The sequence below is a fragment of the Lissotriton helveticus genome, chromosome 2_1 (genome assembly GCF_964261635.1).
Source record: "Lissotriton helveticus chromosome 2_1, aLisHel1.1, whole genome shotgun sequence".
NCBI lineage: Eukaryota > Metazoa > Chordata > Amphibia > Caudata > Salamandridae > Lissotriton > Lissotriton helveticus.
In genome coordinates this window covers 1,429,599,805-1,429,671,893 of record NC_136059.1, presented here as the reverse complement: position 1 = coordinate 1,429,671,893, position 72,089 = coordinate 1,429,599,805, and positions in this window count along the sequence as shown.

The following is a 72,089-nucleotide window of genomic DNA, read 5'->3' as shown; positions in this document are numbered from 1 at the left end:
GCTTTACTTCCCTTTCCCGTATTTTCCTCCTTTGCTCTTTTAGTAATTCCTGTTTACTCACTCAGCAGTATTATTGCACTCTATCACTATAAATCACCCACTCTCCCTCGCTTATCTTTGTGTGCTCCTTACTTTTGACCTAATCTCTCTATTTTTCGTTCACTACTTCTATGTCCTCAGTGCCTCACTCTCCTTGTGTTATGTTCACTTGTGTTTATCTACCTTCTATCATTTCTTTTACAACAACTTCACTGCTCCTCTCTCATTGTTCTTCATCCCATTTCTTTTACTCTGGTTCCATTACTATCCCTCATTTCCTTTCTTTCAATGTCCTTCTCTTTACTTTCATCACCAAATTATTTTCTCTCAGTACCACTGTTTTAGTCGTCTTCTCCTCTCTTTCCTTTTTTTGCTCCCTTACTCATTTCCTTTTCTCACTCATTGTACTCCACCTCACTCAGTTTTTCTCTTAGTGTGTCTGTCTACTAACTTCCTCACTCCATTTCCCTCAATCGTTGTATATTATCCTCTCTCCCTTCATCCTTTCACTCTATGACTGTTCTTCACTTACTCTCAGTTATCTTCTATTCCTCATTCTTCTAAATGCATCCTTAATTAGACTGTTTTCTGTCTCAGTCATTATCTTTTTACTTACTACTGTTTCCTGATTTAGTTTTGCTAACTCACATTGTTTTAGTATCTTTCTTACCTTCAGTTCATTTCTCTGTTCTTCTCTTCCTCTGTGTCAGTGAATCTATATGCCTTACTCTTAGTAATTTGCTCTCATTCTATTTCTTTTTTTCTCTTTTTATCCTTCTACCTTACTTTATTTCCCTTTCTGTGTCCTTCACTCTTACTTTATTTCTAAATACAATGTTATGATTTTTAACCTCTTCATTTGTATATTTTAATTTAAAATACACATTTTACTAATTATAACTTATTTTTTCTTCTCTCTTTCACAGATACAAAGTGTAGTAAAAATAATTAATTAAAGTTACATTTATTATATGGTAAGTATGACTAAAAAAATGTAGTTTGTCATCACCCTTTGCTTAAAGCTTACTAATATTTTCTCAACCAACCTCACTCCTGTGTCTTTATTCTGCTTCCCTCACTTATTCTTATTCTCCATGTTTACTCCAATTTCCCTATTTCCCCTCTTATATTCAACTTCTTTCAATCCCTATTCTTTACTTCACTTACTCTCTGTTCCCTTCCTTTGCTTCTTCACTCATTTTGGTTTTCTTAATTTTTTTACCTTACTCCTACACACACACCTCATCCCCCTCTCAACACATACACACACCTCTAACATACACCCCACACACACACCACACACACACATACATCACACATATATACACCCCACACCCATACACTCCTCACACATACTTCACACACCCTCACCTCCACCCACACCAAAATACCCCACACAGCCACACCCACAGACACACCTTACACACCCACACCCCGACCTACACCCACTGACTCCCTATAAGTCACACACACTGCATTACTTATCATTCTTTGCTGTTTCACTCAAACCCATTCAGGTACTGTTTTCTTTACTCTCTTTGTCCTTTCTCTTTGTCACTCCCCATGTCTTATCCTTATTCAATTTGTCACCCTCTTTCCCCCCTCTTTACTTACACTAACTGGTCTTTTCTTACCCTCACTCACCGTTCTTCATTTATCCCAGTTACGCCACTACCCTTCATTCTCAATTTTTTACTGTCCTTTCTTTTTCTTTCAACACCCACTCACATTCTCCCACTATTTCTACTTTAGTCTTCTTCCTCTCTCTTCCCTTCTTTCGCTCCTTTAGTCATTTTTGCTTTTCTCACTTTCACCCTATTACACCTGCTCTGTTTTTTACTATGTAATAAACAATCCCTCTGTGTTCATCCTGTAGCTCTCTTTCTCTTAACATTACTCTCTCTGTGTTCTTCCCTCATGCTAACTCCTTCATTAATTATTTTTTTCTATTTTTGGGGGGGGCGCGCCCCGGTACGCGTACCCTGAGAAAAAAAAATTGACAGAGATTCATTAAAAATATAGGTTTATTTTTATAAATGAAAGGTAGTTCTAAAAAGAACTGTTTTTTTCTTCTTTTTGTTGTTTTATATTTTTTTAATGTTTTTTTGAACATTTTGTACTTTTTTTGGCTTTTCAAAACAGTTTTATTTTTTTTTGTATTTTTTATGGGGAGAAGCAAAAAAAAAGGGAATTGAAAATGGCTCAACTGGAGCAAAAAACAAAAAACGGAAAAAATTACTTTTTGGGGGGGCAATTGTGATTGTCACCAGCAAGGACAATGAGCTTTACGCTCTTTTCACCATAGGCGATGAGCTCGCCACATTCAGAACATGTGATTTTAAAATCAGCAAATCGTGGTTGTATACAAGGCATCATCTCTGTTGTTTCTGGTCCCGATGGAGTGGGTTGTGTTCTTTTGGAGGTGGTCCTTGAAGACTGGGGGAGGTTACTGGCCAGTTCCCTGAGCTCTGCACGAGAGTAGTTGTTGGGATGCTTGCGGGTCATATGTCGAATCATGGTATTATTACCAAAGGAATATTTTTTGTTTGGGTTGCCCCTTGAGAGTTGTTCGCCACAGATTAGGCAAGTTACCTTAGCCGCATTCACTTTTTTCTTGCCCTCCGGGATTGAAAAAAACTCCCATACAATGTGTGACTTGGGCTTGTATCGGGTATTTTGTTCAGGCAGCCATCTTCTCCCCTCCTCCTCTTCCTCTTCCTCCTCCTCCGCTTCTTCACCACCAATGTACTGTTGTGGTGGTCCTCTTGGTGGTGGTGGTAGTGGTGGTGGTGGTGCAGATGCTCCAGCTGTTGCAGCTACAGTAGCCATTTGAAAGTACAAAATAGTTCTCTCTCTATTGCTAAAACAGGTCTTCCTCAGTCAAAGGACAAAGTCAGAATAAGGAAAAAAGGTGGAGTCTTTCATCATTTGGAAAAGCAAAACTGTCCTGATCCAATGAGAAGTGTTATTTTCAGGTCATATGACCCGGGCTTTACTCATTTGGAAACCAAAACTGTTCTGCACCAATAGAAAGTGTTATTTTGAGGTCACATGACCCGACGCGCTCACGCTACGTGCCCCGGGGCGTGCCCGTAGTCGCGCTCCAGGGCACGCCTGCGGGTGCGTAGCGTAAGCGCGTCAAGATGTTGCGCGATCGTATGCGCACGCGTGCTTCCGGGTGCGCTTACGCTGTGCGTCATATGACGCATCACGCGTCTACGCTATACGTCACGATGTTGTTTTCGTTCGCGAGAATAGCGCTAACGGGACGCTCCCCGGTACGCGCCCCAGGGCGCGCCGTAATATTGTGTTTACCCGTGCCTTCACCGGTACGCGCCCCGGGAGCGCCCCGGGGTTAAAAAAATAAAATAAAAATGTGACATAATTATACAATATAAAATTCGTTTTAAAATGTATTCTTTTTTATACCTATAAAGATTTGCTATTAAAAAACCATTGAAATTCACTGAAAAAACCATAGGTTTCACACTAGTTATAGTTAGGAATGAGCATTAAAAAACCTATTAAATTCACTGAAAAAACCATAGGTTTCACACCAGTTATAGTTAGCTGGAAGTTTTACTCGCATAAAACCATTGAAATTCCCACGTTATAGTTAGTTGGACTCACTATAACTTGCGCGTGCAATGCACTGCTGATAACGTCACATATTACATCACTCATGACACGGTCAGTGGCATCACTCATGACATCACTGATGACACCATCCTTGTGACAGAGTGAGAGACCTCCTTTCACTGTAATGTAACCTTGAAACACATATTCAAAAATAGAAACTAAAATTTAAAAAAAAATGGAGATACCCATACCACTTACAACAACCAATTCAATAATTCCACCATCTATATACACATCCACTCATTCACCAACAGTTCTATATAGTCACTCATACATATACTCACTCATCATATGTAGTGATATACCTATACATCCTGTTACACACCGACAGTCCTTCAAAAGGTATTCACACACATACTCACATATGCAAATAAACTATTGAACATCCATTTGTTTGCATATACAGCTATACACACACTACCACTTTACTTCTAAGGAAACTTACACATACTTACTCTCTTAAACAATCACTTATAGAAACACATACTAATTTAAACCGGAACTCTTACAATTCCTCACTCTCACATAGACTCACTTATATACATCAATATTCACATATACTAGATTAAAACATATGTAGTTACTGATAAAGACACTAGTGAGACAGTCATTCACTCACTAACACACACATTTATACACTCATCCACCCATACAGTCCTGCACATATGCTGTCTTCAAAACAGATACAAAGAGAGAGTCAGTCATTCATGCATCTATGTGCTAAGTAATACCCCCACCAAACCATACAAACACTCATACTGATACTTAGAAAAACATCTAATAACCTATATACATACACATGTACCTACTCACCAACCCATGCAGCCACTTATACACAAAGTGAAACACTAATACATATATTTAAATATTTAAACAGTACTCACTAATATTTATTTTTCAAAAAGAAACACATTCACTGGATGGTGTCATCAGTGATGTCATGAGTGATGTCACTGACCATGTCATGAGTGATGTAATATGTGACGTCATCAGCAGTGCATTGCACGCCAAGTTATAGTGAGTCCAACTAACTATAACGTGGGAATTTCAATGGTTTTATGCGAGTAAAACTTCCAGCTAACTATAACTGTTGTGAAACCTATGGTTTTTTCAGTGAATATATATATATATATATATATATATTCACTGAAAAAACCATAGGTTATAGACCATATATAGTTAGGAATTAGCATTTAAAAAACCTTATTTTGCTCACACAAAACCATTGAAATTCCATATATAGTTAGTTGCACTAACTATATATCGCGCACCCGCAATCCACTGCTGATCATGTCACATATTACATCATTCATGACATGGTCAGTGACATCACTGATGACATCACTGATGACATCTCAAATGACATCACTGATGACATCACTGATGACAACATCCAGTGACTGTATGTTTCTGTAAAGTTAAAATATGTCTTACATATTGAAGAATGAGTGGATGTATAAGTGTCTGGATGAAGGATTTAGTAGGTGCGTGACTGACTGTATGAGTGAGTGATTAAATGTGTCTCACTGAATGCATGGGTTAGTGACTAAACTGTCTTAATTTGTGCATCATTATGTCTGTTGTGATGTAAACTGCTGCATGTGTTGATCATTAGCTATACGAGAGGCTATATGTGTTATTAATTGGTTGCCCAAGTATTTCTATGGGAGATTGAGTTTGTGTGGGGGTGGCTGGAAGGTGTGTGACTCTATGCATAGATGTGTGAGCAGTTTATTCACTAGGTGTATGAGTTCAAGACTGCATGTGGAAACAGCTACATGGGCAGTTGACTGTGTGCATGAGTGTATTGATGAGTGAATGGATATCTCAATGCTACATGTCATAGTAAGTACATATGTTAAACACAGTACATGTGAGAGTTGGCATATATAAATAACTGTGCATGAGAGCCACTGAATGAGTGAGTGGTTGTATCGATCATTGTGAACTTGTATCAGGGATTGTATAAGAGAGTAAATATGTGTTAGTATATGTTTCAATAAGTAAGGTGTGTTTAACTGTATAGTTGAAGAAATGGAGGTGAGATTGTTTCTTTGCATGACTGACTGGGTGTGTGAGTAACTCCATGGATGAGTGGCAGTGTGTGAGTGTCTGTATACACTGAGTGTATCTAAGGTTATATTAGAGTCTGAAGAGGTTTATCGTATTAGCACAAGAATGATGTCAAATGAGATGTCATCAGTGATGTCATCAGTGATGTCATTTGAGATGTCATCAGTGATGTCATCAGTGATGTCACTGACCATGTCATGAATGATGTAATATGTGACATGATCAGCAGTGGATTGCGGGTGCGCGATATATAGTTAGTGCAACTAACTATATATGGAATTTCAATGGTTTTGTGTGAGTAAAATAAGGTTTTTTAAATGCTAATTCCTAACTATATATGGTCTATAACCTATGGTTTTTTCAGTGAATTTTCAAGGTTTTGTAAATGCTAATTCCTAACTATATATGGTCTATAACCTATGGTTTTTTCAGTGAATTTCAATGGTTTTTTAATAGCAAATATCATAAGCTGTCGAATGTCAAGTACGTGGTAAGTGAAAACATTTTCGTGTTTATGCACACTGATCTGCTTTGAATGGTGCCCCCCCCCCTCATTTCTATTAGGAGTACTCTCTCTTTGCAGATAGTGAAAGGTAGTTAACGCAGGCCTTTGCCCCCGTTGTAATCCGTCGTGCCTGCTTCTCTCTCCATTTGATTGATTGTTATCCAAGTATTTACTGTTTTAGAATTAGTTCTCTTTGGTTCATTCTCTATTTACAAACAAACACAGAGTCGCAATACTCTGTTTAGTCTTTGCAGATAACGAAAAATCGTGTAAAAAAAAAAGAAAAGGAATCGAGCAAAATCAGTAGGCCACTAATGGGATCTCTTTTTGACCTCGCTAAAATAGAAACATTAGGAACAACCCCTCATGACAAATACAAAACTAGTAAGATGAACTGAACTCCACACAATGATGGCTGCAAAACAGCTCGGCTCCGCCACCCACCCCGCCCAAAATACCGATAAAGAGCGGCTGCCATGATTGGTTGCGGAATGGCCACGACGGAGCTACGAAATGGTGCTGCTCTCATGCTAACCCCAGCTTCAGTCTGAAACATCCAGAAACACTGTAGACTACCAATTCGATCAGTTCCGGTAGCGCCCCAATGTAACCCGGTAGAGAAGAACTAGCCCTCCCCTCTTTGACTGATGGTTCTTGTTGCCTGTCCCTTCTGTTGTCATTTAACAGAACTATTTAGCCTGCTGAAAGGGGTTGTGTTCCGACCGCTGGTTGGTGGAGACATTTTGACTATATTCTGTACCTGCGTTGTCGCGTAATGCGTCATATGACGCGCCGCGTTAGCGCATCCGGAAGTCATCCGGGGCGCGCAGCGCGTAACGTAAGCATAACAAGTCATGTGACTTGTTAATAAAACTTTTCATTGGTTCATTTTACTTTTCTTATTGTAATGATGAAAGGCTTGGTCATATGACCTAAAAATTACGCTTTTCATTACTTCCGAACATTATTTTTTCTTAAATATATGTTATAATGTTCCAGGCTAATGTACTTTCCCGGAAATTTTACAACTGTCCTGCAAGTAAAATATATTCTTTTTTCGAGAAAAAGAGCGTTTCTTCGTCCCATGACGGAGCCGTTGAGCAAAAGAGGGTCGACCTGCTGTCTTAGTCGCCGATACGCCTGAATATGAGATTCTTATCGATCACTTTATGTTGCAGGAATAGAAAACACAACAGCCCTTGACCATTTATCTTTACTGCGTTCCTTCGTATTATACCTTTTACCCTTCATGTAATTGGTCTGCTTTATTTCACTTGCCTTTTAATGATTCTAAAACAGTCACTATTATTAAAAACTTTACCAATGTATATACTACTACCATGTTTTCTTTTAAAAACCTTTATTGTGAAAATTTCATTATACAAATACGAGCCTATAACCACGTGGGCCTGCCACGGAGCAAACTGTAATCGTATATGATGAATAGACATTTACACTGTAGAGGAACGTAACGGGCGGGCCATTAGGTTGCAAGAACTAAGGTGTCTAACAGTTACGGAATCGGTGGACGTACATTTTATAATTAAAATACGACAGGGCCAGTTACAATAAAATTATCTAGATATACATTCGCGGGCAAGTACCATGGGTGACGTTAATTCGAACTTTCAACAGTACAGTAATCAATAACACATCAGAACTTAATATCAATAGGGATGTCGAAATATTCAATCAATTCTCGTCCCCGCCCGCCATGTGCTTCAAAACTGCATACGTATCTCGTGATTTCAAGGTTCTGCAACCAGTACACAACAAGGAGTTACGAGTCCCATTTATTCCGGCGCCATTTTGGGCGAGGACGGGCAGGTCCAGGATATAGTCAAAATGTCTCTACCAACCATCGACTATGATGATGTTCATATGCTGTATTTATTAGAGTAACACTCATCTGTCCACATGAAATTAATTTGCCACAATCTAAACATGTCATTTTAATCTTTCCAAAGTTCTTCTAAATATTTGGGACCGTTTCCCTTGCCTCTGAAGCTCTCAGTGCCACTTCTTTGATGAATGTACTAGCAGGTCAGGGGTTCTCCTCCAAATCTCTCTTTTATGCAGCACTATAATTAATTGGTGCCACCTCTCCATATGACGATGCATGGTATAGTTACCACAACTATATTTTTTTTCGGTTCCTCTGGAGAGTTCATCGTGGCAGATGAAGCGTGTAACGTACCGGGCATTTACCTTTTTTTGCATGTACAGGAAAGGAAAAAAAAATTGAGCGTCCGAGTTCTAAGGTGTCCCAGGGCCATTTTAGTGGACCAGGCCCAAATCCAAAGAACAGGCCGCCATTTTGAGAGTCCTCTTGCAGCCGCCTGTCGCTGTAGCATCAAGAGCAGCCGAAACTCAGCTGAATGGCAACTGAAACGGTAAAGGGGCGCTCCACTACAGCAGACGAGCCTCCACCTAGGAAGGCCCATTCACGCCGGCTCCCCCCCCTTCGGGCACCCCACGCCGTTATTCGGAGCAGTATTGTAGGATGGCCACACCAGTGCGGCAACTTGCTAGACATCACCTCGGTGGTAACCGAATCTCAACGCCTTGTGGTGTCTTCTATTCAGAAAACATTGTTATGCTGCCTTCGACCTATTCGCCGCAAGTGCGCACACAACTCAACTGCATAGCTTGCTAGACACCACCTCGGTGCCATCCGGATCTTGGAATGTCAGCACCTTTTGGTGTCTTCTCTTCAGAAAATATTGTTGCGCTGCCTTTGGCCCCATTCGCACATCAGTCCGCTACTGACGCCATCTCACAGGCTAATGGGGAGCCCCACGCCGACTTTCAGCATTGTAGAATGACCACACCAGTACAGCAACTTGCTAGACATCACCTCGGTGCCATCCAGATCTCGGCGCCCCACTGCAGATGAAGTGCCTCTCAACTATGAAACCACCACGGTGACATCCGGATCTTGGCGCGTTGTGCTGCCTTCGGCCTATTCGCACATCAGTCCGCTACTGACGCCATCTCACAGGCTAATGGGGCAACCCACGCCGAGTTTCAGCATTGTAGGATGACCACACCAGTACAGCAACTTGCTAGACATCACCTCGGTGCCATCCGAATCTTGGCATCTCAACGCCTAGTGGTATCTTCCATACAAAAAATATTGTTACGCTGCCTTTGGCCCCATTCGCACATCAGTCCGCAACTTAGACATCACCTCGGTGCCATCCGGATCTTGGCATCTCAGCGCCTTGTGGTGTCAGTCAGAAAATATTGTTGCGCTGCCTTTGGCCCCATTCGCACATCAGTCCGCTACTGACACCATCTCACAGGCCAACAGGGCGCCCCACGCCGACTTTTACCATTGTACGATGGCCACACCAGTGCCACAACTTGCTAGACACCACCTCGGTGCCATCCGGATCTTGGCATCTCAGCGCCTTGTGGTGTCTTCAAATCAGAAAATATTGTTGCGCTGCCTTTGGCCCCATTCGCACATCGGTCCGCTACTGACGCCATCTCACAGGCCAACGGGGCGCCCCACGCCGACTTTCAACATTGTAGGATGGCCACAGAAGTGCGACAACTTACTAGACACCACCTCGGTGCCATCCGGATCTTGGCGCGTTGTGCTGCCTTCGGCCTATTCGCACATCGGTCCGCTACTGACGCAAACTCACAGGCCAACGGGGCGCCCCACGCCGACTTTCAGCATTGTAGGATGGCCACACCAGTGCACCTTACTAGACACCACCTCGGTGCCATCCGGATCTTGACGCGTAGTGAAGCTGCAGCAGCTGCAAATAAGCTTCAGACAGTGTTACAACCGCTGCTCAGAACTCTCAACTATGACACCACCTCGGTGCCATCCGGATCTTGGCATCTCAGCGCCTTGTGGTGTCAGTCAGAAACTATTGTTGCGCTGCCTTTGGCCCCATTCGCACATCGGTCCGCTACTGACGCAAACTCACAGGCCAACGGGGCGCCCCACGCCGACTTTCAGCATTGTAGGATGGCCACACCAGTGCGGCAACTTGCTACACACCACCTCGGTGCCATCCGGATCTTGGCATCTCAGCGCCTAGTGGTGTCTTCTATTCCGAAAATATTGTTGCACTGCCTTCGGCCCCATTCACACATCGGTCCGCTACTGACGCCATCTCACAGGCCAACGGGGCGCCCCACGCCGACTTTCAGCATTGTAGGATGGCCACACCAGTGCGGCAACTTACTAGACACCACCTCGGTGCCATCCGGATCTTGGCGCGTTGTGCTGCCTTCGGCCTATTCGCACATCGGTCCGCTACTGACGCAAACTCACAGGCCAACGGGGCGCCCCACGCCGACTTTCAGCATTGTTGGATGGCCACACCAGTGCGGCAACTTACTAGACACCACCTCGGTGCCATCCGGATCTTGGCGCGTTGTGCTGCCTTCGGCCTATTCGCACATCGGTCCGCTACTGACGCAAACTCACAGGCCAACGGGGCGCCCCACGCCGACTTTCAGCATTGTAGGATGGCCACACCAGTGCTGCAACTTGCTGGACACCACCTCGGTGCCATCCGGATCTTGGCGCGTTGTATTGCCTTCGGCCTATTCGCACATCGGTCCGCTACTGACGCCGCCTCACGTGCCAACGTATTTTCTCCGCATTTTATACCCTATGCCGCATAACAGGTCATGTGACTTGTTTATAAAACTTTTCATTGGTTCATTTTACTTTTGGTTTCCTAATGATGGAAGGCTTGATCATATGACCTAAAAACAACACTTTTCATTGGATGAAAACTTTTTTTTTTTCCCAAACGATGAAAGCCCCACCTTGTTTCTGGATGTTTCAGACTAAACTGGCGTCAGCATGAGAGCACCACCATCTCGTAGCTCCGTCGTGGTCATTCCGCGAGCAATCATGGCAGCCGCTCCCCACCAGAAGCCTGCAGGAGTCGGGGCCCCCAAAACTTTTGATGAATTCTCAAGGCGGAGGGGACGCTTTCGAGAATGGGGTCCAAGACCTAGCAGACAAGCGTCCGATTTCCAAGGTGTCCCAGGGCCATTTCAGTGGACCAGGCCCAAAAAGGAAAGAGCCTGCCGCCATTTTGAGAGTCCAGTGACAGCCGCCTATCGCTGCACCGCAAGAGTGGGCGCAACTCAGCTGAATTGCGGCTTTTGACACAGTGGACCAAAAACGGACGGAATGGCAACTGAAACGGTAAAGGGGCGCCCCACTACAACAGATGACACTCCACCTGGAGAGGCCCGTTCACGCCGCCTCCCCCGGGGCGCCCCACGCCGTTATTCGGAGCAGCATTGTAGGATACCAAAACCAGTGCGGCAACTTACTGGACATCACCTTGGTGCCATCATTCTGCTGCCTTGGAACTATTCGCACAACAGTTTGCTACTGATGACCCACCCCCCGCGACGCCCCACGCCGTTATTTGCTGGGTGGCAACTTACTAGACATCGCTTTCGTGTCATCTAGATTTCGGCGCGTTCTGCTGCCTTGGAACTATTCGCACAACAGTTTGCTACTGATGACCCACCCCCCGCGACGCCCCACGCCGGAAATCTGGACGTTGTGCTGCGTTGGGACTATTCGCACAGCCGACCGCTACTTCGTTGTTTTTCCCTAAAAATGTTTATATGTTATTACTATTTTTGTTTTCTTGTATATATTTATAAATTATTAAAGTTTTATAATCTTACTACTTTGTCGGAGTGCTATATATTTTTAATGTGACACATAATTGTAAAAACTTTGATGTACAAAGAGTCATCCCTGGAATCTTCCGCTTCACGCTCGGTCCCCTCCCCAATCACAATACAGGATGGTTTTCAGATAATAGCAACGCTTCTGCTGTGACGGATCTCATCGAGTGTGGGCCTTGATCTACTATAACTCCTTTGAAGAGGGGTGATTCTTTACAGCTGTGGCCATAAACTACATCTGCAGGGCTAGCTGATAGCCTAGGACCGGCCTGGACAATCGGACACAGAGGAAAAGGAGTGTCAGAGGGTGCGGTAGTGAATAGGGCGAAAGGGAGGTGTCGGGCGGGCACAGGGTGTGATTCTCAGGGAAGAGCATCGCAGATGGGGGGAGGTTTATTACCCATGCATAAGACAGAGAGCGGGGGTGACCACTGCCTGGGTGAGATGCTTGCGAGGGTGGGGAGCCATGCTAAGGATCGACAGCGTGCACAGAGTGGGTCTGGTCAAGGCATCTAAAATGGCTGCCGTGCACGACAAAAGTGTGGCATTTGAAAAAAGACAAGATGGCGCAGACAATGTTTTTCAACACTTCCTGATTTCCTTCGAATCGAACGTTAACAGACGTTGGGGCATATTACCAAAGTTAAGCGATATTTATCCCTAACGATGCATTGCAAAGATTTTTTTACCGTCAGAAATTATCGCAGATAAACCTTGCTATTATCAAGGTTTATCGCAAATACGATAAAAAACGACCGCAATGCATTAATATCGCTGAAAACTCAGCGATATTCATGCATTACCGAGCTAATGCTCTTAGCCATGTTATCCACCTCCCATTGGATAACATGGCTAAGAACTGCTCAGGGCAGCTGTTACTTTTTGGAGATATTCGCGCTTATCTCGAATATTTCCAAAAGTTGATAATAGGAGATAGCAATGTTAGCGACTGTTTCCAGTCGCTAACATCTTGGCATGCCCACTTTGCATGTCATTAGTGATAAATATCACTCACATGCAAAGTGGGGCCCAAGATGGTCGCTATCTCCTACTAGCCGTCGCTAACTGGTGTTAGCAACAGCTAGGTAATACAGATATAATTTTATCTCCGCGAAGCGGAGCGCTGTTACAGATATATATCTTGTTTTTGAACGTTAATTTCTCAAAATGCACTGAAGCACATATATTGAGACCTAGCAAAGGCACATCGGGCTACCAGTCCCTAATATTTTACCAAGTTTCGTGCAAATCCATTCAGCCGTTCGATTACTATTATTATTTTTTTTTTTTGCCCCGCGGGGCCCTTTTAAAACCTCCACATCAAACCTTGGGGGTCAGCGAGGATCTACTATGCCCCCTTATGGTCATTTGCCCCTTCGCTTTGGCCTCCTCTTGTCTCTCGATCCTACCGAGAGACAAGATGGCGGCCGCTACGGACTGTTTGGAATGTTTACAGACACCGGATAGCCAATCAGCTTCGCTTCGCAAAGCTCCGTAACGCGAAAAGTACGCGAAGCGGTGCGCTGTTACAGATATATATCTTTTTTTGAACGTTAATTTCTCAAAATCCACTGAAGCACATATATTGAGACCTAGCAAAGGCACATCGGGCTACCAGTCCCTACAATTTTGCCAAGTTTCGTGCAAATCCATTCAGCCGTTCGATTATTATTATTATTTTTTTTTTTTGCCCCGCGGGGCCCTTTTAAAACCTCCACATCAAACCTAGGGGGTCAGCGAGGATCTACTATTCCCCCTTATGGTCATTTGCCCCTTCGCTTTGGCCTCCTCTTGTCTCTCGATCCTACCGAGAGACAAGATGGCGGCCGCTACGGACTGTTTGGAATGTTGACAGACGCCGGAGAACCAATCAGCTTCGCTTCACAAAGCTCCGTTGCGCGAAAAGTACGCGTCCTGGAGCGCTGCCCGGTCCGCTGTTACAGATATATATCTTTTTTTAAACGTTAATTTCTCAAAATCCACTGTAGCACATATATTGAGACCTACAAAAGGCACATCGGGCTACCAGTCCCTACAATTTTGCCAAGTTTCGTGCAAATCCATTCAGCCGTTCGGGCTAAAAGTGAGGCCAACCGCCCTATGGAAAACTCAATGTTAAAAACACGTTTTGGGACCCCCCTTTTTTCTCGACCCCCCCTGGACGAACCCCCCCCCAATTTTCAGGGGCTGCTCAGAAACAAAATGTGCCATTTTCCTGAAAATTTCAGCCAATTCCGTCCACAAACGCCAAAGTTATTGGACATAGAATTTTCAAAAAACCCATAGAGAAAAAATCCTAACTATATATACCTACTGGCGACCGCCAGTAGGTAATATATATATATATATATATATATATATATATATATATATATATATATATTACCTACTGGCGGTCGCCAGTAGGTATATATAGTTAGGATTTTTTCCCTATGGGATTTTTGAAAATTCTATGTCTAATAACTTTGGCGTTTGTGGACGGAATTGGCTGAAATTTTCAGGAAAATGGAACATTTTGTTTCTGAGCAGCCCCTGAAAATTTTGGGGGGGTTCGTCCAGGGGGGGCCGAGAAAAAAGGGGGGTCCCAAAACGTGTTTTTAACATTGAGTTTTCCATAGGGCGGTTAGCCTCACTTTTAGCCCGAACGGCTGAATGGATTTGCACGAAACTTGGCAAAATTGTAGGGACTGGTAGCCCGATGTGCCTTTTGTAGGTCTCAATATATGTGCTCCAGTGGATTTTGAGAAATTAACGTTTAAAAAAAGATATATATCTGTAAGCGCGCTCTGGGCAGCGCTCCGGTCCGCGGACCTTAAGCGTACCGGAACTTCGCGTAGCTAAGCTGATTGGCTCTCCGGTGTCTGTCAACATTCTAAACAGTCCGGAGCGGCCGCCATCTTGTCTCTCGGTAGGATTGAGAGACAAGAGGAGGCCAAAACAAAGGGGGAAATAACCATAAGGGGGCATACTAGCTCCTCCCTGACCCCCTAGGTTTGATGTGGAGGCTTTAAAGGGGCCCCGCTAAGCAAAAAAAAAAAATTTTTTTTTTATTTTTTTTCGTGGTTAGCGCCCGGTACGCGAACCGGGAAGCGTTCTGGGGAGCGTATCACAATGAAAAATGAATGATAGACTTTTCAAATGCTGTATGTTAATTGATTGTTGGTTTTGTTGATTATTTATTTTTTTTTTTTTAAGTTTTTTTTATTGTGTTTCATAATTTATTAAACTTTCTAACATTTCATTGTCAGAAATTTCATAATCATGGAATATAGATTGTAGTCTCTGAGGTTGTAAAATGTCCTCATTTGCAAGGAGGTTATCTACTGCTTGTACACATTGCAGTAGTTCTTGGTCCCAAGATTCATCCATAAATTCAATCTCATTTGGATCAATGATTTCTGTGTTGGACTCTGGAAGGACAATTTCAAATGAAATGTTTTGTTCACTTTCCATTTTTCCTGAAATTTGCATAAAAAAATATATATTAGTAGAGGTAGGGCACAGTTGGGATTAATTTTAGATAGGCAGTTTTTAACAGAGAATTTATCTTTGGGCAGTGTATAGTATCAGAGTGGAAGTAGGAATATAAAAAAGTGTATCTAAATTTATAAGTACTACAGAGGGATAGTATATAACTAACAGAAAAAGTTTGCCATATTAACTTAAAGTGCTCAATATACTTCAGTTTTAAAAATAACAACTTACCTTTAAAAAGAAGTTGAAGTTATTAATGAAAATTCTAATAGAAATGTACACCAGGAAGTAGTAGTCAAAATGGCTGTGTTTCCTTCTCTTCCTTTATATATATTTGGGTACATAACCAATTAAATGTCAGGTAAAAAAAGTAGAAAATGAAAGTAACATTTTAATTGGTTGTCAATTCCAACACTTCAGATGTGTTTTGTGAAGTAATTTACCTCACGGTATTTAGTGAGTTCTATAGGCTAAATGGCTAAATGGAATTCCAATCAAATTTGTGAAAATGGTAGGGATTGGTATGTAGTATGAGCTAATCTATATTTGGTGAAATTGTCTCAAGTGGCTTTTGTGTGAACTACTTTCCCACCTTTTTTGATGGTGCGCTTCCCAGGAAGCGACCCGGTACGCGAACCTTAAGCGTAACGGGAGTCCACCATTTTGTGTTTCGGTCGAATTATGATACAAGATGGAGGGCAAATAATGTTCAGAATAGGTAGAAGGGGGCATGGTAGACTTATCTTGACCCCCTAGGTTTTGTGAGGGTGGCTGAGGAGGCCCATATGTGCGAAAAAAAAACATTTTTTTTTAAAATTTCGCGAGGTTAGCTCCCGGTACGCGTACCGGGTAGCGCCCCAGGGAGCGTACTTTGTTGAAAATTAGTAAAAAAAGTTAGAGTAAAATAATAATTGTGAGTGATTAGATGTAGGGTAGCTCTGAGAAGAGCTTTTGGGTTTATGGTACATTTTGGTACTTATAAGTAGGTACCAATGCACATTTTTAAATTCAGAGTGAAAACTCTGTTGCCCTCATCTGAGAAGTGAACTCCATCTCCTCTGTAGATATCTTGCATGTAGTAACGCAAGTTATTGTTGTACAGGGAGCCCATTCCATGGTCTCTCATGTAAGCTGAAACAGATTTGTTTACATGCTTCCTCGACTTCTCAATTTGTGGACAAAATTGGTTTGACCACCTCCATTTCTGTCTTTGGCATATATTTGAATATACCAAGGCAGTCTGAGGAAAAAGTGCCATTAATTGCTCAAAGGTGTCCTTTAAAAGCATTTCCAGACCTACACCAGTCAAAGTGCCCAAGTCATTACCTCCACAGTGCACAATTAACAGGTCAGGTTTGGGCAAATGCATAAAGGTTTTCACCAATGGTATCAATTGGTGACATTTTAATCCTCTGTGGCCAAACCACTTAATTTCCACATCTTGTAAATTGAGGTTAGGTAAATTCCTGCTTTCAACGTACCTTTGAGCCCAGTGAATATAACTATGACCAACAATCCAGACAGAAAACATGGTGAGAGAAGGTTCTCCTGCAGTCAGATGAAGTGTGGCAATGAAATGGCAGTTGAAAAAATGTGAGTTTGAAATGAAAAAAACTGTGGAGTTTCTGTGTTCATGAAGTAGTAACAGTGATTGGTGGATTTTGATTGATGAAAACAGAAAGTTAGGGTGTAGAGATGTGTTCTTTGAAAGATGTATTTTGAGTGGTCAATAAAAAATCATTAAATGAAAGAAAGCACTGGATATGCAGGTGCACTGAGAGTTCAGAGTTCAATTGCAACATTGTTGTGTGAATTTGCAAACACCAGAGTTTCTCCAAGAGGTGGTTGCTATGGAAAATAGGCAGAAAGGGCAGAGGGGGAAGGGTTTTCATTTGAAAAAAAGTGAGGGAAGAGTTTTGATTGGGTGACATGAGAAATATGTGTGAAGAATTACACCATTTCTGTGCTTTTCATAGCTGCAGACTCTGGAGTGCATACCTTTTGCTCTGCTGAAGACAAATTGGTGTGTTTCTGAGACTGTTTTCAAACTCAAAGTATTTGCTAAGGTGAGAAAATATTTCTTTACTTTAGATAGAGAATAGTGTGCTTTAAGGAGAAAATTATGATTTATGTGGCGCAAATTGCTTGTAAATATGCTCTCACATGTGCATGGAAAATTTAGATTTTGAATGTTTGTGTTAAATAGCTATGTTAAAAGTGACCAAACCATGCTGGGAAGGCAATCAAAAAACGCTTTCATGTGTTTTAATGACATTTTAAGTCATTTTCTGATGTGCAGTGTTTAGAAATTATGATTTTAAAATCGTTTTTGGGGAAAAGGAATTGTTTATAAAATCATGACAAGGACATAATGGTGTATGGTTCTTTATAAGGCAATTGACTGTTCCTGATGTTATTTTTCTCATTTTAGTGTAAGACCTTTCTCTGTGGCGCAAATTGCTTGTAAATATGCTCTTACATGTGCATGAAAATTTTAATTATCAATGTTTGTGTTACATAGCCATGATAAAAATGAATCAACAATGCAGGAAAACCAATCAAAAAATGCTTTAATGTGTTTCAATGACATTTTAAGTCATTTTCTCATGTGCAGTTTTTTGAAATTATGATTTGAAAATCGTTTTTGGGAAAAAGGAATTGTTTTTAAATGCATGAGAAGGACATAATGGTGTATGGTTTTTTATAAGGCAATTGACTGTCCCTGATGTTATTTTTGCCATTTTAATGTCAGACCTTTCTTTGTGGCGCAAATTGCTTGTAAATATGCTCCCACCTGTACATGGAAAATTTTGATTTTGAATGTTTATGTTACATAGCCATGTTAAAAGTGACCCTACCATGCAGGAAAGCCAATCAAAAAACGCTTTTATGTGTCTTAAGGACAATTTAAGTAAGGTTATGGATACATTTATGATGACTGGTGCAATGAAGTAGAAATCACTTACTTCATTGGTAGGCATTTACAATAAAATGTTCTCCTCTGTTTTGTTCATCAAGCGTAACTTTAATCTGCAATCCTGAGTAGGCCTCACCTTAAACAAACCTCTGGATAGGCCACATATTATTGTCATCCTGATTTAATCATTTATAATGCTAGGGATAGATTTATGATAGGTGTATACCTCTTTTGTGCCACTTAGAAAACATTCTCCATGGGGAAATGACTTAAAATGTCATTAAGACACATGAATGTTTTTTTTTTTTAAACGTTTGCAAATTTTTTGGGTCACTTTCAACATGGCTATGTGTCTGCAACAGTCAAAATCTAAATTTGCAATGTACAGGTGGGAGCATATTTACAAGGAATGTGCTTCATGGGGAAACGTTTGCAATTTTTTTGGGTCACTTTCAACATGGCTATGTGTCTGAAACAGTGAAAATCTAAATTTGCAATGCACAGGTGGGAGCATATTTACAAGGAATGTGCTTCATGGGGAAAGGTCTTATAATGTAATATGGGAAAAATGACATTAGAGATACTGAAATGCTTTATAGAGAAGCATACACCATTATGTAATTGTCATAATTTTGCAAACCATTACTTTTCCCCAAAAACGATTTTCAAATTATATTTTGAAAACACTGCACATGTGGAAATTACTTAAAATGTCATGTACATATGGTGGTTCATCTGTAACAAGATAAGAAGCTTAGGGATACATTTATGATGACTGGTGCAATAAAGTGGACATTACTTACTTCATTGGTAGGCCTTTACATGTATTATCTCCTCTGTATTCTTCATCAAGCGTAACTTTGATCTGCAACCCTGAGTAGGCCTCACCTTAAACAAAGCTCTGCATAGGCCACACCTTATCGTCATCCTGAATTAATCATTTAAAATGCTAGGGACAGATTTATGATAGGTGTATGCATCTTTTGCGCCACTGTGCGTCACTTTTGTGACGCAGTGGCGGTGCAAAAGATTTGCTATGAGGCGAGAAAATTACAAATTGATGCATTTAGGCAGATGTGTCATGGTGTAAAAAAAACGTGCCACATGAAACCGATGCAGCAGTGGATGTGCCAGTCATTTTGCGCCGCTGTTCCGCCACCCATGGTGTGCTGTATTTACAATGCGGCGCAGCATGGGGCAAAAATGGCACAGATGCGTGACGTATCTGTGCTGTAAAGGTGGCGCATTGCTGGAGTTGTATCGTAAGTGCGATGCAGCTCCAGCAAGGCTCAGGGGTGCCCCATCTATACAATGCTGCGTCAAGACCTATGCAAGCTTCAAGCAGGCGCAGGGTTTTGAAGCAGCTTTCTCCTATCTGATTGTAAATGCGGCACACCATGGGTGGTAAAACAGTGGTGCACATTAACTGGTGCATGCCTGGGGATCTGCCATTTAATATAAATCTGCACTTTAACATTTGAGTATGTGCAGGGAACACAGAGTCGTTGAGGCTTATCCAAGGTTAAGAACAGATGAGTCCTGTTCAGTGAAAAATTAGACATAGGCTTCACCTGCTCAGCATCGCTGGACATGGTTAAATAATAGCTGCAAAATGTTACTCTTGTTAAATAATTTTACTATTATAATCTGTGAGATTTGTCTCTTACTCTGCAACATCTCATTGTTGTTATCTTTCTTTAAAGATAAAGACAACCTCAACATGAGCGACAATCTGCAATCAGTTGATTTTGACCTCATCATTGAACTTGTAATTGAAACATCAGTGGATGTTGATCCATTGGATGATTTAAATCCTGAGGATGAAGAAGAGCGTGATGAGGATGCAGATTTGTCTGAATTATATGATATCGGATGGGAAGCTGACTTGCTTCAGCCTTTGGAATTATAAACATTTATTTTTAAAATTTATAATCAATAAAAAGTAAAAAGGTAAACCGTTTAATTTAAAAATAAAAACACCTTCAAAAACAGGTTATGTGTAGTGTTTTCAATAAAATATTAAAATATGCTCATAAAATTAGATCAGATTCACATATAAAATAGCATAGGTAACATAAATATAAATGTCATTTCTTTTCTGGTATTTCTGTATTGTAAAAATGGCAATGACTAAAAAATCTTCAAAATAAAATGTCAAGTAGTGTGTTATATTTTTGATCACTATTAATGATTTACTGTTTGATAATAATGTTTAATAACATTTTTTAGTATCTTTTTCCTCAGATTCAACTGCAGATCATTTCAAGATGCCTACAAAAATAAGAGAGATGAAGGCTGCAAAACGTCAAAGACAGCAGGAGAAAAAAAAAATGCAGCAGTCCTCTAACAAAAAGATTTCTCAAGCCATGAAGAAAGCACCGGGTAAGAGCTCTAAATATTTCATAAGAAATATTTGTAATAAAAAAAATATTAGTACAGAAAATGTTTCAATCCATAAAATGACAAGTAAATCAAATGGAAAGAAAAGGACAAATGAAAATGTTACTGCTAGAGCAAGAGATAAATCTGTGCATGATAGTAGAAGGAAACAACAGTTTACGGAGATTCGTAAACGAATGTTCCGTAACAGGATAATTGGCAATTTGTTAAAAAATATTAAGAAAGGTCAACAGAAATTAGTTTTTTATAGGAGAAAAAAAAAAGTTGAGAAAGTTATTGATCAGGCTTTTGAAATTAAACGTAAGTTATTTATTTTGATAATCAATAGAATTAGGAAGCTAAACAAGGCAATTTTTGATTTCAAAAGAAATAGTAGATGGAAGAGAATAGTTAATCGTAGTAATTTTTGTGAAGTTTTTTCTGGAGAATGGATACATAGTTCAAGCTGTGAGGCATTTTTTAATGAAGAGAGTTATTTCCAGGATAATGATTTGGTGCATGCAGTTGACATCAGTGGTCGTGCTTATGAAGTGAAAGATGGTTGTCCAGTTGAAAAAGAAAAACTTGTGACAACAGAGGCAGAAGAGTTGTTAGGTAATGAGGTTTTAGGAAGACGTGCTAAGGGTCCTGTGTACACCTGGAAGTGTAGTAGTATTTGCAGTGTGCGACAGGATTCCATCAATTTGCTTTGTGATTTTGTACGGACATTTAACAAGAAAAGTTTGAAGCAGAAAATAAGGTTGTTGCAAGAATTAGATCCTTGCAGAGTGAGAGAAGTGACAGGTTTGCATGGTCATTCACTGGCTTGTCTTTCCAGGAGAGTATGCCAGAGTGTTTTTCATCATTTCAGGATGCTAGCAGTGCATCATAACAAAGTGAGGAAGTTAGTTAGACTGTTGTATTATGCTAAGAGTCCAGCAATTATGCTGAAACAATTATGCGCTGCTCTTTTGCATGGTTCTGAAATAGATGTGAAGAATATATGTGAAGAAATTGAGTTTTGTTACTTTGGAAGTAAAGAGGAGAATGTTGAAATTGAGCAAGAAGTAGAGGGTCATTTGGAAGATAGTGTACAGGTTTCCAGTACAGATAATTTCCAGAGGGAAATTGCGACGTTTGACATGAAATCAAGTGAGAGGCCTAATTTCACTTGTGTGTGTTGTAGACGCACTTATTATAAGAATCAGACTAAGTTAGTGGATTTATATGCAAAAAGTGAAAGGGAAAATAATAGTGAATGGAAGGATTTTGCAACATACTTGATGGTAGAAAATTGTTTTGATTTGGGATTGGGTCAACGTGTGTGTACTTATTGTTGTAACAAATTAAAACAAAACCAGATGCCTGCTAGAGCAGTTCATAATAATCTGGAATTGGTTGAGATTCCTTCTGAATTGAAGGATTTAAATACTTATGAATCTATTTTGATTCAAAGTATCCATCCCTTTCAGGCTATTGTAAGAATGGAGCCAAAGACAGGGAAATTGCCTCCATCAGATTTACAGAGAGGATTAAAGGGAAGAGTTGTTTATTTGCCTCTAGATTTGAAGAAAAACATTAACACAATTGGAGTAGAAAAAGTGGAAGAGGAACCTCTGGTTATCTTAGTTAATGGGGTTCCGACAAAGAATAAGAAAATATGGCAAGATTTAGTAGATGTTAGGAAAGTTAAAAAGGCAACATTGTATTTGAAAAAAAATAATAAATACTATAAGAATGTATATGTTGCAGAAGAGGAAGTAAGTGAGGAAGAGGATAGCGATTTGTGTGCTGGTCAAATTGAGAAAGTAGAACCCTCTACTAGTGAGGAAATATATGAACATTATAGTGTTCATCCTTTGCATTCAAAGGAAGTCATGGGGAATGCTATTGAGTTGTTTCAAATGAAACAAGCCAAAGGGAGTCCCATTAGTGTTTGGGAGGAAAGTTTGGAAGCTCGGTGTTTCCCACAGCTTTTTCCAACAGGTCAGGGAGGAAGATATGATGAGCGACCTCATCAAATTCCTGCTTCTGAATACCGGACTTTGCGATTGTATGCAGGAGATGCTAGGTTTCGACAATGCATTCCTTATTTGTTTCATCTCCTGTTTGAAAGTGATCTGTCTGGACTGTCATATGCAGTGAACCACATCTTGAAAAGTGGTATACACATGCAAAACATCTCAGCAAGTGATTTTATGGATAAAGTGAATGTCCAAGATAGTATTTTGGAATCTCACCTGATTAATCTCATGGCGTGTCAGCGTGGTACTAATGAGTACTGGTACCGTCGTCATGGTGATTTAAAATGTATGCTGAGGAACTTAGGTACTCCCACATGGTTCCTCACTCTGAGTTGTGCCGAGTATGGCTGGGAAGACTTACTTCAATTTCTACGAGAGGCAAATGCTAACGTAGAAAACATCGAATTCAAGACACCCGGAGAACTGTGCTCTTTGGATCCAGTCAATGTATGTAGGTACTTCAATCATAGATTTGAAGCTATGATGTCTTTCATCATGAATAAGAAGAATCCACCTCTTGGAGAGGTGTTGGATTTCTTCTGGAGAAAGGAGTACCAAGCAAGAGGAGCTCCTCATATACATATGTTGCTGTGGATCAAGGATGCACCTAAATTTGGAACGGATCCAGAAGACTCAGTGATGAGTTTCATCCAACAGTATTCTACGTGTGCTGTTCCAAACGCAAAGGAGAAGAAAAGCCTAAGAGAAAAAGTTCTGCGTTTCCAAAGCCATCGATGTGGAAAGTACTGCCGTCGTAAATTCCGAAACAAAGACAAGTTCTACACCAAATGTCGTTTCGGCTTCCCACGACCGGTGATTTCTAAAGGAAGAGTAAACAGTTTGATGTCTTCGCTGCGACATAATGTGATGAAGAAATCACCTAAAAACACTTACAATTTGAAGAGGAACGAAGAGTCCAAGTATATCAACGACTACAACCCGGTGATTTTGTCCATGTGGAATGCTAACATGGATATACAGTTTGTGGCTGATAACTGTATGGCTGTGGCTCGGTATGTGACGTCGTATATCACCAAAAAAGAGAAGACAGAATTGAAGGATATGTGGGAGGACATTTCCCATGAAAAGAGCCTCAGCAAGAAGTTGTACAGTTTCAGTCTGAAGATGTTGTCGCATCGAGAAATCGGAGCGTACGAATGTTCTGACCGGTTGTCTTCAGCAAGTCTCTATGCCAAGTCCAGGAGTATCGTTTGGGCGAGTCTTGGTCTTGCTGCAACGCGTAATCGAGTTCTCAAACCTGTGCGGGAAATTGAGTATTTGGCGGAAAAGGAGCCAAACAGTACCGACATTTTGAAGACAAACATGTTGGATACATATTATCCAAATCGAAGCAGTCACCTAGAGAATGTTTGTCTGTATGAGGTTCTGCAAAATTACATGTTCAAGAGGAACATCAAAGAAGATACTGAGAAAGGAGTGTATGCTGTAATAGGAAGTGAGGGATGTCTGGTCAAGCAAAGAAAATGCCACTTGATAAACCATCGAAAATTGAGTGGCGAATCTCCTGAAAAAAAGGAGTTTTTCTATTTAGCACTTTTGCAACTTTTCAAGCCTTGGCGTGCAGAAGAGGAACTGCTTGGAGATTTCCTCTGTTACGAAGACTCTTTCAATGCCGCCAAGGAGACCATAGAATGTCCTGCTTTTCCCAAATATGTAGAAATGTTGAATGCGGAAATTGAGCAGGAAGCAACGATTGCAGCCGAGATTGCCAGAGACAGTTCTCAGGACAGTCAGAGTTCTGCTTCATTGAGTCAGGATCCACTAGGAGGACCTCTTATTGAAAATGAAGCTGCCACTGCTATGAATGAGGTGGAAAGAGCCATGGCACATGCTCAAGAGGATGCGGTTAACTTAGAAGAGTTGGAAAGGCAACTCAACGTTGAGCAGAGGAAAATATATGACGAAGTTACCATGCAAATTGATCATGGATTAAGTCATGATAAGAAAGAGTGCTCATGTACGTCGTTGAAGCCTGTCCGACTGTACGTTAGTGGAGAAGCGGGAACTGGAAAAAGTTTCCTCATTAAAGCAATTTCATGCTATTTGCAGGAAAGGACAGAGTCATCACTGTCTTGTGTTGTCACTGCTCCAACTGGACTGGCAGCACATAATATTAAAGGGATTACTTTACATCGTTTACTGATGCTGCCAGTGGAGCATGACAACAAATTAGAATATCACAAGCTATCTGGAGATGCTTGTTTTGAAGTTTCAAGAATCTTGAGGAAAATGAAACTTCTTATCATTGACGAAGTAAGCATGGTTTCCAATGTCATGCTTGCCTTTGTGCATTTGAGGATGCAAGAAGTTCTCAAAACAGAGTATGATGTGTTATTCGGTGGCAAACACATCATTGTTTTTGGAGATCTTCTGCAGCTGACACCAGTGAAAGGGCAACCTGTGTTCAAAATGCTCACGCATGAAGATACCAGGAAGTGCCTAGGCAGCATTGGCAACGTCAATATATGGTTAAACTTCAATTATGCTGAACTGCATGAAAATATGCGTCAGGCAAAGGATGAAGTTTACAAGACTATTCTACAAGATGTTAGAATTGGAAAAGTGACCGAGCATGGGAAAGAAGCTTTACATGCACGATTACTGACAAATTTATATCCAGAACAAGATGTTGTGCCTGAGAATATTTTTCAGAAAATTACTGATAAGAAATCTGGAATATGTTTGATGCCAACTCTTGCAGAATGTGCAAAATTTAACAACAAAATGTTGCATTTAGAAAAGCAAGAGATTGTGAAAGTGGAAGCTATTGATAGAGTAGAGCATATGGGATCAACAATTATTTTGTCTGAGAATCTGAAAACAAAATTGGATTCATTAGAGAAGAGTATATCTAAAACTGCAGGTTTTGAAAAGACTCTGAATGTGTGCTTGAACTGCCGTATAATTTTAAGAAGGAATTTACATGTTGAAAGAGGTCTGGTAAATGGATCAATGGGTAATGTTGTTGATTTTGTGAAATACAGAAATAGAGATGGAATTGAATTTTTAAAAATTAAATTTGATGGCATTGAGGAAGTACAGCTAATTGCTCGTTGTTCTGCTAGATTTTTGCTTGTAAAAGACTTATATGTTCGCCGTAAGCAGTTCCCTGTTTGCTTGGCATATGCGGTGACAATTCATAAATCGCAAGGTTTAAGTGTAGACACTGCATTGGTGAATATTGGCAGTTCTGTGTTCAAGGAGGGTATGGCATATGTGGCATTGTCACGAGTTAGAACTTTATCGGGATTGTACTTGATTGACTGTGATGTCAGAAACATTTGTGCAGATCTAGATTGTGTTAAGGAATACAATAGGTTAAGAAGAGAGTATGCGCCACATTTGCCTCAGTTTCCTTTGTTTGAGAAACGTCTGGTAGGCCGGAAACGAAGAAATGAGAACAATACTGGAGAGGTTGTAGCAAAAAGACAAAAAGTGAATGAACCTAAAATTACAAGCAGAAACAAAGAGGATTCTGTTGAAGATGTTGTTGGTTTTCAGTTTGAAAACAGTTCTGGTGTCAACTGCTATGCTAATGTAGTAATTAATGTTTTGTTTTCTCTAAAAAATGTAAAAGAAGAGATTGTGGTCAATTCTGATCAAAGATTTTGCAGTTTGTTAAATTCTGTGTTAGAGAAATGTACCACTGATAGAAGAAACATAGAAAGTGTGTCTGAAATTAGAAATCTGTTAGATAGATGTTCAGGCCAAACACAATTCTCTCAAAATATTCAGCAAGATTGTCAGGAGTTTTTAATGTATATGCTTCATGTATTACATGCTGAAGGTGTAGATGTAGATCAGCTGTTTGGGCTTTCTTATCAATGGCAGCATGACTGCGAGAACTGTATGGTATCAAGTACTACTAGTGTAGACTCAGAAAGATTTGTATATTTAACTTTGCCAGACAGTAAATCAGTCTCCTTTAATAAGCTAGTAAAAGGAGCTAATCACAACATGGAGTGTAGCCAATGTAAATCTGAAATGATGTCCACATTATTTATACGAACATATGGCCAGTACATCATTTTAATGTTCCAACGATGTAGGCCTGATGGAACAAAATTGACAACTTTAATAAAAAATTTTGTAGCTTCGCAGTTGTCAATATCAGGAAGGACTTTTGTAACTACAGCAATTATATATCATGACGGCCCTTCAATATCATCAGGACATTACACAGCTTATTTAAAGTCTAGAAATGGCTGGTCATTCTGTAATGATTCTGTTGTAATTTTCAAAAAAAAATTGCCGTATGACCTTAAAAACTCTTACCTGGTGTTTTTAAAACCAAAATTTTAGGAAAATATTCTCGGGATATGATCTGTGGAATTTCAAGAAGTTCTAATGGCTCCTACACAATTTGGCCTTGAGGATAAGTGTAGTTCAGAGACATAACTTCTAATCATAGGATTGGACATCATGGACATGTATGTGCAGTTTAAATGAGTTCAGAAAAACTGTTTCTTTTCATAAGCTAATTAAAGCAGCCAATCAAAACATGGAGTAGAGGGAATGTAAGTCTGCAATGCTGTATACTGTTTTACATTACTTTGTGATTAAAAGTGATGTAGAGAATTAAATAATTGTAGTACTCATAGAGGTAGTGTAAGTCTGCTTCATATTAAGCAGTATCAGTGTCATACGAAATGTAGAACATGACTGAGCAAGAAGGGGAAGATATTACTATTCCAGGATTGTGAAAATGATCTTCAACATTTTAATTCTGAAAGTTGCGGGAATACCAAATGATGGGATTGGCTAACAAGAAATCCAAGAGTTATACATGGCTCTGACAAAATTTGGCCTTGTGGAATCTTGTGGTAGAGAGCAAGAAGTCATTTATTGTATGTAACATGTTTTTAAAAACGATGGAGATTTTCTTTCAGAAACTGGTGGGCTGAAAGTAATAACAGCACAAAAGAGTATAAGCTATTCATAGGACATCCTTGGACGTCATGGAAAGTAAGTTAACTTTAAGGAGTTCTGATTTTTGATTTCTGATCTTGTATGGGTTTTTTAAACACAATCATTTTGATTGTGTTTTTTTTTCCCCGCTGTTACATGATGAATACCTTCAAGTCACTGTTTTTAGTGAATTTTGATACATTCTGAGAACAGCAAAAATAAACCATTTAACATGTATAATTAATTCTGTAATGTTTCCATTTATGATGTATATGTAGAACTGTGTAGAAGGCATGGAGAAGGTGAGGCTTCTGTAAGTGTCAAAGTTGTTGCATGCAGTGCTGCACTTCTGCGTATTCTTTGATATGCTAGACTACATCTGCACAATGAGATACCTAAGCAAAGGAAACAGAAGTGATGTGATTGTGAAATGAGCAAAATAAATTGCATGTATTTCAATTACATCACCTGTGTTTCCTATCATTACGAATCACATTGTGCAGATCAAGTTTAGGTCTGTCCAGGGAAACATAGGAGGTTTGGACTTTGTTGAACATTGCAGTGGACATGACTCACTTCATTGGTAGACCTTCACATGTATTATGTCTTCTATTCTCTTCAACAACTCGAAATTTCATCTGCAACCCTGAGTAGGCCTCACCTGAAACAAAACTCTGGATAGTAGACATCTTATTGGCATCCTGAAGCAATTATTTTAAATTTTAGTGTCTTGCGACACTTTTCTGAGACAACAGCAATGCAAAAGATGCACCATGTTTTAAGATAGGTCTCACTTCATCTCCATCAAGATAGTGTTACTTTAAAATGTATATCTTTAGGACTGTGTAGCTTCTGTAAGTGTCAAAGTTATTGAAAAACTGTTTGTCCTTCAATCTTTGCCCTTGTCTTTTGTAATTTTTCAATACATGTTTTTATATTTTTCAAATGTTTGTTCTCTCTTTCACAGATTGAAAGTATAAAAATAAAAAGTGAGGAATTTAACGACAATTATAAGGTAAGTATTTTGTACTCTTTTCGTTACATTTCTATCACATTGAACTACTATTAGTTCCACTGCTTCATTTCTTTAATCCTCAGTTTCCTGCCTTTGCTACTTCCCTCATTCCTTTCTCTATTACCTACTTACTCAACTCCTTCCACTTTTTTTCTCAGTCCCTCTCTTCTCATAGTTCCTCACTCTTGTTCACTCACTCCGTCTCTATTACTCTTAGTGTCTTAGACTGATCACTGTATCACTATTTGTTCATAATGCTTTCTCTGTGTAGTTGAAGCACACTAAGGGTCATATTATGAATGCAGCCAATAAAATTATTGCTCTTTTTATTGGCAGAAAACTGGTGCAAAAGCGGCTTTAGCGGCAGTTTTCTGCCGCAAAAGCAGCTTTAGCGACACATTTCTGCCTATAAAAGCTGCAAAACTTTTATTGCCTATGTTGATAATATGCCCCTATGTTATTTACATTAGGGCTATATTGTCCAGTATAACAATCAAAATTGCTCTCCAAAGACACCAGGCAAAGCAGACGCTCCCTCAAACAGATCACCAAGCGCAATTTACCCTACTTACAATCTAGCCTGTTCTCTGTCGAGACTTTAGCAATCTTTAGAGCACAAGATAAGATTTTTTTACATGGAAGAGCCATACGTATTGCAATTCTACTTAAGAAACAAGCATTGGCATAGACAATAGGTCTTGCCTTTGGGACCTTATACGTGTTTAGCCATGCAACAGTTGATGTTGCTGCACCAAGGATATTATGCTGCATAACTAAAGACTTAGAAGGTCCAAAAGTCGATACCTATTGGCTATGCCAATGCTTGTTTTTCTTTCAATTCGTTATCTATTTTGTTTTTCACAATTATACCATCTTCTGTCTGTTCTTTGGTAAATAGATCTATTAAATAGTATCTCTTCTTTACTCCCTATAGCTGTCTTTCTTGAAACATCACTCTCTGTTTACTTTCCTTATACTTACTCTTTTTTTTTAAAAAGTTTTTTTTTTGGTTAGCTCCCGGTACGCGTACCGGGAAGCTAAACCGGAAGCGAACCAAAAGAAATAGAGCTTGCCAGAGTGCTAAACATTCTAGCAATTTTTTTGGAAAGGGAAGGTAGTTCTGAAAAGAACTTTTTTTTTTATATTTTTGTTGTTTTATATTTTTTTTGTATTTTTTGAACATTTTTTGTTTTTTTTTGTATTTTTTGAACGATTTTATATTTTTTTTGGGTTTTTTTGGGGGGGGGGAACAACAAAAAACAGGCGTTGAAAAGGGCTCAACAGGAGCAAAAAAAAATTACTGGGGGCGGTTAGGGCAATTATGATTGTCATAAGCCAGGTTGATGGCATTAATACTCATGTTACCACATGATATCAACGCACCACAGTGCATACAAGTATGTTTCATGTGCCCAAAATTCTCTTGGATGTTTGGCACAGTTTCCCGTGCCTCTGCTGGTGTCAATGATATTGACGATGTTGACCTGGCCACAGGAGTTGCTGTTGGGTTTTGTTCCATATCCCGTATTTCCGCCCGGCTGTAATTAAGTGGATGCTTCCTGGTCATGTGCCGATGCATGGTATAGTTCCCATAGCTATACTTTTTATCAGTCCCTCTTGATAATTTCTCTTTGCAGATGAGGCAGGTCACATACCTCGCATTCACTTTCTTTTGCCCTGGAGGGATTGAATAAAACTGCCAGATGAAACTGGCTTTCCTATGGGAAACCCGGGGCACCTCTTCCAAGAACTGTGGTTCTTCTCTCTCCTCTTCCTCTAGGTCTTCCTCTTCCTCCTCTGTGTTGGTGATCACCTGGGGAGGTGGTCCTCTCTTCCCATGAGGAGGTGGAGGTGGTGGTGGGGGTGCACCAGCTGAAGCAAGTACTGAAGTCATTTCTCAAGTATTAATAAAGGTCTTCCTCTCACAATGATGAAAGTCAGAGTGAGGAAAGAAGGAGGGGTTTTCATCATTTGGAAAAAACAATACTTCTCAACCAATGAAAAGTGTTATTTTTAGGTCACCTGACCTAGCCTTCCATAATTATGAAACTAAAAGTGAAATGAACCAATGAAAAGCTTTATTAACAAGTCACATGACTCTAACTTTCATGTTACGCGCTGCGGAACGCTCCCCGGTTAGCTTCCGGTTCGCTGCGCTTCGCGCCTCGGTCCGCGCCCGGGGACACTTCCGGGTGCGCTAACGCAGTACGTCACAAGACGCATTTCGCGGCAACGCGATACGTCGCGCTTTCGCGCCGCGGATCGCTTCCGGGGAGTTGCGTTTCGCGCCTCGGTCCGCGCCCCGGGGCACTTCCGGGTGCGCTAACGCCGTACGTCATAAGACGCATTACGCGGCAACGCGATACCGTAACTATGTTGATTTGTTACCGGTTCGCGGACCGGATCGCGGAATCGAATTGAGCTAACGGGAAGCTTCCCGGTTCGCGGACCGGGAGCGAAACAAAAAAAATATTAAAAAAAAATTATTAATAAACATATAAAATATATTTTTGGATTTAAAGAAGAATACATTTTACAGCTATAGATATTAGCTTTTAAAAAACCAATGAAATTCACTGAAAAAACCATAGGTTATAGACCATATATAGTTAGGAATTAGCATTTACAAAACCTTGAAAATTCACTGAAAAAACCATAGGTTATAGACCATATATAGTTAGGAATTAGCATTTAGAAAACCTTATTTTACTCACACAAAACCATTGAAATTCCATATATAGTTAGTTGCACTAACTATATATCGCGCACCCGCAATCCACTGCTGATGATGTCACATATTACATCATTCATGACATGGTCAGTGACATCACTGATGACATCACTGATGACATCTCAAATGACATCACTGATGACATCACTGATGACATCTCATTTGACATCAATGACCACATCACTGATGATATCATTCATGTGACAATACAATGCATCTCCTCACATTTTAATATAACCTCTGTTTCACCCAGTGTTAAAAAGAGAGTATAATTTTTGAAACCATTGACACACCAATACTAGTTACTACATACGCACTCACTGATTGCTACGTCTACACACACCTTCACTCATTCACCCATACAATCATTCATACATACAATCACTCATCTTTACAACACTATCATATGCACTCATACACCTATACAGACACTCACAGTCTGCCACTCATCCATGGAGTTACTCACACACCTAGTCAGTCCTGTAAAGAATCAATGACACTTCCATTTTCTTGTCTATACAGTTAAACATAGAGCACCTTACATTTTCAAACATATACTAACACATACTTACCTTCTTATACAATCATTGATACAAGTACAGATTGATCTGCACAGAGTCACACACCTCCCAGCTAGCCACACACACACTCAGTCTCCCATATAAATACTTGGGCAATCAATCAATAACCCATATAGTTACTCATATAGCTACTGATCAACACATGCAGCAGTTTACAGAACAACAGACATAATGATGCACAAATTAAGACAGTTTAGTCACTAACCCATGCAGTCAGTGAGACACATTTAATCACTCACTCATACAGTCAGTCATGCACCTACTAAATCCTTCGTCCAGACACTTACACATCCACTCATTCTTCAATATGTAAGACATATTTAAACTTTATAGAAACAAAAAATCACTGGATGTTGTTATCAGTGATGTCATCAGTGATGTCATTTGAGATGTCATCAGTGATGTCATCAGTGATGTCACTGACCATGTCATGAATGATGTAATATGTGACATCATCAGCAGTGGATTGCGGGTGCGCGATATATAGTTAGTGCAACTAACTATATATGGAATTTCAATGGTTTTGTGTGAGTAAAATAAGGTTTTCTAAATGCTAATTCCTAACTATATATGGTCTATAACCTATGGTTTTTTCAGTGAATATATATATATATATATATATATATATATATATATAAATATGTAGCTTTGAAAATCTCGGAAAGGTGTGTCTCGCTTCCTCTGTGAGAGAGAGACTTAATGAATATTTAGAGGCTTGGTTCTGCCTCGAGACTGCACCTCCAGAAGTAGCGCCGCATTGCCCTGACTGGGACCGCCATCTGTGAAACCGCGAAAGCAAAACTAGGGAAGCGAGCGCTCTCCAAGGACTGGACTTTGGATGTGTCCTTACAGCCGAAAAGTGGCTGTGGGGATTTCGTGAAAATTTGCAGCGTGAAGAAACCGGCACTCCTAACCAATTAGGAAACATCGGGAGTCACGGCAACGAACTACAATTACCAGCAGGCTTTGAGAGACTGGCAGCCTGCTGAGACATCCACTAGAGGGCCAGACCTCCTTAAAATAATTACATCACCTTCAAAATGCCGTTACATCCCAGAAGCCGAAGCACCCTTGTCCTTTGAAAAAGGTCTAGTAGAGACCGAAATGCATCAGGAGGGGTTATTGCTGCCACATAGCTAATAAAAGCTTTGAAAATCACGGAAAGGTGCGTCTCGCTTCCTCTGTGAGAGAGAGACTTAATGGATATTTAGAGGCTTGGTTCTGCCTCGAGACTGCACCTCCAGAAGTAGCGCCGCATTGCCCTGACTGAGACCGCCATCTGTGAAACCGTGAAAGCAAAACTAGGGAAGCGAGCGCTCTCCAAGGACTGGACTTTGGATGTGTCCTTACAGCCGAAAAGTGGCTGTGGGGATTTTGTGAAAATTTGCAGCGTGAACAAACCGGCACTCCTAACTAAGGAGGAAACATCGGGAGTCACGGCAACGAACTACGATTACCAGCCGGCTTTGAGAGACTGGCAGCCTGCTGAGACATCCACTAGAGGGCCAGACCTCCTTAAAATAATTACATCACCAACAAAATGCCGTTACATCCCAGAAGCCGAAGCACCTTCGTCCTTTGAAAAAGGTCTAGTAGAGACCGAAATGCATCAGGAGGTGTTATTGCTGCCACATAGCTAATAAAAGCTTTGAAAATCACAGAAAGGTGCGTCTCGCTTCCTCTGTGAGAGAGAGACTTAATGGATATATATAGTATATATAGTTTCCAATCCTGGATCCAAGCATACGAAATCAGGCGCTGACACCGTGGGACCTGGTATGTCAAAGAAAAGTGTTCTTTATTCCATCAGGATGGTTTGACGCGTTTCGGCGGCAAAACCGCCTTGTTCACACCTTGTTTATATATCCAAAAATGCCCAGAAGCTTGAGGCCGCACAGCACTGCAGGTGCTTAACAACTCTATTTAAACCAAGCAGGCAGCTTAACATCCCTTTGAAGTCCATGGCGTAATGCCTTTCTATACTGCTGTTTGCATCTCCTCAGAGGCCATGTCAGCGAAGGTGATTTGTGGCTACCGCATCTCCCCAGCGTGTTTCCATAATAGGGGGCTTCATTGCTCCTCCTTTGGTGGCAGTTCATTTTTAAATGCACGCTGGAATTCGAGGTCTCATTTTGCCAATTAACGCCCTCCAGTGGGTTACCTCCGCTGCAGCTTATTATGGACATTTTTTCTCGGCCCTCCATTGAGCCTTGGATGAGACTCTGCCGGCTTCCTCAAAGGTGCCCTGAAGCTTCGGAAAGAGGAAACTTCCTCTCTCCTCATGCCCATTAGTATTTGTCAGTGCGATCCCTCTGCGGCCTGGAACCGCCGCATAATATGTAACCAAAAACACCCAGAAGCTTGAGGCCGCACAGCACTGCAGGTGAGTAACAACTCTATTTAAACCAAGCAGGCAGCTTAATATCCCTTTGAAGTCCATGGCCTGACGCATTTCGATGCCGCTGTTTGCATCTCCTCAGAGGCCGTGTCAGCGGAGGTGATTTGTGGCTACCGCATCTCCCCTGCGTGCTTCTCCTTTGGTGGCAGTTCATTTTTAAAGTCTCATCCAAGGCTCAATGGAGGGCCGAGAAAAATTGTCCATAATTAGCTGCAGCGGAGGTAACCCACTAGAGGACGTTAATTGGCAAAATGAGACCTCAAATCCCAGTGTGCATTTAAAAATGAAGCTTCTGAGCGTTTTTGGTTACATATATATATATATGTGTATCGGGGAAGCTCGGCTTGGCTTCTCGACAACGGACCCCTTCCCATTTTGAGGCTGAGCACCGTTGAACAAGTCGATTTGGATTTCGAGTTCCCACAAGCTTTTTTGGTCTCAGACCCCTGCTAGGTTGTTAACGAAACTGAAGAGAAGTTCCGCGTTATGATTGATGGCGAGGCTTAGCAAGTCGGAGGACTAAGCGGGCGGCGCTGAACATCACGATAGTAAGTCGGAAACTCTGCAATTTATTTTGCAACCAGGTTAAGCAGGAGGGGAGGTACTATCAGCTGCATAGAAGGTATTTCGCCTAACACGACGGCCAAGGAACAATTACAAGAAAGTAAATTCTTGTTGCTGTGCCTCTAAAAATGGAAGACTCTTTTAGAGACAGGGAAAAGGCAGCAGAGGAACTATTTCTCAAGGTACCGATAATAGACAATAGAGCGGGCACAAATGTAGAAAAAGTTGACCAACATCCCAATATCAGGAGCCTGCTTAAATTGCTGGAAAAACACCATAAAAGTGAACTAACAAAATGGTAGGAGGTCAAGTCCCTGGAAAAATATCACGAAGCAGGAAGAGTGCCACGGGGTTACGGATCATGTTGGCACCAAGTTTTGATAAACCAAACCCCTTGTTAATAAAGGAATGGGCTGAGAGCAACTTGGAGGTGTCTATGCGCCTAGTTTGCCTCCTTATCAAATACGCTACAATAGATCGTGAAACTGACCTCAAGGAAATCATCCGCATTCAAGGGGAAATTGACTCACTCAAAGATGACAGCAATAAAGATTTGAGTGCAAAAAACAGTAAATGGGATGCATGAAAGGAAGAATAAGCACGAAGAAACTATTAAAACTAGAAAGGTATGGAAGTTCGCCCGAGATAAAAATTACTATGAGCTGGGGCAGGTGTTTACCTTTTCTCGCAAATACGACTTGGTCAAAAAACAAAAAGCGGGCAAATTAATGCATGCTGTACCAAGCGGAGGAAACCCCAATAGCCAATCATCTACCATGCACAATGAAGTGTCGGGTTCTGAATCAAGTGTGGCTTCCAGCGTTATTGACTCTGACCAAGGCAGTGACTCGAGTAATAGATCAGCCACCATGGGCCCTTTTGCGGAAGAGATGGATTTTATCCGGGAACAACTAATCCAATCTCTTCGACCGAGAAACCAACAAGGCTCACAAACACAGAAAGGAACAAACACCGACAGGAACTGAGGAAATGTTCCAGGCGGTAGAGGCAGAGGACAGCCAAAGAAAGGCGATTGGTGAAAGTAACTTCCACTAATGATCAGACCATAATCAACTTAACTCACATTCAACTAAATGAAGCGGAGAAACAACTGCTTGCTCTGGGATTGAGTTTTTGCCCAGAGAGCAATTTTAATTTTGTGCAGACTCGGGTGGACGTTTACAAGTTCATCTGAAAATTGAAACTCAGGAAATACTATACCATCAAAAACCAAGGCCAAAATAAAGCAACGGCATCTAAAAATAGAAAACATGATGATGGAGGGCTAACGGTGGGGGAGATCCCACTATACAAGACACTACAATCTACGAGAGAATGCCCCATCAACAGAAATGATGGACACGCAGGCATTAATAGAACAAGAAGACATCAACATGAGCGCACCTGGAAACAGTCCATTCAGGGCACCTTCGACCTTTGTCCCGACAATGCTCAGGGATGCCATAGATGTATTTCACGAGAGAGTAACGGATGAACTTAAAACCCTACATAGAGACACGTGTAACAGCAAATCCAAGATCAAAAACAAGGACAAGGCATACTTTCAACTCATGAGCAAATTGAAGAACAACGATTCAGTGGTGATAAACAGAGCCGACAAGGGGGGCAATATTGTCCTGTGGGACAAAAAAACCTACAGAACAGATGCTTTCAGACATCTAAGCGATATAGACTGTTATGAATTAAGCAATGGAGTAAGTGTACGTAAAACAAACGTGGATTACAAGAATGACATAAAATGGCAAAGGGAGGGACTTATTTCGAAAGACGAATATATGTTTTTGTTTAAGGAACATCCTACCCTACCCACGTTTTATTTGATACCGAAAGTACACAAAGGGACTGAACCATTGCAAGGAAGACCAATCATTTTAGCTATTAACAGCATGTTTGAAAACACCTCCAGATATGTAGACTATTTTTTGCAGGACTTTGTGGTCAAATTACCATCCAATTTGCAGGATTCATGAGATTTTCTTTCCAAATTGGATAATATGCAATGGTGTGAGGAATATTTATTTTTAACGCTGGACATTGCCTCCCTTTACACATGTCTCAAACATGAAGATGGTCCTAATGCGGTTGATTTTTATTTGAAACGCAGGAACATCGAATTGTATCATCATAATAAGATGCCGCTTAGCATGATACGTTGGTGTTTATATAATAACCTATTTCTGTTTGATGGAAAAGTGTACAGACAAAGGCAGGGGTTGCTATGGGGGCATGTTTCTCCCCCAGTTATGCATGTTTACATGTAGACTGGTGGGAGGAACATGTCCTCATGGGGGAACACCAGGCACTGTTTGAAAAACATGTGGTATAAATGTGGAGATACATTGACAATGTTTTTATCATTTGGAGGGGGTCTGAGGATGAGGCCTGCAAATTTGTTGAAATCCTCAATACTAACGATCTAAACCTCAGATTTACCTCCCACATTGATTCCCTGTCCACTAGTTTTTTGGACATTCAAATATACATACAAGAAGGGAAAATAGAAACAAGTCTATACCAAAAACCAACGGCAGGCAACATATTGTTGCACACCAGTAGTTTCCACCCACACCACACAATGGCCAGCTTGCCCTATGGCGAGTTCTTACGAATTCGTAGAGCATGTAGCACAGAGAATGCATTGAAGGAAGCTCAAGAATCTACTAAATGTAGACTAATGGAATGTGGATACAATGAAAAAAGGTTGGATCAGGCCATTAACAAGGCCAACAAAAAAGAAAGATCCGCTTTAATTAAACCCACTTCAATATCCACAAGTGGTCTCAGCCCCGTTATTCAAGTGACAAATGAGACCAACCAGTTATCAAAATCAGAGAATCCTTGCAGATTCATCACTACATATAATAGACAATCTCAAAGCATACAAAAGATGTTCAATACACAATGGCCCATAGTGCTCACTGACACTGTTCTTAACAATGTTTTAACTTCCAAACCAAATTTTACTTATCGCAAGGCACACTCTATGAGTAGTGACTTGGCCAAAACAAGCCCCGAAATGTATCAAAAAGAAAATTGGCTTTCGACCAAAAATGGCTTCTTTAAGTGTAGCACATGCAGGGACTGCAAATTTGGGGTTAACACCAAATTCTACACCAATGCTTTCTCAGATACCCCTATTAAGATCAAGGGAAACTACACGTGCCGAACAGATTATGCCGTGTATGTGTTGAAATGCATATGTGGGCTCCTATATGTAGGCAGCACAAAACTACAAGTGCATGCTAGAATCCTGCAACACTTAAGGGCCACCGTGAATTACGACCCCACATATCCAGTGGCTAGACACGTCAAATTACAGCACGAGAACAATCTAAACGTGTTACAATACTTTGTGATTGACAGTGTACAACCCAATAAGAGGGGCGGAAATAGAGAAAAACTATTACGCCAATTAGAGACAAAGTACATTCTGGAGCTGGACACAAAGACCCCTAGAGGGCTGAATATATGCGAAGACTTACATCACTTTCTCTAGATATTGTTTACATCTAACTGCGATAATGTATTATAACTTATGCATTTAAGCTTGTATTTTTAATCAAACAGAAGTTTATTTATTCTGCAAGACATATTAACATTCTTAAACCCTTTTAATCTTTTAATGAGGCCGTTTTAGCTCTTTGTATTGGTGTTCAATTAATGTGTATTTTATCATGAATCTATCGATTTTTGATTTTATCTATTTTTTTATACCATTGCATGGACTGTTTTGACCACTTGAATTGATTAATATTAGAGGTACAATTTGCTCAGGAAAAGGTCACATTTCAACATACTTTGTTAACATATGCCCAGCATCAGTATTTGCACTGCAAAGAAAATGAACCATTTAACGATGAAGATAGTTGCCTCTGCTCCAAACCCTGCTCCTTCTTAGTAAAATTATTATTGGAATTTAAGCAAACCCCCGGCTGGGGTTTTTTTCTGTGCACTTTAATGTTAGGCACTTAAGCACATGCACTTTATTTGTCATCGAAGGGTCAATTTATAAAACAAGGCAGATACAGACGATTTGCAAGTCAGCGAAAGGGAAATTTGACATAAAAATTTAGATGCTCTGTGTTAATCATGATGGACGATTTTTCTTTTTTAACATTCAGGGCAATGACATATAGTCACAGGAATTGGGTAACACTAACTGACAGTCCAAAAGAATTTTAATGCATTTATGCAGATATAATGAAATATTTTTACCATTCCCATACAACGCACAATATGTGTTGTTTTAAACTAATGTCATTATGATATTTTAACGAAGTTTGTTTTCCCGACATTGACAAGGTTTGCAATATAAAGTCTGTTTTCTATGTCCATGCAAGTAGTACGATGACAGACACGAGTGGTGATTGACAAATGTGTTTTTTAAATACGAAAGGGGAAACGTTATGCAAATGACCGGTGAGCAAGGCGGCTGAGTCAGCTGAAACGCATCTGGTGTTTGGGGCACAGCACAATGCACTTTTGAAAATTGAAAAATAAAAATACCTGCAACTGAAGACATTGTTTGAGTCCGTTTCTCCGTTTGTTGCTGAAACTAGCATTGTGGAGTTGGAGTTGGATATATATATATATACATATATATATATATACAAAAAAGGAGAGAACTCTGGGTAGTTCTCAGGTTTAGGTGGAAAGCAGCTCCTGTTAGAGCACTCTCAACGCCAGCTACACTTTATGTCTGCTCAACTCTATGCCTGAAAGGGTTTTGTTTTATATATATATATATATATATATACTAGCAGCCCGTCCCGACGTTGTCCGTGGCAGAAATAGAATGTGTGGCACATCACTTACAAACTGCTCCCTGTGACATACGTGATTTATAATGAAAGTGTGAGCAACTGTGCCTCTGAAAGCCTTTTCATTGTAGAAATTGGAAAAAAGTAAACTGTGAGGTTAGAAGCATTAGGTAAGTATCACAAAATTGAAGATTATTTCAGGGCGTTATTTATCATTGAGTTTACACGTCGTTATGTACCTGTTTATTGAAGTTGGTGCTTGAGCACCCCCGTCTGAGCACCGGAGCAGTATGCAAAGCTTTGTGGTCCCCGCTGTTAGGCTGAGTGGCTTGAGCTCCCGCGTGAGCACCGTAGCAATGCTGCGGCCCGACAATGTCCAGGAGGCGCGCCCCGTGAATGCGGCGCCCATTCAGGTTTTGCCATGCACCTCTGACAACGGCCAGGCCCACAACGGAGTAATGCGAAGGTTTTCGTTTACAGTGCCATTTTCGCTTTTCCCAGTAATGATGGGGAATGGCGCGCCCCACGCCCCGTGAATGCCGCGCCTATTGGTGTTTGCTGTTTGTCCACACCCCTCTCACAATGCCCACGCCCACAAGGGAGTCCTGTGAAGGTTTGTTTGCCACGCCCTTTGCTGACAGCACAACGCCCACACCCACAAGGGACTACTTTACCCCTAAGGTTGTTTTACCTTTGTAATGTATATGGTGGCCACTTGTATAGCCTATGTCCATCTGCTGCAACTGTCCTTTCCAATGCTGTATTGTGTGTTGTGATTGGTGCTGTGGTTCCTGAGATTACCCGCCTCAAAGGTTTGGGCTCTCTCTTTATTATATTAGTATATATATATGCTGACTTGACTTGTCATGTGATCAATGGTCCTAGCTACCCGAAACGCGTCATGTTCAGCTTAAGGAAAAAGGGATAATAAATCTCTCTGCTTACATTCATGCTGTTTGGTGGTTCGATGTTTCTGGTTTGCCTTCGAGGAGAGAACAGAAAGTTTCTGCATAAATATATATATATATTGCAACACAATCCAACTATGTAGTCGAAAAACGGCAAGCACGCTGGTATCCGAATTTTAAATATTTTAATGCAAACCCCCCTCACCCCAGACAGACGTGTTTCGTTATTCCAGCTTCGTCAGTGACACCAGCGTGCATGCCCTTTTTCGACTACATAGTTGATTGTGTTGCAGTTTCTAAGCGTCTCACCAGCGCTGGCTTGGAAGCACCCGGGAGTTGGAGGAGCGACGGCGGTGAAGAAGCCCGTGCTATAAAAAAAAATATATATATATATATATATATATATATCCACAAAAGTGCCCTGAGGCAAGGAAGCACGCAACTGCTGGGTGCTCACAAGAAGCCTTTATTTCCAAAGACCGGCAATTTCGTCTCCATTAATTTTCAAAATCCTGACGCGTTTCAGAGCTCTCTGGCCCCTTCTTCATGAGGATGACAACTGATACAAACGGAAGTGCTTGCTGGCGCTTTTACGCATGCTGCAATTACGGCCCTCGTGGGTCTCTCAGGTGAGTTCAAAAATATTTGCATGCTGGTACCTGTAGTTTGTAAACCAAGCACATTGTCCCAAGTGCGGTCAGTTCAGAGTTCAGTGTCAAGTATACAAAATGCAGCGCCCCAGTGGGCTTAGGAAAAGAAATCCGGTGTTCGTTTTCATTTCCCCAGCTGTGCCTGAAGGTTGGAAAGTTCGAACCTTTTCGGGCCCCATCTAGCAATGGTGGCGCTTCCTTCACGGCCGGGCTGCCGTGCTAAACAAATCCACAAAAGTGCCCTGAGGCAAGGAAGCACGCAACTGCTGGGTGCTCACAAGAAGCCTTTATTTCCAAAGACCGGCAATTTCGTCTCCATTAATTTTCAAAATCCTGACGCGTTTCAGAGCTCTCTGGCCCCTTCTTCATGAGGATGACAACTGATACAAACTGAAGTGCTTGCTGGCGCTTTTACGCATGCTGCAATTGTGCTTGGTTTACAAACTACAGGTACCAGCATGCAAATATTTTTGAACTCACCTGAGAGACCCACGAGGGCCGTAATTGCAGCATGCGTAAAAGCGCCAGCAAGCACTTCAGTTTATATATATATATATATATATATATATACTAATCCAGCCAAAGACATGCTGGAACATGCAGTCCTGACGCATTGGGCGTCCTGCATGTGCCTAATCACACAGCAAGTTCAATTCTACGCTGTTCGGGGGCGGAGCCTGTTGTCACCTGGCAGGAGGGGAAATTATATTTAAATCAGTGAAAACGCCCGCACCCTGTCACAACCATCTGGCGCTGAAGAGGCTATACATCAAGCCGAAATGCATCCGCCCTGTTCTTGGTTGTTATGTATTGGCACTAAAGGAATCTCCTCTCTCTCCCCTTGGTGGCCTCTATTTCTCGTTCTTGGAGAAACCCACTCACCTTTCATTAGCGCGACAGCCAGTAGCGCGCTGTTAGAGGCTCCTGCATCACAAGTTGGCCCTGGTCATGCTGGCTTCTCTGTTACGGTGGAAATTCTTGTATCCAGGTGACTGGAAGGACTGGGGCTCACCTTGGAGTCGGCAAGTAAAGAAAGCAGTGCTGGAGTCATTGTACCTCACGTTGGGCAGGCTGGATTCCCGGTTCCGCCACTGCTAATGAACTTGCCAAGACTTCGAGGTTGGTGCAGTTGAGGGGAGATGAGGGGGCACCGGCCGTGCTACATTTCAGTGACTTTGGACCGCATTATTTTACCCACTCCCGTTGTTGCACTAATCCAGCCAAAGTAACGCTGGGACATGCAGTCCTGATGCATTGGGCGTCCTGCATATGCCTTATCACACAGCAAGTTCGATTCTACGCTGTTCAGGGGCGGAGCCTGTTGTCACCTGGCAGGAGGGGAAATGATATTTAAATCAGCGAAAACACCCGCACCCTGTCACAACCATCTGCCGCTGAAGAGGCTATACATCAAGCCGAAATGCATCCGCCCTGTTCTTGGTTGTTTTGTATTGGCACTAAAGGAATCTCCTCTCTCTCCCCTTGGTGGCCTCTATTTCTCGTTCTTGGAGAAACCCACTCACCATATATATATATATGTCACAGGATCCCGGCGATGCACCTTTCACAGGGAGCGGGAACAGACTCTGCAGGCAACACTTGTTGCTTAATGATGTTTATTTAGTGCATCAAATGTCCAAATGACGCGTTTCGGCCGCCAGACATGCAGCCTTGATCACATACCACTTGCAATGATGGAAGGGTGCAATATATACAGTGTTACTAGTGGCAGTATTTTTTCTATGTTCATTGAAGTGACTCAACAGGTTTGCAACGTGTGGTAAAGCAACATGTGTGACATCACAGGTTTACTGCACACATTTTACTACAGTGTGTCTAAACATGGTAAAGAGACTATAAGTACTGGGCACATGGTTCAGTGCCAGTGATGGCCACAAGCAAGATATGCTGGTCGAAGAGGCTCCTAGGAATCTACTATCCCCCATGTGTAAAGATAAGTAAGAATGTTGCCAGTTTCCTGTGTTAGAGCATGAGACCACGAGTGAATGCCTGTCTCCACTTAGACTTCGCTAAACGTAATAAAGAAGCGAGGTAAATTAATAAAGGGCAGCATGTTATGCCAGTGAAAATGTAAAATGCGACATATGTTCACAAGTCGGAGCCTGTCGGCGGCTGAGGCAATCTCTGTGAAATGGCGTTGTATAAAATAGAAGTATGCAATTCACGTAGAGGTGTGACTTCCAGTTATAAAGAAACTTATCTAGGTGTATCAGATGGCACCTGGTGTGTGTAGTTCAGTGCATGATGTAAAGTCAAAAATAGCACATTACTAATGTTGCAAGCCAAAGAAACTGCCTACATGAATGCTGCTTGCCACTGAATTTGAAAGTAGTGATTGTGAGTGAAGGGGTAACAGTGGTTACATGAGCCTTAGAACGTGTATATACAAGGTGAGGTAGGCGTGAAGGTGCTCAATGTGCAAATATACAGTGAGTGTAAAAGTGGGCTGCCTATCTCACAGACATTAGAACAGATCATGAATGCCTAGTGAGTGAACTAAAACAAAAGAAATAGCGACCTAATTATGAGCTGTCTACCCATACTAACAAATTTATTGCTGGTGAGCCACTCTGAGGCCAAACTAAACAAGTGCATTGAGGCTGTGTTTGGACCACATAGAGCATAAGATGCACGATGTCTGACAGGCATACGAAGATACGTCTGTCCTATCACAATATTCACAAATCTGCTAGTAGTGAGTAGGCTAGCAGTCCACAAATGGCAAAAGAATAACGGTATAAATACTCAGTGGTGACTCATAGCTCTGGCCTAATTCAAATGACGCAAACCATCATGCATATCCATGTGGCTACAATACAGTGAGGAAACTAAGTACAAACATAGATATCGACATTTACAGTAGAAAATATATATATACAATATGTACAATACTGGTGCAAATAGAAACCAGCAGGAGAAAGCAACAATGAATGGTAGTGTCATGTGTACATGTAATCTCAGTAGTGTGGTGCGCGATGTTCGTGTCAGCCACCTGTGCTGGGTTATAGGAAGTGATGTAAATCCTCCGTGGTATTGAGACCTGCAGGTACCTTTGTGTTGAATTGTAAAATATATCTACTCTCCAATTGTCTCAAGAGCCTTTCCCTGTTGCCACCCCGCTTAAGTGGCGGAACACAATCAATGACAGAATACTGCAGGTGCTCTAGGTTATTGTTGTGCACCTCCTTAAAGTGCCTTGCTACAGGGTAAGCTGGGTCATTATTCACTATAGCCCGAGGTGTTGGACTATGCGGAAGTGGACCTGGAGCTTAGTGCTCCCAATGTAGCATAGTCCACATTTGCTCTCAAGCATATAGACAGCAAATTCTGCCCTGCATGTCAATCTGCGTGGAGAAGTGTGGCTCACTGGTTAGAACGGCAGACCCTGATGCAGAGGTCTGGCCCGGGACCAGGGTTCAATTCCTGTCACGGCAGGGTCTTGGGCTCAATGTCCTCGGACCCGATAATTCTCTCGCCTCGGTGCCTACTCTAATCATGGGTCCCACTCTGCAACTCTGGGCACTAGCTTGCTTAATCTCCACACGGCCCTAACGCTAGGATGCCTGGCTTCACCTTGGGGTGCCCAGGAGTGGGCACCTAACAGGAACAGGCCAGGATGGGTTCCTCAGCGGTACAGAGCGGGGACACACTGGCTAGTGTAACCAGGCGCTTTATAAGCTCAGGATTATTATTATTTATTATTATCCCTGTTTAATAGTAAGTGGAGGGTGCCTGAAGGTCCACTCAACCCTGGTCAAATTCTTGCCAAACTTACATGCTCTGCAACTCAGACACTTGACAAAACCCTTTACGTCAGCTAGACAGTTTTGCGTGGTGATGACCTCCGGACTGTTTCTGACCAGTGCATCCCTCATGGAGAACGCTCTCCTTTATGTGATGTCTGGTTTTTGTGCTAACAAACTCCCCATTGTGGGGTCAGATTTTATAATTTCCCAATGTTTATTGATCATTGATCTGATGGTTCTCTCCTCGGTGTTATGTCTGATGATCAATCTGGGGGTAACCACGCCACTGGGCTCTAAGAGAATAGCGGTAGCACTGGGAACCTCAACTGCTGTTGGACCTACTAACAACTCGTCTCTAGGTATGGCATTAGCCCTGTCTATGGCTTTGCGTATGACTGTTGTGGAATAACTGCGTGCCTTAAATCTTTCGGTTGCTTCTGCCTGGCAAACTAGGAGATATTCATGTTCGCTGCAGATTCTGGCCAAGCGCAACATCTCCCCATATGAAATGATCGTGATTAAGTGTCTAGGGTGATAGCTAGAGGCGTGTAGAGTGGAATTTCCTGCAGTGTTCTTGTGGTGGAGTTTGGTCTGGAGAGTGCAATTGGTGATATACAAACTGACATCTAGGAATTCAGTAGAGGTGGCGCTGATACTGGCATTGAATTCCAGATTGAGATTGTTATTATTGATCTCTTCAATGAAACTCTCTGCACTGCTCACATCCCCTCGTCAAATCACAAAGACGTTGTCTATGTACCTCAGCCACGACACTATGTTTGTACTATAGACTGTCTGGTGCTTGACCATGAGAACCCGCTCCTCCCACCAGCCTACATGCAAACATGCGTAGTTGGGTGAGAAGGAGGCTCCCATGACCACACCTCTTAGTTGCTGGTAAGTCTTTTTATTAAACATTAAGAAATTATGTGTCAGGCACCAGTCAATTGGGAACAGAAGGAGTTTGTTGTGTCTATGTAAGTAAATAGGTCTTTTGCTGAGGAAATATTTGCAGGCCGCCAGTCCATCTGAGTGCTGAATGCTGGTGTACAGCGATGCGATGTCCATTGAAATTAACAGATAGTTCTCATTCCAGGGAACATCTTTGACCTTGAGCAGGAAATCGCTGGTGTCCCTTAGATAAGATTTCTGTCTCGTCACCAAATCCTGCAGAAAAAAGTCCACATACTTGGAGATATTCTCACAGATACTTTTTCTGGCTGAGATGATAGCCCGACCTGGGATAGGGGTCACATTTTTGTGTACCTTTGGCAGAAAATACAAAATTGGTAGAACCGATGACTCAATGTTGAGGAAAGCACACTCTTCCTTATTTGATTGTCCTTGTGTTCTGAAGCCATTAAGATGGCGCTTGAGGTCCTTATTGCTGCTGGTTATTTCTTTTTGACTGGAGATTTTGTAGAAAGTGATATCGTTGAGGTGCCTGTTGACCTTCTTCCAGATAGAGAGGACGTGGCCAAAGCACAATGTTCCCTCCCTTATTGGTAATGATGACTTTGGTATTAATTTGTAACTTTTTCATCAGCTCCTTATGCCTCAGATTGCGTTTGCCAATTGTTCTGGATAGCCTCTTAATTTTCAGGTGCAATGCCCTTAGTTCATCGGTGATGACATCACTGTAGATGTCTATTGCGTCTCTTTGCATCATTGGGGTAAAGGAGGAGTGCGGTTTGAAAGGGCTGGGAATACGGCTTGGACTCACGATGCCTTCATCTTCCAGGACTTGCTGTGTAGGCCTAGGAGTGCAGGGCACTGCTAATTCACCCATGGTATATATATATATATTCACTGAAAAAACCATAGGTTTCAGGCACGTTCTAGTTAGAAATTAGCATTTGAAAAACCTTAGAAATTCACTGAAAAAAACCATAGGTTTAGGGACATTATAGTTAGTTGGACATTCTTCTCGTACAAAACCATAGAAATTCCCCATTATAGTTACTTCAGCTAACTTGTGCACCCGCAATACACTGCTGATGGCGTCACATATTACATCATTCATAACATGGTCAGTGACATCACTGATGATATCTCAAATGACATCACTGAAGACATCATCCAGTGACTGTGTTTTTCTTTAAAGTTCAAACATGTTTTATATGTATGCAAAGGTATATTGAAGAATGAGTGAGTTTATAAGTGTCTGGATGGAGGATTTAGTAAGTGCGTGACTGACTGTTTAAGTGAGTGATTACATGTGTCTTACTGAATGCATGGGTTAGTGACTAAACCCTGCTCGACAACGGAGAAACAGCGGCCCTCATCCTCCTGGACCTCTCCGCGGCCTTCGACACTGTCTGCCACCGTACCCTAGTACAGCGCCTCAGCAACGTCGGAATCCAGGAGAAGGCTCTGGAGTGGATCATCTCCTTCCTCACCGGAAGGACACAGAGAGTCTGCCTCCCCCCATTCAGATCGGAGGCCACCGAAGTCATCTGCGGCGTCCCTCAAGGCTCCTCGCTCAGCCCAACACTCTTCAACGTCTACATGAGCCCCCTCGCAGCCATCGCACGCCAGCACAACCTCAACATCATCTCCTACGCCGACGACACCCAGCTGATCCTCTCCCTCACCAACGACCCCGCCACCGCCAGAGCCAACCTGCATGAAGGGATGACAGACGTAGCCAAATGGATGTCGAGCAGCCGCCTGAAACTGAACTCGGACAAGACGGAAGTCCTCATCCTGGGATCATCACCCTCCGCCTGGGACGACTCCTGGTGGCCCCCGCCCTGGGCAGCGCACCCAAACCCACAGACCACGCACGCAACCTGGGCTTCATCCTGGACTCCTCCCTCTCCATGACCAGAAAAGTCAACGCCGTCTCCTCGTCGTGCTTCAACATCCTGTGCATGCTACGTAAGATCTTCCGATGGATCCCCACCGAGACCAGGAAGACGGTCACCCAAGCCCTCGTCACCAGCCGTCTGGACTACGGCAACTCCCTCTACGCCGGAACCACCGCCAAACTCCAGAAGAGACTCCAGCGGATCCAGAACACCTCAGCACGACTCATCCTGGACATCCCCCGCCGCAGCCACATCTCCGGACACCTGAGAGACCTGCACTGGCTCCCGGTCAACAAGAGAATCACCTTCCGGCTCCTCACCCACGCACACAAAGCCCTACACAACCAAGGCCCAGGATACCTCAACAGCCGCCTCAACTTCTACGCTCCCAAACGCCAGCTTCGATCGACCAGCCACGCCCTCGCCGCCGTCCCCCGCATCAGAAGAGCACCACGGGAGGAAGGTCCTTCTCCTACCTGGCCGCCAAGACTTGGAACTCCCTCCCGACCCACCTCCGCCTGACCCAAGACCACCTGGCCTTCAGGAAGCAGCTCAAGACCTGGCTGTTCGAGCAGTAGCGGACCCCCCCCCCCCCCAGCGCCTTGAGACCCTCCGGGTGAGTAGTGCGCTATACAAATGATTTGATTGATTGATTGATTGATTGAATGTCTGTGTCAGTCTGTCTGTTGCTGTATACGCTGCTGCATGGGTTGGTCAGTAGCTGCATGAGTGTCTATAGGGTTATCAATTGGTTGCCTGAGTATTTGTATGAGTGCCTGAGTGTGTGTGTGGGTAGGTGGGAGGTGTGCGACTCTGTGCATAGATGTTTGAGTGGTTGATTCACTGTGTGTATGGGTTCAAGGGTATATGTGGAAACAGCTGTATGGGTGTGTGTGTGTGTATGGGTTTGTTGGTGAGTTAATGGATGTCTCAATTGTACATGTCAAAGTAACTACATAGGTAAAAGGCAGTGTATGTGAAAGTTCAAGTATATAAATGACGGATCACTGGCATAATATTGTCGACCACAATATCGAGTTGCAAAAATATCGGCGACATAATATCGACTACCATTATATCGACATCCGATACTTATTTAAGAAACTACAAAAATATTGACTACTAATTATCGAATATAATAATTATCGACATCACTAATATCGAATGACAATATCGAATAAACAAATATCGTCTATTAAAAAATTAAACAGTACACAACAAAAATATCGAAACAAAATATATCGATGACACTAATATCGAAAAAAAAAGGAATATCGACACAATAAAAAATACCTAAAACGTTTTAAATACAATTCAACTATATATTTTAAATATATAATACACTCCGCAATATATATAATTCAAAGAATAAACATTTTTTAAAACACATACAATAAAAATAAAACTTTTTTATATATATCATGCAAACATTGCAGTGAATGTATAAATAAATAGGATACTTTTAACATAAATGTGCAGAATATTATTACATACATTTTAAATAGAAGAAAACAAACCTGGTTTAATGCAAAAGTATTAAGTAAATTGCATTACCACAACACCAAACATAGCAATTAAATTTTAAAAAATTCAAACCAACCAATGAAAAGGCCCCATTCTTAAATAATGCAATCAAATGAAGTAACTAATCAAATACACACTATAAAAGGATTATTTTGCTACTGCTATTTCCTGCTTCTAACTCTAAAGAAAGAAGAAGGTGACACTCTGACCAACTGTTTCCCGAGCAGACTACTTTTCCAGACAAGACTCCTACAGAAATAATTAAAGTAAGTTAAACTTATTTTTAAATAAAACAAAAGTACTAGGCTAAAAGTGTTACAATTTCTCTAAACAGTTTAAATAAAAAAAGTTTTACCTTTTACATTTCTTCTACAGACATCTCCAAAACACAGCAATAAAAGTTGAACTGATTACTTACTACAAAATCCTTATTGTAAGTAGTTTTAACTGTTCTCTAACACACCAACTGCATTTATTAAACCCACATTTCTTATACACATTTTATCTTTATTCTACCTTCTTAACAGAAACACATCCAAAAAATTACTCCATTAAAGCTGAAGACTACACAATTTAAAAATGTAAGTATATTTTGTGCATCATTTAAAAACCCTAAAATGCTAACTACAAGACAGCTTCCCCCTAGAAATCGCTCAAAATGTAATTAAATGATAGATTATCTAATTATTTTCATTTTCTACCAACAGAAATATAACAAGGAAATACAAGAAAAAGCTTGAAAACACTTTCTCAACATTTCGAATTACAACAAAAAACAAATTATAATCATAGAAATATGAATGCATTAAAAACATGTATAGCAGTATTTAAACTTAATATATATTTCTTTATAACCTTTCCTAGCACTACAAATAGAAATATGACTGAAAGTGCAGAGTTTGTTTTGTCACAGAAAAACAACAGAAGAAGCTAATGTACTATCTACCAAGGAACACAATCACCCCCCTAATAAAACTGAAATTGAGGTCAGGGATGCCCTTGAAAGTATAAAAGAAGCAAGTACAGGGACTGACAAACCAACAACCCAAATATTAAAAGAGGAACTCTTAAAAGTTCCTCAACATGCTTCTGGCCAACTCCCCTCATTTGACTCCCAAAAAACTCACAATTGCAAGACAAAAAAGAGTCACAACAATAACTCAACCTAACCCCAAAACGTTAGAAGAAGTTGTTATTCCCCCAGAACTGAGTATAACACATAATAAGGAACTATTCTTACTATATGACAACAAATGCCCTACCAACCGAATTATAATGTTTGATACTGCTAACAATGTAAGAAAATTACAAGAGTGCCAACATTGGATGATGGATGGGACTTTTAAAACATGTCCTAAACAATTTTACCAACTCTACAGCATACATGGATTGTACCATCATTCTAACATCCCATTTATTTACTGCTTGTTGCCCAACAAACAACAAAATACTTACACAGAAGTCCTAAACACAATAAAACAGGAAACAAATAATTATTTTCCACTGAAAATAATTATTGATTTCGAACTAGCTATGATCAATAGTATATTAAAAACTTTTCCTCACACAGCAATACAAGGTTGCTATTATCATTTTAATCAAAGCATTTGGAGACATCTCCAAAAATCTACATTAAGCATACAATATGCTACAGACAGCACCTTTGCATACCAAATCAAAAAATTAATTGCCCTATCATATGTCCCTGTTACAGACGTAGCAGAACATTATAACATCCTAATCAATAGCCCATATTACAAAACATATGATGAAAAACTAGCACCACTCCTAGACTACTTCGAAGATACATGGGTGGGAAGGCTACATAGATCGGGACACAGACGCCAACCTAAATTTCACATAGCTTGGTGGAATGTATATTTAAGTACACTGAATCAAGAAGCTAAAACTAACAACAGTGTCGAAGGATGGCACAATGCATTTCAAGCTACCACTAGCAGAGGAAAACCCACTGTCCAAAAACTAGGAGAAGCTTTACAAAAAGAACAGAGCTACCAAGAGCTACGTATACAACAATCAGTAACCCAAATAGGACCAAAACTAACTAAACAAACAAATCAAATGTTTAGACTACTCCAAAGCCAAGTCACCCTATATCCTTCTACAAGAGGCCTAGACTATCTATCCTTAATAGCTAAAAGCCTACTAAGAATTATCTACACGCAAATAACAATACTCTCATTTATGTAATAAAATTGTGATAAGTAGCATAAAAATTTTATATCATAATAAATATTCCATGATTGTCAAACATATTTATGTACCAAAAAAAGAATTGTAGACAATTAAGCAATATTTAATATATTATAAAATATAACAATAATAATAAGAATCACATTTGCCACCCAAATAATATAAAATTTAAAAACTTACAATTCGTGTTGCAGAAGAATACGTAATCCAACCACTTGTAATTTGTGTACTCGCCTGGTAATCCATTACAAATCCAATTTGTAAAACCCTCAAAAACCCGAAAACAAGTAAAAATAGAAAAAAAACGCTCCAGGAAATTCTGAAAAAAGAAAGTATGGTAACTTTATTAATTTAAGTTACATACACACACTTTTATTAAAAATAAAACGCATGATCTTCTCCAAATCCAAATCGATGTAATCCAGAAAATTTGTTTAAAAATTAAAAAATTTCTCCAGTAAATCCCGATAAAACAAAGTGTGGTAAGTTTATTCATAAAAATAACATACACACACTTTTCTTTAAAAATAAACGCATGGTCTTCTCCCAATCCAAATCGATACCCTTAAAAACCCGAAAAATAGTCAAAAAGAGTAATACAATATCTTCTCCCCCAAAAAAAAAACGCATCCTTCTCCGGAACAAAACGTCGAAATCCTGGAACCTGTAAAAAATATCGAAAACAAAACCACCCACACAAAGCCCCCCAACATTTCCAAATATACCTAAACATTACTATACAACATTAAAATACACATATTTTAACATCAAACTCTGAAAATACACTAGGCCTTAAAAACTCATGACACCTCCGTAAAAGCCAAGTAACACCTAAAACATACCAAAGCCACAACTGAACACACACAGTAACACTACACAGCTCCAAAATATACTCAAACACTACTACTCTATAACATATAATATAAAAATTCACCTTACCTTTCGCAACGCGACACAGCATCCAACCGCGAGCTTCTCCAGTCCTGAATGAAGCAAAATAACCTTACGCGGTTAAAAAAGTAGTCCCATTTAAACAATCATAGAAACTTAAACATATTAAATACAATGTTCTAAGTAAAAATAAAATATACTAGTAGACTTAAAATGTTATACATTTTTTCTAACACTTATAAAAATAATCTTACATTAAATCTACTTAGCAAATTAATAATAAATAATAATAACGTATTATTAACTATTATTAATACTTAATTTAATATATTAACATTGAAATAAATACATATACCAAATAAAACTTGAGTTTATATATTATTGACATTTATGTTTTATTTTTAAAGTTACTATACAATGTTACATTTGTAAATTAATAATAATAATAAATAATAAATATTATTTATTCTTATTATTAATCATATTTATGTATTTATATTATAAATAAATACTAATCTGTATTTACACTTGTGATTATTTCCAAAATATGTTTATGTTATTTATTAAAATATTTGATAATTAATTTACATGTGTAAATTAATAAAATTAATGAATCTAATATATTAAATATTATTATTAATAATAGTATTTATGTATGTAAATAATTTAAAAATACATACCAAACATTGTATGCAACTGTTTAAATTATTTACTATTTTATATTGTATTAAGATTATATTTTTATGTAAAACCTTAGTATATACTTAATATTATTTAATTACAAATATTAATTATTATTAAGAACATTGTATTTAATATGTATAAATAAAATTCTAAAGATATTTAGCATGTAAATGTAGCAAATATATACTTACCTGTTTATTATTTTCTGTTGATATAAAGATTCTAAATATTTAATTAATAAAATTAATATATTAAATATTAACATTATTAATTAAATATTTAATGGACATTTAATAAAAAGGTTTACAAATAAAGACTAAAATGTTTAAAATTGTTGACAAAGCTTATAAAAATGCATAAACAAGACTGTATATATTTTTGGAAAAATACTGTAATTTTTTTTTTTTAATGTAAAACATTTATGAATATAAATAAATGTAATGTAATACATTCAATGTATCTAACTGTTTATAAAAAAGCTTACATCATTTGTATACTGTACTGTACATATTATAAATGCAATCTGTAAATAAACATTTTCAAAAACTGCATGTCTACTTATTTTAAAAATAAAAATAAAATGTTATTTTTAAATTGTGATTATTATAATAATATTTTTATATTTTCATCTACCTTTTGCCATTACAAATATTTATTCTACAATTATAATACTACCTCATATGTTATTTTCATTACTTTTGAGAACATTTTGTAAAACATATATAACTTAATATTCCCACTCCATTCAAATACCAGTTAAGTAAGGTGCTGTACACTGACCCAATATAATTTACTATTCAAACTCCAGTCAGGTGAAAAACAGGGAAGGTGGTGGACACTTACCATATACAATTTACTATTCCAACTCCAGTCAGGTGAAACTCAGGGAAGGTGCTGGACAGTGACTCAATATACTTTTCTATTCCAACTCCAGTTTGGTGAAATACAGGGAAGGTGCTGGACACTAACCATATATAGTTTACTATTCAAACTCCAGTCAAGTGAAAAACAGGGAAGGTGCTGGACAGTGATCCAATATAATTTACTATTCCAACTCCAGTCAGGTAAAAAACAGGGAATGTGCTGGACAGTAACCATATACAATTTACTATTCCAACTCCAGTAAAGTTAAAAACAGGGAAGGTGCTGGACACTGACCATATATAATGTACTATTCCAACTCCAGTCAGGTGAAAAACAGGGAAGTTGCTGGACACTGGCAATATATAATTTACTATTCCAACTCCAGTCAGGTGAAAAACAGGGAAGGTGGTGGACACTGACCATATACAATTTACTATTCCAACTCCAGTCAGGTGAAACTCAGGGAAGGTGCTGAACAGTGACTCAATATAATTTACTATTCCAACTCCAGTTTGGTGAAATACGGGGAAGGTGCTGGACTCTAACCATATATAGTTTACTATTCCAACTCCGGTCAAGTGAAAAACAGGGAAGGTGCTGGACAGTGACCCAATATCATTTACCATTCCAACTCCAGTCAGGTAAAAACAGGGAATGTGCTGGACACTAACCATATACAATTTACTATTCCAACTCCAGTAAAGTTAAAAACAGGGAAGGTGCTGGACACTGACCATATATAATTTACTATTCCAACTCCAGTCAGGTGAAAAACAGGGAAGGTGATGGACACTGACCATATATAATGTACTATTCCAACTCCAATCAAATGAAAAACAGGGAAGGTGCAGGACAGTGACCCAATATAATTTACTATTCAAACTCCAGTCAGGTGAAAAACAGGAAAGGTGCTGGACACTGACCAGATATCATTTACTATTCCAACTCCACTCATGTGAAAAACAGGGAAGGTGCTGGACAGTGATCCAATATAATTTACTATTCCAACTCCAGTCAGGTGAAATACAGGGAAGGTGCTGTACACTAACCATATACAATTTAGTATTCCAACTCCAGTCAGGTGAAAAACAGGGAAGGTGCTGGACAGGACACTGACCATATAAAATGTACTATTCCAACTCCAGTCAAGTGAAAAACAGGGAAGGTGCTGGACAGTGATCCAATATAATTTACTATTCCAACTCCAGTCAGGTGAAAAACAGGGAAGGTGCTGGACACTAACCATTTACAATTTACTATTCCAACTCCAGTCAGGTGAAAAACAGGGAAGGTGCTGGACACTGACCATATATAATTTACTATTCCAACTCCAGTCACGTGAAAAACAGGGACGGTGCTTGACACTGAGCATATATAATTTACTATTCAAACTCCAGTTAAATGAAAAACAGGGAAGGTGTTGGACAGTGATGCAATATAATTTAATATTCCAACTCCATTCAGGTGAAAGAAAAACAAGGAAGGTGCTGGACACTAACCATATACAATTTACTATTCCAACTCCAGTCAGGTGAAAAACAGGGACGAAGCAGGACACTGACCATATATAATTTACTATTCCAACTCCAGTCAGGTGAAAAACAGGGAAGGTGCTGGACAGTGATCCTATATAATTTACTATTCCAACTCCAGTCAAGTGAAAAACAGGGAAGGTGCTGGACACGGACCATATATAATTTACTATTCTAACTCCAGTCAAGTGAAAAACAGGGAAGGTGCTGGACAGTGTTCCAATATAATTTACTATTCCAACTCCAGTCAGGTGAAAAACAGAGAAGGTGCTGGACACTGACCATATACAATTTACTATTCCAACTCCAGTCAGGTGAAAAACAGGGAAGGGAAGGTGCTGGACACTGACCATATATAATTTAATATTCCAACTCCAGTCAGGTGAAAAACAGAGAAGGTGCTGGACACTGACCATATATAATTTACTATTCCAACTCCAGTCAAGTGAAAAACAGGGAAGGTGCTGGACACTGACCATATATAATTTACTATTCTAACTCCAGTCAAGTGAAAAACAGGGAAGGTGCTGGACAGTGTTCCAATATAATTTACTATTCCAACTCCAGTCAGGTGAAAAACAGAGAAGGTGCTGGACACTGACCATATATTATTTACTATTCCAACTCCAGTCAGGTGAAAAACAGGGAAGGTGCTGGACAGTGATCCTATATAATTTATTATTCCAACTCCAGTCAAATGAAAAACAGGAGAGGTGCTGGACATTAACCATATACAATTTACTATTCCAACTCCAGTCAGTTGAAAAACAGGGAAGGTGCTGGACACTGACCATATACAATTTGCTATTCCAATTCCAGTCAGGTGAAAACAGAGAAGGTGCTGGACACTGACCATATATTATTTACTATTCCAACTCCAGTCTGATAAATGTCAGGGAAAGTGCTGTACACTAACCCTATTTAATGTAATATACACACTCCAATATTGTAAAATTCAAGTAATGTGCTGAACACAAACACATTATAAATTAGTATTCCCACTCCAGTCAGATTACATTCTGAGAAGGTGCAGAATAATAATCATATCAACTTTAGTAATCCTAATACCATAAATGTACTTTAAAAATAAAGTTTTTGCGTCTCAATCTATATCTAATAACCCATATTAAACAAACCTCACATTGATATATTATATTATTTTTTTCAAAAATTGTATTTAATTATTTAAAAATCATAATATCAAATCAAATGAGACTTTATTTCGGTTATATTTCAAACCACAAAAGTGCACATATAAAATACATTGTACCTTTCAAATTTAAAAAGTCACATTTACAAACAAACATTATATATATATTTCATTAGAGAGTAAGTAGACAAAATCAGCAATAGCCTACAGTTAAATCGTGTTTACAGCATGATATAGGTTCTTTCGGTACTTGAGCTCACCATACATCAAAGGTGTTAAATCACTGGTCCAGACAATTTCTAAATTTAACAGTTAATTTTAAAAATTCTATTACTTGGAGAACACTGTCACTATGTAAAAGCTGTAAATACATAAGTGCTGGTCTTATTAGATTAAAATTTAACTTCTTTAAAAGAGCAACAAGATAACGTCTGCGTGGGTATTCATAAAACTTACATAAAAATATAAAATAAAGCATATCCTGTGGAGACTTCCTGTCGCAGCCACAGGGAGCAACATATTTATTAAAAATATCCGACTTAGGTCTAATAAGGAGATGATGAAAAATATTGAACCTAAACCTCGTCAGCAAAAAATGTTCATGAGAAGTGAAGGTACATGTTAGGTATAGTTCCATGGTGTCACAGGTTTTCAACATAACATATTTCCTAACATTAGGTTTCGTAAGCTCTTCCCCTTCTCTTTGGGCCTTCCTATCCATATGAAAAGCCCGCTTAATTGCTGCCACATCTCCCTTTACAATCCCACATGGATTTTCAAACAGGTTCAAGCATCCAAGCCTTAGAAAGCAGGATTTCAGATATTTTAGCCAGGGCACACACATAGAGTTATCCTGGGACACAAGATCTTTCCCAATCAAGTGGGTGAGCGGAATATCTTGATTTAACCACAGTTTTACCCAACAAGTCAGTGGTCTTAACGCAAATATATCAGATAAGTACTGTGTCCCTAGCTCTTCGTGTGCCGCTAGGTTTGATGTACTGGCTGGGACACACAGGAGGCGTTTTAAAAAGTTATTTTCAGTAACCTGTAACTGATCACCTCTTACGTAGCCCCATAACTCGCTGCCATATACAGCGGTTGCTATCGATTTTGCGTTATAGAGTTTCATCATTGCGACATTTGGCTTCTTCCCTAGTTTTGTGGCAAAGTTAAAGATAGAGGCATTAACTCTTGTCATTTCCACTTTCTTTCTTGCCAAATGAGGGCCCCAGCTGAGCTTTGTGTCAAATACGACACCTAAGTGTGAAAATGTTTGGGTGATGGGGATCATGACATCATCTAATTTAAAAATAAAGTTCTTTTTCGGTTGCCGGCCAACATGCATTATATATGATTTAGAATTGTTGACCAGCAGGTCTCTGTTAATCATAAAAGTATTAAAAGCATTCAAGAGTGCCTGGAGACCCTTTTCCGTTCTCGAGATTTAAACCGCATCATCTGTGTATAAAAGTACAGGAATACCCCGCCGCCCGACTCTAGGGCAGTGCTCCTGTAGTGCAGCATCTAAATCGTTAATATAAAAATTAAAAAGAAATGGAGCTAGGATGCAACCCTGTCGCACTCCCTTTTTGATATTAAAATTACCAGTGGTTTCCCCATTTGTTGTATACCTAACATTTGCACTGGTGTTACTGTGCAAGTACATCAGAAAATCTACAATCCCTGTGTCCACACCTTTTTCCCGCATGGTCTGCCATAGCCTGCCCCTGTTGACACAGTCGAAGGCTGATGACAGATCCATGAAGGCGAGGTGAACAGTTCCCTTCTGGACAACAGTATATTTACTCAATATAAGAAAGAGATTGAGGCACTGGGCTATGGTGGAGCGGCCACTGCAAAAGCCATATTGGGAGATGGACATAATGTTATTATCAGACGTCCAACTTGATATACGCTGCAGTAAAATCCTCCCCATGATCTTAACCATTGAATCTATTAGTGAGATCGGGCGATAACAAAGGGGACTGCCCTTGTCTCCTTTTTTAAACACAGGGACAATTGTTGATAAAGCCCAGGACAAAGGACAGCCCACTGTGGCAGCTGCATTAAATACAGCTACCCGGATGGGTGCCCAAAAACCCGGATCTGATTTATAAAGATCAGGTGGAATTCCATCAGGCCCAGGGGCCTTCCTAGCTGTAAGTCCTTCTATGGTATCCATGACCTCACTTTTATCAAATTTAATTGTACTCCCCTTAACGTAAGGTAAAACATCCTCTATAACAGGGTCCACTGAATGATACAGTCTTTTAAAATGAGATTCCCACTCCTCCCTTGTTATGCAGCACTCAATTCCGTCACCCGGATCTTCCGCCAAGAACGGTCTTTTAACTAGTGCCCAGAATTTAGTGCTACAATTCAAGGTGGAGGGGTCAAGTATTTCATCCCAAGCCTCTCTTCTTAAAAACTCTTTGCGGGAGGCAATAACAGACTTATATTCTTTCCGACACATTTTTACCCCCTCCTGATTTCTCGGGGTAACTGACAGGGCAGGCCTAAGATTACGAGCAGCTTTAGAGCAGTCATGGTTAAACCACCTGGGACCCCCTTTCACCTGGGTCTTAGCGGGGGCTGTCATCATTTCTGACACCTTCTCCGACAGATTCTGATAAGCAATAAGTACCTGCCTAGGGTCTCCCCCCTCATGTGTACAATTATTGATATCTTCAGTACATTTCTCCACAATGTTTTTGTAAAGAAGATCTGGGGTAACCATTGACCATTTAAGTCGCCACCTCCCATCTGATGTACACAGCCTACCTGTACTATAGTTCTGCTTTCTCTTGTTGACCCAGGGTCCCTTCAAGCGAATTATAAGAGGATTATGGTCACTAAATTCACTGCGCTCAATACTGAACGAATCCAGAAAAGTCTGCATCGTTAACGAGACTAACATATGATCAATAAAAGTGCCCCTGCAGTGCCCTTCGAAAGTAGGAATGTCAAACATTTTGATGGGTCCCTAAGTGTCATAGCCAGTGAGAGGTCAAAGTTATTCATTAGGTCATTACAAAATTCCCCATCCACTGTGTGTTCCATATGTAAACCTCCCATGCGTTCACAAAACAAGTCTGATAGACATTTTTCAGAGGGTCACTGCAGGGATGCACATTAAAATCACCCATAATCATAAGATTATAACTAAATTCTTTAATAGAGGTAGTGATAAAAGCATTTAATACAGATATTTGGTTAAAACCTGCATCTCATTGGTTGCATTATAAAAATTCACCAGACCAGCCTGGCAGTTCTCTCCATAGAAAACCAAGCCTATCACTCCAGTATACTGAGACTCAATTCTACGCATTTTACAAGGGAGTAAGATGGAAACAAAGATCACAAGTCCCCCCTTTGGTCTGCCTCTAGCCGAGGGAGTGGCTGGCACATAAAATGCCTTGTACCCTTCCAAGAAAGAGTCCACCAACAAAGTTTCTTGTAGACAGATGACTTTAAATTGTTTGATGTAGTTAACCCAGTTCTCATCAGCCATTTTAGCAGCCAAACCTGCAATGTTCCATGAAATGACAAAACAACCAGATGCCATGTCCAGTAAATTCTCCACTGGTTTAGGTTCTCCTGAAGCCACAGTTCCCTGAGCCGCAGGTACCTCCCGTCAATCACACATCTCTAGACCTGAAAGGGCATCGTACCTATTATGTGTGTTGACATTATATCCATGATGGTAGCGTCCCACACTAGTATTCAAATTGTGTATTTCATTCATCTTCACAGGCCCACATGAATTAGTAATGTCGTATATAAATTGTGTGTCCCTGGCTGGGGTCTGTGAGTCAAATACCCGCCTAGTCATCCTTTGTTGGGGGGTAGGTTTGCACAAATGTGCGTAAAAGTACCCCAATGGGCGCACACGAATACTGTTTTCATTATATACTAGTGAGGATGCTCTTAGGAGGACTGTTGCCACATGCTGTGGGTGTTTAAAATTTACAACAATGCAGTCCCCAATTTCTAGCTTTTTGGACGGGCCCACCCAGTTCACCCTCCTTACTGCCACTATTTGATCTGAATAGTAGGTAGGAAAGCCACAGTTTTTATTGAGCCAGGCTACTGTCTTGTTTTTCAATGAGGCGTGGGATTCATCATATGGTGATGCGGGATGTGTGCCACAAGGTGGGACATTGGCCAATACAGCCACAAATGGTGCACAGTCAGGGGGAAGGTTCAAGTATCTATTATTCCTGGGGGGCCTTGAGACAGGTCCACTTCGAGTGGGTAAGGTGGGTTGTGTCACCGAGGCAGGAGCTGCTGTGATGACAGGTGCGCTTAATGCCTCTTTCCCAGTCGAGACTACAGTAACAGTGCTAGGAGTGTTCAGATGGGCTCTGGTGTTCGCCACTTTCTGCACTCTTCCCCCTGTCTCAGTTCTATCACTAAGGGGTACAGCCAGGTGTGCAGACACCAGGCCACCCAGCCTAGCCACCTCCGCGGTCAATGTCTCTATATGGATGGTCAGTGGTTTAATAACCTCCTCCAATTTCGATACAAGTTTAACCTCTAAATTTTTAATGAGAGAGGCAAAATGTTCGATACTTGAGTTGAGACCACTATCGTTATTCCCTGTAAACACAAAGGGGTTTAAGACAGGGCTATTAATATTTTTCCCATCAGCATCCTTTTTCTTTGTGTTATGTTTTCCCCCCGTTTTTGATATGTTGTCCTGCAGTTTCGCATCGGCCTGACTACTGGTAGAACATCGCCTGTTTCCTCACTTGGCAGGACGTGTTGTGTATGTACCTCAGCAGCCACAATAATGGGTGTCTGCGGATCTGTTAAGACAACTCCACTCATATTTGCCTCAGCGTCTAAGATCGTCCTTTGTGGTGACAACTCTGGCAATTCCATTATCGAGGTCCCTTTCCCTAATGAGGCACGTCTATTATTATTAATCTGGTTAACTTTCTTCACCATATAATTATCAATGGAACCGGGGCCTGTTACAGATTAATCAATTTTGGGTTTAGACATCTTATAGCAGTTTGTATCAGATCGTATCAAAGGCACTACTTGCTACTCACTCTCATGAGATACACCTAAAATAATATAAATAAAACAGTCTCACTTGGTTAGTGCATGGATTTGTACCAGTTAAAAACATGTAAGGTCTCTGGCCCAGTCCAGTCTCCTCGGGCCTCTGAGGGCCACAGAGGGCCCGCCCTTTGCCCGGGCTTAGCCCCGGACGCTCCCGCGCGCGACTCGCAGGGCGAGAGGCGTGCCCTTCTCTAAATGCGCCACCAGGCGCGTTGATTGCGTTGCTCCCGCTGCTCCGGGCCCGGGGCTGCTGGGAGTTGTAGTTTTGCTGCCGTTTCCCTCACGGCGTGGAGCAAAGAGGAGGCGAGGGAGAAGTGAAGCGCCGTTGCCCTCACGGCAGGAAGAAGATTCAGGTAAGGCTGCCGTTCCCCTCACGGCGCGGTGCCAAAGTCCTGCTGCTGCTGCCCCCAATCATAATATTTTTTCTATATTATTATACATTTTTAATTTTATTTTACATTTTTAATTAAATAATTAAAATTTCTTAACATATTATTTAAATTTCAAAATGTTATTTTCTTTTTTTTAAAATAGCAAAAATGTAAAATTTATAATTTTTTTAGCACAATTTTAATTTATTTTTAAAATTTTTAAATTTAGTAAAAAAAATTAAAATTTTTATAAATTTACTATTAAAAAACTATTCTGAATGTCAATAATCACCATTAAACACAATTATCCCCATACAGTTTTTCTAATTTTTTTAATAAATGTAAATTTAAAATTAAAATATTTTTGTTAACATAATATTGAAAAAATATTATAAATATTTTAAATAATCCCCACCCTTATCCCCTATTAATGCAACATCTTGCTCCTAAAATAACATAAAACATTTTAAAAATTTCAATACATTTTTTTTTTTAAAACACTCCCCACCCTTATCCCCAACATCCCGCTCCGAAAATGTATAAAACTTTTATTACATTTTTTATTTTTTTTTAAATTAAATTCTTAAATTTCCCATTTTTTTAAATTATTTTATTATTATTATTTTAAAACACTCCCCACCCTTATCCCCTATTAACCCAACATCCCGCTCCTAAAATTTAAAAAACTTTTTTTTAAAACATTTTTTAAAATTAGATTTAAGTTCTTGAATTTTCAAAAATTTTACTTTTTTACAAATTTTAAATTATTATTTTAAAACACTCCCCATGCTTATCCCCTATTAACCCAACATCCCGCTCCTAAAAATAAACATAAAATACACAAATAAATTAATTATTACATTTAAAATATTAGAAAAATTTACACATTCTACAATATTGACACTTTTTAATTTTTTTTTATTAACATTATATACATTTTTCGATATTTTTGCCTATCTATATATTTTTTTCAATATTATTTACATTCTATATATATTATTTCGATATTTTAAACTACACTAACTATTCAATATTAACAGTACACGATATTTTTAATTCAATATTTTTTACTTCGATATTTAGTTAGTGAAAACTATAACGATATTTTTTACATCGATATAATTTCTTTCGATATTTCTATACAAACGATGTTTTTGACTCGATATTTAGTCCATTCGATATTTTGAAGTCGATATTATGCCCAGTTACCATAAAGGACTATACGTTTGAGACTGATTGTGAGAGTGGCTCTATGGATGAGTGTGTATTTGTATCAGTGATTGTATAAGAGAGTAAGTATGCGTTTGTTTCTGTTTGAATAAGTGATGTGGTGTGTGTATAATTGTATAGGTCAGTAAATGGAAGTGAGATTGATTATTTGCATAACTAACTAGGTGTGTGATTAACTCTGGATGAGTGGTGATGTGTGAGTGCATGTATAGGTGTATGAGTGCTTATGATAGTGTTGTATTGATGAGTGACTGCATGTATGTGTGATTGTAAGTGTGAATGAGTGGATGTGTGTGTAGACATAGGAATCAGTGAGTGCATATGTAGTATCTGGTGTTGGTGTGTCAATGGTTATGAAAATGGTAGTCTGTATTTTACAGTGGGTATAGCAAAGGTTACATTAGAGTGTAAGAAGGTGCATCAGATTGTCACGTGGATGTTGTCATCAGTGATATCATCAGTGATGGTCATTAGTGATGTCATCAGTAATGTCACTGACCATGTCATGAATGATGTAATATGTGAAGTCATCAGCAATGCATTGCAGGTGCGTGAGTTATAGTTAGCTGAACTAACTATAACCGGGGAATTTCTATGGTGTTGTACGAGAAGAATGTCCATCTAACTATAGCGTCGCTGAAACCTATGGTTTTTTCAGTGAACTTCAAAGGTTTTTTAAATGCTAATTTCTAATTATAATGTTCATTAAACCTATGTTTTTTTTATTTTAACTTAGCATCCCACTCTCAACCTGGTGAAAACTGCAGATCTTGCCAGTTTTCCATCGATAGCTTCAGCAAAAAAAAATTGTCACCAATTAGAGCGACAACTAACGCTAATGATATGCAGATTAGGCGTTCCTGTGAAAAAATAACGCAAACCACCCCTTTCTGATATTTTCAATGACAAGCCAGATCTGCGGTGCCGCGTTAGCAGTAAGAATTTAACATCTACCTTTTACTGGTGTAAAGCAGGATGACTACCTACAGTATAAAAGGGAGCCCACCCCAGAGCCACATCTGAAGACCAACACATGTCATAGAGCTACTGATCATGTAGCTCCGACACCCAAGAAGACCACAACACCCACCACCACCCCCCTCAGGACCTCCCCTTGGACCAAAACCCCCCCTAGGACCACCGAGGCCTCACAGAACCGGACAGCTGACCTTCTCAAAACAGCATGGCCCCTCAGCTGCACAATAGCTGAATGTTGGGAGATGTGGGTACCACGTATGTGTGAAGGACACAAGTCACCCATCAATAAAAATACACACAATGCCAAGTGTTGCGGTGATGTGTTGGGCAGACCTCACTGTGCAGAGCACACACCTCTACATGTGTGCTTGTAATGTTGTGGACAAAGGCCGCAACCATGTTACCTTACCGAGTGGGCAAGATCTCGATCATGTAACTGTGTCGTCCCCCCTGTAAGCGGAAGTGGAAGTGGAATAGGCTGGTCCAATGTATGCTACTTCAGCGTAGGAGTGTGAATATATAAGCTGGGGCTCTGGGTGTGGTTCACTTCTTGGAAGGCCAACGTGTCTGCCACAGCAGTGGCCTTCACCCTGCCACGAGTCTGCCGTTGTGACCGGCATCCTCCTCGACGGAGGCCCCCTACAAACAAACCGGCACAGCACTGCAAGGTCATGTCTGTACAGACTAGTGCCTTATATGTACATTGCAGACAGCAGGGCTCACAGTTCAGATTGGGTCGCGATTGCAGATGACGCAGTCCAGTAGGAAACAGACATTGCTCCCTGTGCGGCCCGCCCGGATCACGCATCTTCACAGGCGGCGCACACGCGGAGTGCTTTAGGTGCCCCTAACTCAGTGCGCCACAAGTCATCCCAACGTAGCCTTATTAAGGCAGAATTCATTAGACAAAAGACATTTCTATCATGCGGCCCGCCTGGACCACGCATCATCACAGGGTGCTCACACACTGAGTGCTTCAGGTGCCACTAACTCAGTGCACCACAAGTCATTGCCACATAAACTTATTAAGGCAGAATTCTTTAGACAAAAGACATTGCTACTAGTGCGGCCCACCCGGACCATGCATCATCTCAGGCTGTGCACATGCTGGTTGCTTCGGGTGCCAATAACTGTGCAGCTCAACTCAACGGCACGTGGCTGTGGGCCCTTGCTGACCACTGCCTCTGACCTACACTTCAGTCATCAGGACTCACAATTAAAATTGAGTCTTGATTCATCAATTGCAGAGTCCAGTAGGCAACTAAGTATAACGTCCCTAAAACTTACATAATGTCCCTTTAGTATCCTTGCTTCAAGAGCTTGCTTTATATCAGTTATAGATTTTGTACAATGACCAAATTCATCTTGCAAGTCCAAGGAACACTGAATGGCAATCTACACTGCGGACAGCAGAGCTCACAGTTCGAATTCAGTTTTGATTTATTAATTGCAGAGTGAACTGTACTCTATGTCCTCGGATTTTGTCAAGAGGAAGTGACAAAAAGCATTCCTCAATGTCTTTGCTGACTACTTCCTTCGAGCTATACTGCGGACAGCAGGGCTCACAATTCAGATTGAGTTGCAATTGCAGATGGCGCACTCCAGTAGGCAAAATACATTGCTCCCAATATGGCACACCCGGACCATGCATCATTGCTGGCTGTGCACACGCTGAGTGCTTCAGGTGCCACTAACTGTGCAGCTCAAGTGAACCCCACATGACTCTTGGCCCTTGCTGACCGCTGCCTCCGGCTTACACTGTGGTCAGCAGGGCTGACAGTTCAGATAGAGTCAGGAATTGCAGATGACGCAGTCCAGTAGGCAACAGACATTGCTACCAGTGGAGCCCACCCGGACCACGAATCATCGCAGGCTGCGCACATGCTGAGCACCACAGGTGCCACTAACTCAGTGCACCACAAGTCACCACCACATGGCCTTATTGAGGCAGAATTCATTAGACAAAAGTATACCTGTTTCAGGCTATTGTTCGTTTGGAGCCTAAAACAGGTAAGCTGCCTCCATCAGATTAACAAAGAGGTTTAAAACGAAGAGTTGTGTATTTACCTTTGGATTTTTTTTTTAATCTTGAAACTATTAGGGTAGAGAAAGAGGAAAATGAACCTGTAGTTATTCAAGGTCAAGGTCAAAAGGCTTTATTTCGATAAAAAATTATCATAAAAGCAACACAGAAATCACAGTAGAACAATTTTAAAAACGAGCGTGAACATACAATGAAGATTTAACTTATTTAGGAAAAATTAACAAAACAATACATTAGTCAATCAATTTAAAAGATGTAGGCAATCGATACTAGCTTTTTAGTTCATTTAGGTTTTACGAATTTGCAAGGCAGTTCATAAAACAATTCATTTAGGCAATGAGTTTAAAATAAAATTAAACAGTCAATTTTAGCCTTTTCATTCGAATGGACCAAGCCCACGATAAAAATTTGGCTAAGGCACAAACGTAGGTCGCACGGCTGTCAGATATTAATATCCTGAGTGCAGCCGCATGGCTCCTAGTGCCCAGCTGCCGACATAAGTTTTTGAGCCAAACCCTCCTGGGAATTGTATACTCTCTGCACTCAAACATAAAATGTGCCAATGACTCTGGTTTATCAAGGCATGCTGGGCAGAGCTCTGTGGTTTGCACACGAGATTTCCAATGTGAAGTAAAAGAATTGAGGGGAAGGGTTCCTATTCTAAATCTGAAATACAAAGCCCTGTCAAAAGGTTTTTCAATAATGTCAAGGTAGACTTCCCGTTTGGGTTGATCTTTGAACTTCAGGAAGTTTTCCGTAAGTCTACCCGTGGTGGTACTAGTGTTCCTCTGAGAAAGGATCCAGTCCCAATAGAGTTTCTTAAGGGTTGACTTCGGGGGTGAGGTTCTATTTGCCCATGCTTCATTCAGGCCCAAGTTTGTTAACAGCATCTTCATATCCCTCAACCATTTAATTGTATGCCACCCTGGTAGTGACATAATTTCTGCTAGGCCTTGGGCATATCTGCTGAGTTCCTCCACACGCCACATGCGTGCCCATAGCAAAAGTGGACGGAATTTTGCAACGTCATCGATTGGGTGGCAACCTAAATCCAACATTAGCGGGACTGTAGGAGTGCCCTGCGGGAGGGACATAATCGCTCTACAAAATTTATTCTCTGATCTTGGCAAAGCGTCGGTAATGGATGAGCCCCAAAGTTCGGCCCCATAAAGAGCAGAACTAACCCCTTTGGCTGAGTAGATCTCAAGGACTGTAGCTATTGGTCTTATTATACAGGAGCGTTGTTCTTTTAGTAGGGCTCCTGTAATCCTCTTATGAGTTAACAGCATTTTGTCCAAGTGTGGGGTCCATTCCATTTTGTGTGAAAGACGTATCCCAAGATAGTCGAAGACCTCTACCCTCTCCAAGAGTTCAGCATTCAGGGTAGGAGAGCGGACTTGTTTTTTGGGAGGATTCAACACAAGGTATTTAGTTTTACTTGTGTTGATTACCAGGCCTCGTTTGGTACAAAAGGATTGGAAGTTGTCTAAGAGCCTTTGGAGGCCCATGGGGGTTTTAGAAATTAAAAGCGTATCATCCGCGAAGAGGAGGGTTGGTACACGTTCGCCAGCCAGGGATGGTTCATCTGAAGGATGTTTCCGAAGATGCTCAACCACCCCATTGATGTAAAGGGAAAAGAGGGTGGGAGCTAGCACACATCCCTGACGGACACCTCTCTCAACCGGGATACTATTTGTTTTTTCCCCCCCCTGGGCCCCACCTAACCTGGGCAAAACTGTTTTGATGTAGCCTGACAAGTAGGGATAGCAAGTAGTGGGGCAACCCCATGTCAGCCAGTACACTCCATAGAGTCTCCCTGGGTACGAGGTCAAAGGCAGTCTTTAAATCGATAAACGCGAGATAAAGACTGCCCTTGCCTATGACCACAACCTTCCAGTACACCATCGTGAGTCTGAAAGCTTGCTCAATTGTTCCGGTACCCACTCTAAAGCCCGCCTGATAGTCAGAAAGAATTTTATTTTCTTCTATCCAGCTTAAAATTCTGACCAGCAGGACCTTGCCGACTACTTTTTGGCTAATATCTAACAGACTAATGGGCCTATAGTTAGATGGGTCATCTCTAGAGCCTTTTTTATGAATAGGGACCACCTCAGCCCCCTTCCACGAAGAGGGGATAGGGGCGCCCCTACAGATAGCAACAAGTAGGGAGTGGATCAGTTTCCCCCACTTCTTGATATCAGATTTTAAGAGGTCACCAGGGATACCGTCCGGACCAGCCGCTTTTTGGGGAATAATAGTACTTATTGCGTAGTCCACTTCCTTGGTTGTAAAATCAAAGTCATTAGGCTGAATGTCCCAAGTTGGGGGGAGCAATGGTGGAGCCACCACCCCCCCATCAGGACCATAAGAGGCAGTGGGAGTGAGATGGTCGTCATGACGGGAATAAAGCTTTGAAAAGTGATTGACCCACGCCTGACTTGGGATATTACAAGTTATCAAGTCACTATCTGGCCTGTTGCGAGCTCTTATAGAATCCCAAAACCATTTAGAATCTTTCTTAGAGCTAGCTTCTTTAAGGGTAGACCAATAGGCTTCTTCCCACTCCCTTTTTGCTAACCCCAGTGTTCTCTTGTGTTCTTTCCTGGCTGTCTGTATCAGGGATGGAGACTTGCCCTTAACGGCCTCAATTAGCCTTGTCTTAGCTTTCCTGCATGCTACAGTGTACCAATCATGTATCCCTTTAGATTTGTTCTGGGACATATTCTTCTCTATAGTACCCTTTACCCAAAAGACTTCCCCTATAGCCTTTACAGCTGCTTCAAAAATGGGTGTTGCTCTGTCTACTGCCGTGACTAAATCAATAGTGCTGATCTCTGCTTGTGAGGCTATTAGGACCTCTTCTATGGTAGAAAGTTTGTCAGCGTTGCTGGAAACTTTGTTCCACTTTAAGCGTCTTCCACAAGAGGAGACAGTAACCCTGTGTGTACAGTTAGGTTGTGATGACAATACTCCATTAAACCAGGGATTCGTGATGTTTAAGGAAAGCGAATTATGGTCGCTCTCCATGGTCGGTATAATTACCATGTCTATTATTATTATTATTATTATTACTGAATCTTATATAGCGCCTGGTTACCCTTGGGCATCCCCGCGCTCAACCAGAGAGATACGCTACCACCGTAGTGCAGGAACCAAGCAGAAAATAGGATAGTTTTTAAAAGTTTACGGAACCGAAGAGTGCTCGCTTCCGAGCGTAGGTGCAGAGGGAGAGAATTCCACAAGGTGGCCACATTTATGGAGAACCTTCTGCCACCGGTTCTTGCCTTCCTCACCCTCTCAACCTGCAACAGATGTTGATGATCAGAACGGAGAGAGCGGGAGGCCTTGTAAGGCTGAACCATATCCCCAAGGATGGGTGGGCCTACCCCCTGCAGAACTTTGTGGGCGATACAAAGCGACTTAAATTTCACCCTATCCCTAACAGGGAGCCAATGCAGCGCCCTCAGCGCAGGGCGAGCAGACTGACGCCTGGAGAGACCCGTCAAGAGCCTTGCGGCCGCGTTCTGCACTTGCTGCAATTTATTCAGGGTAGATTCTGGGGCGCCTAGAAACAACGCGTTGCTGAAATCCAACCGCGAGATGATAAGCCCCTGTACGAGTAACCTTCTAGAAGCCACTGGGAGGAGAGGTAGAATCTTCCGGGCTGATCGGAGCAGGCCAAAACACACGCCTGCTGTCTTTTTTGCATGAGTTTTGAAAGAAAGGTCCTGCTCGAGCCACACCCCCAGGCTCTTGATCTCCTGCTTGGGAGTAGGTACCGGTCCAAGGCAATCGGGCCAGCTGCTGGGAGATAAAGATGGCGGGGAATTCCCCAACAGCATCAGTTCCGTTTTGGAGCCGTTAAGCTTGAGGGCTGAGCTGCACATCCACGTGTAGATCTTATCCAGACACGCGTGCAGCCGGTCGGGTTGGTGAGCCGACCGGGAAAGGCCTACCACCAGTTCTATGACCGAACTCCAGAGCCCCAAGTCCAACAAAATATAGTCAATCCTCGAGGTGTGACCAACCCTGTTGAACGTTGGAGCGCCCATCCGGTCAGAAGATGTACGACCATTGGTGGCTCTTAACCCAAACTCCAGAGTCAGTGCATTTAACTGCACTGCACTACGGGTCCAACGTTTGATCGGAGGGATGGATAGTGTGGGAATACCCCATCTGCTATCTTCTTCACCTAGGTCAGGGATTGCATCCAGGGGAAGGGGCTCATATGTGCAGTTAAAATCGCCTGCTACTAGGATGTGGTCAGCTTCTTTATAGTCCCTAAGCTGCACCTCAAGATCGGAAATTACCGATGAGGTGCAACCATTTTTAGTGCCTCTAGCATAAACATTGTAGAGATCTAAGGTCAAACCTCTACGATGATTAGACAGAGAGATGCCCGGAATATCTGGGTTATTTATCTGCTTAGAGGTTATTCGGCAATTTAGAGAGATGCTTACCCAAATAAGGAGCCCCCCCGAAGGGCGCCCCTTCCCTTGCCTGGGTTTTTCTGCTGGGACAAAATAGGTGACAAACCCAACTCGATGGAGCGGCTCAGCACTCCAGGTCTCCTGAAACACACAAATCTTGTGTGCTTCAACCAAATCGCTCCACTCGGGCAGACCTAATTTCCTGTGGATCCCCGCAAGATTCCAACTGAGAATTTTTATTTTGTCCTTAATGGTTTCTCCTCTAGTGTCAATAGTATCTCTAGAGTTATGGGAATCTACACAGACCCTGTCTCGAACAGAAGTTATTGGCTTGGTCAGGCTGGTAGCCGCCACAATTGGAAGATTAGGGCATAGGGGGTGGGATGTGACTAAAGAAACCTCCTCCTCGCCCCTATTAATATCAAGATGTATGGAGGAAGCTTCGTCAGAATTGAGTCAGTCAACCTCATCCAACGCACAGAATCTATTCCAATGGGCAAACTGCGAAAGAAAAGGGTCAAATGGGGGAGGCGGTCCATGCCATGGTTGCTGCCACTGATGAGTAATGTGTTGTGGAGCATGTGTGTACCCTCTATTAATTGGAAAGCTAAACCTAGGGGGATATTGTCTTGGGGGCATAGGTAAAAAGTAGCACAAGGGACGTGGATTAATTTGAGTAGCAGGTCCACTACAGGGTGTATTACATATATAATTCACTGCCCCTGTATCCCTAAAATTGACAGTAATAACATCTCCTGCTATGGTCTTAGTGCTCCTGCCCACCCACTCTCCTCTGCGTACAGCAAGAATTTCGCCGCTCATATGGATGGGTAGGGGTTTGTGCAACTGAAGCCACTGGGCACATTTGTTTCTCAGTTCGACAAAGGTTTCTCTTCTACCCTCCTTTAGTGGTGGTACACCCGTCAAGACAACCACAAAGGGAGAGACTTCCGGCGGCAAGTTGATTGTCTTGAAACGAGCCTGCCTTGTCTTTGGTTCCTGAATCTTATTTGAGGAAGAGGTTGATGTCGAATTGGTAACCAAACCATTAGAGCCCTTTACTGGTTGATTACTCGCTTTTTTTGAACCAGAGGATGTTTGTATAGTCATGGTGGGGCCAATCACACTAGGGGTTGGGGGAGATACAACAGATTTTCCCCCCATTTGAATCGAATGCTGTGTTGCTGTTCCTAGGTTATCAGGTAAGATTTTGGCCTTAGTGAAAGGATCTCTCG